General features: G+C 34.0%; 3 protein-coding genes and 1 pseudogene across 4 annotated transcripts in view; all 4 read left to right on the top strand.

Annotated features, from left to right (window-relative positions):
* The first annotated feature begins 2,878 nt into the window (after positions 1-2,878).
* LOC18598027 (putative CoA ligase CCL7) lies at positions 2,879-5,846 on the top strand (annotated as a pseudogene). The gene is made up of 6 exons (XR_016026413.1): positions 2,879-3,238; positions 4,256-4,445; positions 4,982-5,127; positions 5,222-5,289; positions 5,372-5,474; positions 5,563-5,846. The product of XR_016026413.1 is annotated as a putative CoA ligase CCL7 (transcript).
* Positions 5,847-7,940: 2,094 nt separating this feature from the next.
* LOC148762361 (uncharacterized) lies at positions 7,941-10,652 on the top strand. Its single transcript, XM_088806336.1, has 5 exons — positions 7,941-8,396; positions 8,541-8,706; positions 8,815-9,381; positions 9,940-10,092; positions 10,210-10,652. Exons 1-5 carry the CDS (start codon positions 7,941-7,943, stop codon positions 10,650-10,652), a joined length of 1,785 nt encoding a protein of 594 aa, XP_088662462.1.
* A 19,850-nt stretch (positions 10,653-30,502) lies between these two features.
* Positions 30,503-34,216, top strand: LOC148762360 (putative CoA ligase CCL10). Its single transcript, XM_088806591.1, has 6 exons — positions 30,503-31,616; positions 32,634-32,823; positions 33,352-33,497; positions 33,592-33,659; positions 33,742-33,844; positions 33,933-34,216. Exons 1-6 carry the CDS (start codon positions 30,591-30,593, stop codon positions 34,044-34,046), a joined length of 1,647 nt encoding a protein of 548 aa, XP_088662717.1. The 5' UTR covers positions 30,503-30,590; the 3' UTR covers positions 34,047-34,216.
* Positions 34,217-58,906: 24,690 nt separating this feature from the next.
* Positions 58,907-60,948, top strand: part of LOC18598026 (putative CoA ligase CCL10) — a 3,716-nt gene continuing 1,674 nt past the window's right edge. Inside the window, exon 1 of the mRNA XM_018120837.2 lies at positions 58,907-60,031. Within this exon, the coding sequence (XP_017976326.2) occupies positions 59,006-60,031 (1,026 nt within the window). The 5' untranslated portion in view covers positions 58,907-59,005. The remainder of the gene's footprint in view (positions 60,032-60,948) is intronic.

Raw genomic sequence — 60,948 nt, 5'->3', positions numbered from 1 at the left:
ATAAGTAATTACATTATGGAAATACAAGCTTATTCTTTGATTGTGTAAAACATGGGTTTCAACTATTCTAAGAGGAGATTCTAAATTTACTATCAATGTGTAAGTGTTACAAATCCACATTTTTATCCAATAGACATGTTCTTAAGTTAAAAATTGTGAGTAGGTAATAATTAATATCAGAATCTATATGAACTTTTTATTGATATGTGACTTTCTTTAAAAAATACTTTAAGTTGAAGCACACTTAGATCAATGTGAGTCTTTTTCTTAATGAGTGAAAGAGTCCATGCAACAAGAACATACCACAATTGAATGAATGGAATGTAACAAATTCTATGTCAATAAGAGAAGAGTTGGCTCTCGGATTATAAGTAAGGATTTTTTTTCATTTGAAAGGCATATTTTATGAACTGAAAAATGTAAACTCATGACACAATGAATTCAAAATAAAAAAGAACCGCAAAATTCATTTGATATGAATTTCTGAAAAAAGAAATGATAAATTGAATGAATTATCTATACTTTGAAACCTCGAGATCTTAATTTTATGATTCAAGGAAGAGAACAATCAAATATTACTGGTAGACCCTAAATACTTGAAAACTACTTCAGAAACACGCGTCCTTCGACCTTCCCTCTCATTGCCTTCCTCTCTTTTCCATAACCCCCACCTGCTACAAGATTTATCGGGAATAGAGTGGTCGAGGGTTCATTTCCCTGTTTCCAATAGTTAGCCTTAGCACCAAAGAGAAAAAAAATGAAAAAGAACTTATCGACTTGTCAATATATGTTGTACCTTTTTAGGTCAAGTTGTTGCTTAAAGTAATATCAAAACTAACTTCCACCGTATTTCTATTTTAACAATTAAATTTCAAATTTATCTATGCATATACCTTTATTTAATGGTGTGCAATTACAAACCGAACCAAAATCAAAGTGAGTTTGATTTTTTCAGATCGATTAATTCAGTTCTTCAAGTAGTTCAGTTAGAATAGTTCGATTATTAGATTTAATTTGATTTGGTTTTAATTCGAAATTTTTTAATCGAACTAACTGAATTTGAATAAATGTATAATTAGGTTTTCACATAGGAAATAAATTATAAATTATTTGTTGTTATTTTTATTCATATTTTTATTCATATTTGTTGTTTATATGAGTATCTATCTTATTTATTCTAATTATTTATCATCATTTTTAATATTTTTGTAGTATTGATTTATAAAAAAATAAAACATAAATAAATATATACAAATAAAATTTTTTTCTCAAGTTTGATTTTTTAAAACTAAATTGAATTAACTGAATTAATTCAGTTTCGATTAGTTCAGTTATTTGTGAAATTCGATTCGATTTCGATTATATTTAAATATGAATTCGATTAATTCGATTATTAAATATTCAAAATCGAATTAACCGACATAACCGTTTACTCCACCCTACCTTTACTCCAACATAACTTTTGAGTTTTATTTCCCAACTGCTTTTTCGCTAATTAGTCTATATGGGACTTTTTAATTTTTTGTGGGCTTAATTTTGATTTTGTTTTCACTTAATGAGTTTGCGAAAAAGCCCTATGTTGCAAAACATAACTCTATATGTGAGCTTTTAATGTATAATGATCTTGACTGGAAATGTTTATAAATCATATCAGATTAGATTGACACTTAAAATTTAAACCCTACTTAACTCATTTATTTATTTTTTTTGTTTTTACTCAATCATTCTGGTATATTATTAAGTATAGAAAAGATAGAAAGTTCTAGAAAATTCAAGGGGTGGCCATCAAGGCAAAACGGATCAATCAAAAGGAAAAATGAATGAGCACAACATTACATAGATAACAAAGAAAGCGCAGCGTCATTGAAACAATTACCGCCTATCATAGCAGCCAGCGTTGGTATTAAAATTCTATTAAAATATTAAAAATATTTATATTTTAGAATTAAAATTAAATATAAATGTTTATTTATTATATAATAATATTTTGACTGGGCTGAGTATGGACCTAAAAGTAATGTTTAGGCCCGATTTGACTCTTGTCAAAGCTTGCAAGCTTGACAAGTTTGCCCAATTCGAATTCCTTAGCACTCTAATCTTGACCAAGGATACTTTTTTTGGTTGGGATTTGAATCCTTTCCTTTTAAGAAGAGAATTATGCATTTTTGATGTAATTATTCAAATCCTTGACTCAAGTTAATAATTCCCTACTAAGACATAGAAAGAAGAGAGAAAAAAAATATATTTTAGATAAATTTATTAATTTTTAAAATAAATATTTTATTTTTAAAAAATATCTTTTACTAAATACATAAATTCAATCGTTGTTAATATTAATATTTTCGTTAATTTGATGATATGATAATATTTAAAAAATAATTTTATTTTTTATTAATTTTAAAAATTATTATTATATAATTTTTTTTACAAAAAAAATATAAGATGGGGAGTACCAATCGATGCTCCCCTCCCTTGGAGAAGTTGGTGTTGCTTGAATTTTTTTTTAAATATTTTTTTAAAAAATATATAATAACAATATTTTAAATTAATAAAAAAATACAATTTAAATTTTTTTTATTTTTTGTTAATGATATTTACACTTTTAAAGTGGGCTATCTATTTCTAATATTAATAAATTTATATAAAATTATGCTTAAAAATTAAAAAATAAGTATTTTATCCAAAAATTTGCATGTTCGGAAGATGAAAACGGGAAAGCCTAATGACCAGCCGCCACCACCAATCAACAAGCGACAAGTTGTGTAGCGTATGCATTTAGATATCTAATTCTGTACCAAAGAACGATACAATCTCAGAAAAAAGAAATCAAACTTACTAAATCTGTTCAGTTACTTTTGGCAAGTGGTTGAAACCCCACTTTACAACTATTTATTTGTACTTTCACAAACTTCATTCAAGTCATCCAAGAAACAAGCATCTCAAAGCGCAAATCCTATCTCCTGCAAACAAACCCTCGCCATGGCGAAATCATTCAATCCAATAACCCAAACATACACTTCCCCAAGGCCCCCTATCAAGCTACCAAACTCTCCCTCACCTCCTTCATATTCGAATCCACTTCCTCCATTCCTCACGAAACCGCTCTCGTCGATTCTTCTAATCGAAATGAAACCTTAACTTTTCTCCAACTCAAAGCTCAAGTCTCAAGTCTGGCTTACGCATTCCTCACTTAATAGAGACATGTGCCAAGAATTTGGCCCACGTTGAGATTTTTCAGGTACTTGTTTTGACACCTGACAGATGGATACAAATCATCTGCCCCTTTACTGTGCCCGCTCCCGTGCCTCCTCTTTATTTTTTTGTCACTAGCCTTTTCTCTTTTACGAGATGGTAAATAGTTAATAAGCAGTAGAGTTAAATTCAACTAACACGGTTATATGTTTTTTCAACTATTAATGTAACTTTAAAAAATAAAATAAAATCGGATGAAACGTGGCAAAAGGTCTTTCAACATAACTTTAAAAAACAAAATATAAAATTGAACAAACGTAAAAGTAAAACTATTAAAAATCTTAAGAATTAATCGAAAGAAAAACTTAAAAAGGCTAAAATATTAGTGTAGATAGAAAGCAACAGCCAAGCAAAAGAAAAGTAGGAAATCAATAAAAAAAATACTTAATAAGGGATTTTATTTTATTTTATTTTATTTTTTAAAGTTGCGTTAACCTCTTGTACATGTTATGACTTTTGTTTGGTTAATTTTTATTTTCAAGTTTGTAAGGAATTTTTTGGAAAATTGAGATCTCTGTAAAAAATGTTGAAGAGGTTAAGGACGTAAAGGAATAGAAAAGCAACATAAAAGCAATAAGGGAAAAGCAGAAAAACAATTTTAAAAGGAAAAACTTACATAGTTGAAAATATCTTATGAAGTAGCAAAGCAACAGGAAAAAGGAAGTGGACGGTAAATAAAAAATAGACATATTATGAAGAGATAGAACAGATGGGCCAAACAGTTGCGTACACCTCACTCTGCTTTTAGCTATTGCCTCTTGGGATGGGATGTAGTGAATTGAAAGGGAAATATTGATAAACCTTAAATTATTTAATACTATACATTTCATGTATAATTAACTTTAAAAAAATTTGGGTCCAATTCGTTCTAGCTAATAGGCTTGTTCCTCTTACAAATTTGCATTGACATCTCGTAACATTTGCATTATTTTATGATCAAAGTGGGTTGTTGTAAAACAAAGTACCTATGCATCATGATCCGAAATAACATAACATCGTGCAGGGATATGGTATGACAGAAGCTTGCGGAAAAATTTCATTGGAGAATCCTAAGGAAGGGCGTCGTTTTTCGGGTTCAACTGGAACACTCATGCCTGTAATAGAATCCAAAATTGTTAGTGTCAATACAATGAAACCCCTCCCACCACATCAGATAGGAGAAATATGGATTCGAGGACCGACTATCATGCAAGGTACATGAGCTTTATTAGGTGTATAATCCTGTCTTTGGTTTGCCATAAACTTTAAGAAAGGACTCAATTTGTTGCCCTTATAACAAATTCTTCTTATTTAGAGGTCTCTAGTCTTGTATGGGAGAATGATCAAGTAGTCATGGGGCCGAATGCCAATGTCTGTGCGAATGATCTATATGAATTTCTTTGCTTACAATTTACGAGACCTGCATGTTTGTCCTTTTATCTAATAACCTTAAATTTGTTGACTATATAAATTAAAAAATATTAATATATTATCCCACAAACGCTACAAACCATGATTGCAAATTCATGATAACCATGATTGCAAATCACTCAGTCTATATTACTACTAACCTGATACGGGTGTTCCCACAAAATGAATGTCGTTTTAGAGTAATAATTCACAACCCAACTCACCATTTGAAAAACAAAAGGGGAGAGAGAATGATTGATATAGTTGTCGAACCTGTTGGGCTACAAAATCATGACTGGATTTTCCTTTTATAGTTATGATTTATGATTTTTTTTTTCAGGCTATTTTAACAATCCAGAGGCTACAAAGCTAGCTATGGATGAAAAAGGATGGCTGCGTACTGGGGATCTTGGATATTTTGATGAACAAGGACAATTATTTGTTGTAGACAGGATAAAGGAGCTTATAAAATGTAACGGTTTTCAGGTAATATTCCAGACATTGTCAAATGTAGTCATGTTTCTGTTCTCTACTTCTTCTAAATGAACTTATTTTATCTATTCATACGGCTGTTTGTCAGGTCGCACCAGCAGAGCTAGAAGGATTGCTGCTTTCTCATCCTGAAATTGTGGATGTTGTCGTCATTCCGTAAGTAGCCTGGAAATTGGATATGTTTCTTTGCCAACAACAACATGGGAATTAGATTACTAATTGTCTCCCTCTTTTTTAGATTTCCTGATGTTAAAGCTGGAGAGGTTCCGATGGCATATTTTGTTCGCGCTCCCAACAGCTCACTAAATGAAGATGATGTTAAAATTTTCATTGCAGAAAAGGTAATGAGATCCTGCTCTTTAGGTCTCACACTGTTTGGGCTCATAAGTTTTTCTACTCTGACATATTATAAGTCTTTGATTCCCACAGGTTGCACCTTACAAAAGATTGAGAAGAGTCACTTTTCTCAATAGTGTCCCAAGGTCAGCCTCGGGAAAGATATTGAGGAGAGAGCTCATACAGAAAGTTCGATCCAAGATATAGGATACCAATTTCTCTTTTTCCTTCGAGAAAATTTAAGGGTTGAAGTTCATTACTAATGTTTTGTGAATTCTCGGTTTGTGAGTTGTTATACCACTGTAATATTCTTAGGTGTGCATGTAATATTTAATCCAAATAGTTAGCAAATAGCAACCAACTATATATTTATTCAATTATAAGTAATTTTACTTTCTCGGATGTTCCTTAAACTTTAACCCAAAGCTAGGAAAGTTTTGAAAGGGGACGAAAAAATAAAAAATTTGTGGGGATTCCCTCTCTAAGGATAGAGGAGATAATGTCATGTACCTATAGTAACAAGACGAAGAATAGAGGAGATAAAGAGGAATAGCGAGTAATTTTAAAAAGCCTTGATACCGATAATTGTTTATGGAAAGATAAATGGGGAAGGAGGAATAACGTGAAACTTAAGGTAACAAATGAAGCAACAAGTTCTAATTTATTCAGTTAGTTCCCTGACATTTATGATAAAAAGTTTTGAAGTGGAGTATTAATAATCTTTTCGTTAACCTTATCTAGAATGTGCTAAATCCCATGTTTAGCAAGGTGAAAAGAGGTACAGCACATATGAGCCCTTAGCCTTAGCCTAGGGTTTGGGGCACAATCTATCTGCCTAGGTTTTATGTATCACAAGAAAATGAATGCACTAAGCTATTTACAAAAAATGAAAAAGTACCAAATCAAAAACTATCTTAACCATCGATCATAAGTGATTAGGCCTAATTTTAAATTCCTATCACATGCTTGAAGTTAAGTCTATATGTCATCATGTGTTCATAGCATGTGAATAAATGTAAGGCTAAAAAGATAAGAATAAACTGGCACATGCATTAATGTAAAGTTATAATAGAGTTATATGTTCTCCATATTAAAGTGTCAACTTTAAACGTATTAAAAGTGATTTACTTCAAAATTTTGAAAACTTTTTATATTAATGTTAGTTTGAAATTCTTGCTTAATATAACTATATTACTTGATTTGTTTCTACGTATTCTTTGTTATAATGGCTTGAGAAATTTCTCGAGGTAGAATGATTTGTTTATTTAACTAAAACCTCAAGATTAGGAAGCAAATGCATGTTATTTGGAAACCTTGCTTAAAATGTATAGCTCTATTCCTTAATTTGCTTCCACATAGTGTAATGGCCATTTTTCACCACTAACAATTGTTGTACTTTTTTGTCCTCTTTAATATTTTTTTCATATAGCATTGGCTAAAGGCAAAATGTGGCTACAAGGGACAGGCAAATGTGGCGAATCAACAAAGAAATCCAATTCTTAACAAAATCCATATGGTCTTTGTTAACAATATCCTTGTGAGAGTTCATAAATATTGGTTGAGTGATATTGGGGCTTGGTTTGGCAATGTATTGGATATCTTTATTCCTAAGAAGAGTTTGGTTCGAAGGAGATGCTTTGGATTTATTCAATTCAGCACTTTTATAGAAGCACAAAGACTCAATGGTGAGTGACTACTTGATTTTAAATAAGAGGCAAATGTTGCAAGGTTTCATCCAAGGATTGCCTTATGAAAGAAACATATTGTAGGAGTGAATAAAGTGACGCAAGTGCAAACCAGTAACGCAAAGGAGGACATACTAGCAAAGGACGGTTCTTAACGTGGGAAAAGAAGTTACTTGGAAGTGTTGGTGAGTGTTGAAAGAATGATTTGAAACTGGTTGAAGCAAGTCAAAGCAACTGCGAGCTAAGAAGGAAGCAATGGCTAGTTAAAGGAGTTTAAGTAGGAAGCCAAAACGTCATCATTTCACAATTATTAAACCAAGAGTTGTGAAACGCATGAGGTGAAGTCGTTTTATGTTAAGGTTTCTTTTTCTTTAGTTTCTATACGACTTGAGTCTTTGTTGTTTTAGTTTCTTGGTTCTAAATGACTAGTAAACTCGTCGTTTTATTCATCTTCTTTGATTTTTTGTTGTGACCGTTGTCTAGGTCAGTTAGTTTTCTTCATTCCAGTTGAGTTTGTTACATGTAGTTCCCGAGGCTACATCTAAGCTGAGGATAGTTCGTTTTGAATTGAAAATACTTGTATAAATATTGAGTTGGAAATGAAAAGTTGTTGAACAAGTCAATATTAAAATTTTCTCATTTTCTTCATTTTCTCTGTTCTCCATTCTTCTAGTTTTTCTTGCTTTGTTTATCCTCCATTTCTCTACATGATATCAGAGCTTTTAATCTTGAGGGACCTGTGATTTTGCTCTTTGTTGATGAAATTGTTTCTTCCAAGCATCAAAGATGGCTACTGCAGGCTTTTGTGCTACAGCTCCACCGATTTTCTTTGGAATTAACTATCCTTTTTGGGCAGTTAAAATGAGATTGTATCCTAAAGCTTTCGATCTTTGGAACATGGTTGAGACAGGCGAGATTTCGGTACAACGACATGCCAATTCGACCTTGGCTCAAATCAAACAGCACAGTGAAGAGGTTGGTAAGAGATATAAGGCTCTTATCTGCTTTCAATCAGTAGCTTCAGAAACAATCTTTGCGAAGATCATGAATTATGAAGATCCAAAGCTAGTGTGGGATAGTTTGAAAGAGGAATATCAAGGTAGTGACAAAACTAGAGCTATGCATGTGTTGAATATTTTCAAGCAATTTGAGTTAATGAAGATGAATGAGGATGAGAATATTCAGGAGTATACTGATAAGCTGATTAATCTTGTGAATCAGCTTAGGTGGTTGGGAGAGGAGGTCAGTGATAAAAGAATTGTGAATAAGATCCTTGCGAGTATTCCAGATAGATTTGAAGCCAAAATATCATATTTGGAAGACTCCAAGGATTTAACCAAGATCACTGTTAATGAACTGTTAAGTGCTTTACTTGTTTTAGAGTAGAGAAGAGCACTTTGGAATAATGAAACCCTTGAAAATGCTATGGTTGCAAAGACCAAAGGCTTAAGGGTGAAAGAGGAGAGTGCAAAGAAGCTCAAAGGCAAACAAAGCAATTCTGGTGAAGGAAAGCAAGGAAAGAAGCAAGAGAAGTTCTCTCCATGTACTCATTGTAAGAAAACCAATCACACTCCTAAATACTACTAGTTTAGGCCTAATGTGAAGTGCATATTATGTGATCAGCTTGGTCATGTTCAAAAGGTTTGTAAATTCAAGAAAGGCAGTGAAGAAAAAATAGTAGTGGTTGAGCAGACTGAGGAAACTGATGAAGTGTTGTTCATGGCTAACTTAGAAGCTGAGTCAACTAAGAAGAGTGTTTGGTTATTGGACAGTGGATGTTCACATCATCTCACTAGCAATGAGGAACTGTTTTCAAAAATTGATAGAAGTTTTTCAGCACAGATCAAGATTGGGAATGGAGTATTCCTAAAAATACTTGGGAGAGGAGCTGTTGTTGTTGAGACACTCTTAGGTATAAAATACATCACTGATGTTTATTTGGTTCCTGAATCAGATCAGAATTTGCTTAGTGTTGGTCAATTAGCAAATAAACATTATGCATTGTTTTTCAAAGATGATGTATGCACTATTTTTGATCCATCTAGTGATGAATTATTAATTGTCAAAATGAAAAATAATTGTTATCCTCTAAATCTGATGAATGTTGAGCATTCTAATTTTGTAAGTGAGGATAATGCTGCTGAATTGTGGCACAAAAGGTTAGGTCACGTTAACTATAAGTCACTCATGTTGTTGGCTGATGATAAATTAGTTGAAGGCTTTCCTGGTTTTGGCAAAATAAAGACGTTGTGTTAGATTTGTTAGCTTGGAAAGCAAAGCAGGGGATCTTATCCTAAGCGTAGAAGCTGGTTTGCAAAACAAAAACTTGAATTGGTACATACAGACTTGTGTGGTCCAATGAGAACACCTTCTCTGAGTCATAGCAAATACTATATAGTGTTTATAGATGATCTGACTAAGTTTAGTTGGGTTTATTTTTTGAAAATGAAGTCAGAAGTACTGAGTAAGTTTCTGAAGTTTAAGGCTCAGGTAGAAAACTTTTCTAAGAAAAGGATTAAGATACTTAGAATTGACAATGGTTTTGAGTATATAGCTTTTGAGTTTGAAAACTTATTGGTTAAGCTGAGAGTGAAACATCAGCTGACTGTAGCTTATAATCCTCATTAGAATGGGGTTGTAAAGAGGAAGAATAAAACCCTAATGGAAATAGCTAGATGTTTAATGTTTTAGAAAGATATGCCTAAAGTGTTTTGGGCAGAAGCTGTGAATACAACAAATTATATTTTGAATTTGACTTATTTAAGAGTACTTCCTAATGTAACAGCTTATGAATTGTGGTATGAACAGAAGCCTAATGTTTCACATATGAGGGTTTTTGCTTTTGTTTGCTATGTCAAAGTACTAGATGAAAAGAGATCAAAGCTTGATCCTAAGTCTATTCTAGCTATTTTCATTGGCTACAGTGACTTGTCAAAAGGTTATAGACTGCATGATGTGAAGTCAAAAAGGATTTTCATTAGCAAAGATGTATAGTTTGATGAAGGGCAAAAGTGGAATTGGGATAGCAAAATTATGCAGGACTTTGGTGTTATAGTTACTGGTGAAGATGAGCAGGAGCAAGGAGGTGATGATGAATCACTTGACTTGGTGGATGAAAGTTTAGCTGTAAGAGGGACTAGGTCACTTGCAGACATCTATGAAATATGTAATTTAGCTTGTACTAATCCTGTTAGTTTTGCAAAAGCTCAAACTGATGAGAATTGGAGAAAAGCCATGGATTCAGAAACGGACATGATTTTGAAGAATGAAACTTGGGAGTTAGTTGACAGACCAAGTGAACAGAATGTAATTAGAGTTAGATGGGTTTTCAGAGACACGTTAAATCATGATGGCTCAATTAACAAATACAAAGCAAGACTAGTGGAAAAATGGAGTTCTACAATGAAGCTGATGAGAGCCAAACGCTCATGGCATCAAATGGAGGTTGTGCTAATGGATGGTCTGAAAATTCGTCAAATGGATTGTGGGGTGAAATAGTACCATTAGATTACGGGCTTGAGGAAATTAAGCAGCTAATTTGCACTAGTAGTTGTAGCAGCTTTTATTTTTGATGAAAACAAGGTGTTGTAACGTGCGGGCCCAGGAACCCGACCTTCAGACGCGATGAAAACTCTAAAACTAGGAGTCGCCACCAATCTTTTTTACTAGGTGTGATTGGCCACCTATTGACTCGATTCTAATCGACAAAGTCTTAATTAGATTTAAGCGCCCCGAAAGAATCTTAAACTGGTGTACATTTTTCGAGATCTAGGTTCGAGAGTACGATTACGCCCGAGGAAGGATTAACATCTTCGGAACGCCCGTTCCATGAACAGTATCATTTTTAGATTATCCTATTAGGCTTTATTTTTTTAGTTCATTTTATTTCCTTAGCTATTATTTACTTATTTTATCTCCAATTTTATTAAATTATATTATTTGATTATAAAGTGAAATGCACGTGTGAGGCAAGATGAAATGCATGGCGTCGGATAAAAATATGTCGAACGAATAACGTTTTATCGAGGACTTTCTCCCGAATCCGCCCATCATACTGGCGGGATCCGAGGTGTTCTCTCACCTAGGGAATTATTTGAGAAACTCCCCTTCGCAAATTCAACGAATAATTCCCATCATTGGAGTTATCGTACGTTTTTCTTTAAAAATAATGTTTTCATGAATATGAACCTAATACGAGCGAAAACCTTTTACTAAAGATGTTTCTCGAGCCCTCTCATCATACTGGTGGGACCCGGGAACATCTTTTCACCTAGGGAACTTTTCGAGAAATACCCGCTTTCGCAAGATCCTCGGAAGATCCCATCATCGGGACTTATACTCGTGAATAGAAATATCATAATACCATGATGTGCATGATGCAATGGAGACATATGATATGCTTTTTGAAATTTATTCTTATTTTATTATATTTTATTATTATTATATTTTTTTTGCTTATCCGAAGTTTCTCCTATATTTCCCTTTTTAATATTTGGATACTTTATAAATTGTCCATGATTCCATGTTATTTTAGGGAACAAAAATCTCATCATTTTTTTACTATTTTTATTATTTTATATTTTATATTTTTTATTATTTTTTATTATTTTATCCTTTACTTTATTTCTTATTATTATTATTTTTTATATTCTTTTTTTTCATCTATTATTTATTTATTTATTATTTCTTGAATGATTTTATGTTGTTATTTTTTTTTCATAAAAATTTTGAGATCTCGAAATCGAAGTCCTCCCATTGTACTGGTAGAGCCTTAATTCGGATTCCGAACCTAGGGAAAATCAACCCGGGATTACGACTTCTCGCATCTCGATCGAACATCCCATCATCGGTATATTAGACTTATAGTTAATGTCATGAATTATTATTATTATTATTTTTTATTTTTTAGGAGTTAATTTTCTAAGATTGATTCTCATACCTTTTTTATTACTTTAATACTTAATCCAATAATTTCCAATTTCTTAATTTAATCTAAATATAAATCTTTAGCCTACCATTTACTCCATTCATTTATATATTATTTTTATTATTATTATTATTATTTTATTTTTCTTTATATTTGTAGTAAATATTTTCCTAAGCTTAAATTCTTTGTATAACTAAACATTTTCTAAAAATATTTTATTTTTTTATTCTTTATTATTTCTATATTCTCATATTTTTATTAATCTCCTAAGTCTAAAATACCATGAAGAAAAGAAGAAAAAAAAATAAAATTTTATGCTATAATAATTTATAGTTAATTCTACCTAATATTCCTAAAAAAAATATATAAAATGGGACAACAAACAGATTCTCAAAAGAGTCAGGGATTTACCTTGGCGGGCTAGGAGCGGCCCAAATGTCGGCCTGCTCCAACTAAACTCCTCTTAAAGGACCGCGTGGCCTCTTATCAAAACGCACCGTGTTGGTCTCCTACTCAACAGCCCCCTGGTGCCCAAAACGGCGCCGTTTCACATGCCCCAGTTCTTAGCTATTCAAGCTTCATTTTCTTCCTTTCTTCCCATTTTCTCTCTTCAACTTCACTCTCTACCCACCGAACTCTCTCTTCTCTCTCTAAAATAATCCCTTACTGATGACGACCTTCAGGAGCAGCGGGCAGCCTTTTGTCGAATCTGGTGCCGCGATGGTTGGCAGCACCATCAAACGACGGCGACTAAACTCCCTAGCCTTTTCTCTCTCATTTCGCCGACGTCGAACCCCAGGCTCTTTTCCACCTGATCGACGACAACTAAATTCCCTAACCTTACCGCCGATCGGTGACCCAACACCCTCTTTCCCCTTCTGCTATCACCGGTGGTAACCCAAATGATCGGGTCTCCCTCTCTCAGTCCCTTCTTTTCGCAGACGGCTAACCCAAAATTTTTCCTCTCTCTTCACTTTGCTATCACCGACGACAACAAAACCCAACCTTTGGGGGCCGGTTACTCAAGCCAAAAACCTCCCAAAAATCAGAATCTGCCCCCAAAATAATCAAACTAAAAGACTTTTCAATCAAACTACCCACCTCCTCTCATTATATTTTTTTTGTACTATATTTTTTATTGTGGATTGTGGTTGTTTTCTTGGTTGTTAGAAGAGTAGAGAAAATTTTTTGTTGTGGTATTCGATTGCTAGAGGCTTTTTAGGTTTTTTCGATTGCTCGTTCTTGGCTTTTTTCTGGTTATTGTGGCTGCTCTCGTTGCTAGAAAAGCTAGGATTTTTGAATTGTTTGTTTTTTGGATTTTTGGCTATGGATTCCCCTTTTTGCTACAGTGCCCCCTCCCTTTTATACTAGGTTCTTGGCCTCTGGAGGGGGCACGCTCCCACTATTTTGCTAGACTAGAGTTTTTCACGTGTCTGGCAAAGAAAGGGTGGTGCTTGGCAGGGTGTGTCCGCACCCTGTTAGTCGTACCCCTTTTTCTCTCTTCTATTTTTATTATTATTTTTAATTCATTTTTGTTTTATGATTTTTTTATTTTTTCTTTTTTTTAATAAAGTTTTATTATAATTTTTTAGTGTCTACAACTGACCCTCTTTGCGCATTTCAAAAATCTGAAATAGTGCAAAGACGTAGATACTGTTTTTAACTAAATTCCTTAATTCTCTTACCAAAGCTTTTTTTTTTCCTTTTTTTTGGTTTTTTTTGGATCGTTTAAATGAGACTCTTCAAAGCTGAGGTAACGTAACTTTAAAAATCTTGAAACTAATTACTCGGAGGTTTTGAGAGAAAAATGTGCCCGGAGGTTTTGAAAATGTACCCGAAGACTTTAAGAAATGTACCTAGAGGTTATAAGAGAATAATGTGCCCGGAGGTCTTCAGAATGTATCTAGAAGATTTAGGAAATGTGGCTCCTCGAAAACTGAGGCAACGTAACTTTAAAAAATCTTGACACTAATTACTCGGAGGTTTTAGAAGATGCACCCGGAGGATTTAAGAGAATAATATGCCCGGAGGTCTTCAGAATGTACTCGGAGGATTTAGGAAATGTGGCTCCTTGAAATTAAGGCAACCTAATTTTAAAAAATCTTGATACTAATTACCCGAACGTTTTAGAAGATGCACCCGAAGGATTTAAGAGAATAATGTGCTTGGAGGTCTTCAGAATGTACCCTGACGATTTAGGAAATGTGGCTCCTCGAAAACTGAGGCAACGTAACTTTAAAAAATCTTGACACTAATTATCTGAAATGTTTCAAAGTGGTTCTCAAATTAATCAAAGCTTGATGTCTTTGCATAGTTTTTTGTGTTGCATGGATTTTCTCCTTTCCCAATGCATAGAAAATATGTGTGAATATTGACTATTGCACAGAAAATTTCCAACCTCACTGTTGCATGGTCATATGCATGCATGCATGATTGCATGATAGGAGGAAAAGTTACCTTTATCTTATCATTTCATTTCAGTGTCTTCCTCTATTGAAAGCCATTCTTCCTATCTTTGCACACTCTTCTATGATCTTTTTGTGTAATTGCCAATCACTTTATCAAAAAAGAACTTTCTTGCTAGTCTTGTCACATCATTCCCGATTCTTGTAGTTATTTCCCGAAAATGGATATCTCCATAAGATCGTGTATCAATTCAAACTTGATTTCAAAAGTTCCATACCTCTTGATTATTGAGAAAAGATTCAAAAAAATGTTTGTCTCATCATTTAAAACTTTTGATCTTCATACTACAATAACAAAAGTTATTTTACAAAAATGAAGAATTCTCCATTACTTTCAAAGCATCTTGAATTTTGATAAAATTGCCCCACAAAACCAATTTTTTATGACTAAAGGTAGTTAAAGTTTGGAACAAAATTGAGTCAATTTGACATTTTTCCAATATGTGACACTTAAATCTCTTGAAAATTGATGATTACTGTTTGAAATGATTTTAGATGAGCCAAATGACAATCTAGTTTTTCATATGGATTGGATGGTTTAACACATCAAGGTCTTGGTCAACAATAAAGATTTTTCACCATTCCATGAGGAGAAAAAAATTGAAGTTTCTTTGTCTAAGTTCACAAATGTATAGTGATTTAGGATTAAATTTTGCACAAAGATTCCTTTCAAATCACAATCAAATTTGACACCCTCTAAGCCTCATGATGTGTGGCAAGATGATAAATGTCAAGACCAACTATTACAGGCTTAATATTGCAGAAGGCTATTTTGACAAAGATAGGCTTAAAATTCAGTATGGAAAGCCTCATGATGTGTGGCAAGATGATAAATGTCAAGACTAGCTATTACAGGCTTAATATTGCAGAAGGCTATTTTAACAGAGATAGGCTTAAAATTCAGTATGGATCTTTTTCAAATGATCTTGAATCTTTAAGGGTGTTTAAGAGTCTTAAACCCTTAGGAAGGTGTCCAATGCATTCAACTGCCTTGAAATGGTCTATCTTTAATGCTTCTTGTTATCACCTTAGTTGGAGTCATGAGTGGCTTCATAAATTCCCATCTTTGCTATAGGTTTCCCTTTCAGGTTTTCACCCCTAAAGCTTCATTTTTCTCACTTGTTTTTTTCTTTCTTTTTTTTTTTCATCTTCGCTCTAGACTACCCGTTCGGGTTTTCACCCTAGAGCTTCATCTTTCTCAATTGCTCTTTTTTTTATTATTTTGATTGATTGTTCCATCATGCACTTGAAAAACTCAAATTTAGTCCAAAATGACTTAAGGGATTCAAGAAGGTAATTTTAGCAAAGAAAAGAAGTCAAGGTTTCATCTTTCATGTGATGGTCTCTTTCTCTAAGATAGCTCTTCAATTTAAGTATCCACACTTGATCAAAATGGACTTCTTCAAGCACGTAATGTAGGCTATGGTTAAAGGTTCTGAAAGAAATGGATACACAGGCCCAAAACATGTATTTAAAGGTGATTAAACTAAGGATTATTCATTACTGCTCTAAGGACTCTTTTAAGACATTTGTCCTTTCTCAAAGTATACTTTTTCCACCGTTTCTCTTCTATGCTTTTTTCTTCCTTTCATTTTTCAATTTTCATTTTCATTTTTTCTTCTTCATTCATTTTTTCAATCTTCATGTTGATGGATTGAGTTCGAAACTTTCAAGAACTCAACTTCGCATATGTTCCCCATAATATAATAGATGTTCGTTTTTCCCTTAAAATGAATCTTCTATCATCCATCATTTTGACAAAAAATTGTCTTCAATATTGCCCCCCAATGTGGGAGGTGATCCTTGGTTGAGGTGCATTTTAGAGACAATGTAATAGGCTCAAAGGGGTAGCAAGTGGATAATTTCTCATTTGTGAAGGGAAAATGAAACATGGCCATTTATCCTCTCAACTATGGTTACTTCTATTGAAGAGCAAATCCCTAGAAAAGAATAATTTAAGATCAAAGGATGATTTTTCTTCATTTTTCCACTTTTGACACCATTTAAGTATTTCAAGTGCATAATGTGTCAAGCCCAGTCCTAAATTATCTACCATGTTTGAGACTGATAGAGTGATTGTATATTTGAACAGTCCCGAAAGAATATTTAAAAATCGGTATTGTGCTTAGAAGTACAAGTAAGTCGATTTATACCTCGAATTAGTTCAAATAGGAATTTTAAGGTGAAATTAAGAGCTTCACAGTCCATGGATGACTGAAAATGGTAATTCAGAGTTTGAGGATCAATTTGGAGTCAAACCGAAATTTTCATTATCTAGGGGCAAAATGGTCATTTGCCACTTGGGGATAAAATGAGAATTTTAGAAAAGATTTTTGGCCCCATTTGACTTATTGGAGTATGATTTGAGTATTGGAGTATGATTTGAGGTTTAGAAGTGAAAAATTTTCAATTCTCGGTATTTCTGGAGTATAGGGGCAAAATGATAATTTTGCCATACCAACACTTGTCAAATTTGTGGAATTTAATTATGGTAGGAATGGATAAAGATGGAATAAAGGTGTGGTGGAAAATTAAAATGAAAAGTCAAAATTAAAAAAAAAAAGGGCCAATGACATGATGCCACGTGTCATGTCTTTATTAATTTATTATTTTTCCTTTTTAAAAGGCACAAAAACCAGCCCATCTTCCACCCCATGGTCGGTCAAACCAGCAAGAAGAGAGAGAAAACAAAAACCAAACCCTAGAGAGAGAAAATCAAAGAAAAAGTGTGAATTTTCAAGAAAATTAAGTGAAAAAGGTAAGATTTTTTCTATTAAGTTTGAGTTTTCTTATTCCCAAGCATTTCTCCTTACTTTCCATGATTAAATTTCATGTTTTCATGGTGATTTCATGGCTGGTCATATGGGTCTAGAGAGAGAAAATTATTGGATTGATTTGATTTTGATATATGTTAGTGTTTAGTGTTAGTTTAGCATGTTAGTAAACAAAATATGTAGAAAAACATTCATTTTTCCCATTACCTAGCCTTAGCCAAATTCTCTAAGTGAATAATGAGGAAGAATGAGATGTTATTCTAGGTGATTTGATTAAGAAATAATAGTTTTTGGTGTAGAAATTAATGAATTATGGAGAGAAAATTAAGTAGGAAAAATCACGGTGTTAGTGCACTGTAATGGCCGAATTTTTCCGTGAAGAAATGGGAAGGTTTTGATGCTGAAATTGGTGTTATTTGAATAATGTTTGGTGGATTGAGGTATTAGAAAAGAAATGGAGTAATTTGGGATTAAATTAGATGCATTAGTAATTTAATCGGGTAATAGGCCGAATTAGGTCAGCACCTCATTTAAGCGGTAGTCGGATAAGTTGCATGTCATATTATGCATATACACCGAGCCTGAATTGATTTATAATGGTCAAGCATTAATGTGGTGAATTATGTATTGTATATTGTGGATAGGTGGTGAGCAAATTACACTAGTAAAAGTACAGAGATTATGTTTGAAGACTGGGGTTAGGAGTACATCGACTCCTAGAACTTTGTGTGAACTTATTATCGTCTTAATTATTTAGAGTAGTTTTATACAATTGTATGATTTTACGAAAAATGAGTTTAAATGATAAATTGCTATGTTTTAGGAGAAATTGTGCTTTTATAAAATGATTTTATAAATTTTCTGGAAAATTGAATACTGGTTTTGAAAATAGAGTAATTGGAGACTACCTACTTGTGTTGTAAATTTATGGTTTTAAATTGAATGGCTTATGACAATATATGATCATGAATGGCTAAACTGATTTTGGTGTTAGAATTATTTGTATTGTGTATTCAACCTTGAAAGGCTAGGTTGCGATAAATTGCCATGTCATGCAGAAAAAGATTTTATAAATCAGGTGGTAGATAAAATAATTCATAATCCCTACAGTGGAGGTTCTGTGGACCAGCCTAAGAGAGGGGGCACAAAATCATATATACCTTACCTCGATCGGAGAGCTGTGTGGAGGGTATCTTTGGAGGTAAAGATTTGAGTGCACTTCACGTGGACCACTACGTGAGAGTGAGACTCAGCCAACGCCAAGGCATGGCTAGAATTTCGGATGTAAAGACATTTAACAGTCTTGGTGGTCTCAGTCAAATGCCTAAGCCAAGGCATCCTCTGGAATGATTTTGGCAGGAGCCAAGTTTTGTGAAATACATAAGCCAAGTTGATTATTTGAGTAAATTGATTATTGATGTTATGAAAAACATACTGAAATGAAATATCTTAATTGTCTCCATTTACTCGACTTTATATGATTTAGATGGTATCTGTTTACTCAATGGGATTTTATAATCTCACCACTCTCAATTCTCTACATTTCAGGCTCAAGATAGCAGGTAGATAGCCGATTCCATTAAGGACTTTAATTAGCCTTGCATCGACAAAATTGTAGGTTCACAGACTCGCACCTTATTGGTTAGTTGGGGTCCACGTGTCACTGTAAAAGAAGTTTTATACTTCAGTTATCTGCTTTAAAGTACGTATGAATATATTTAGCTTTTACACTACAGATATTAAATTACGGATTTTTCTATAATATTGTTTTTTATTTAAAAAATAGAATATTTTATTAAATATTATTATTTTATTCAAACAATTATAATTTCATTTCAAATAATTATTTTAGACATCTAAATTTACTTTTAATTATGAAACATGTTTTTTTCGCCCACACACCATGTTTTTGGCGGGTTTCGATATTTTCAAAGAAAAATGATGAAAATGCCCCTGTGAGCCAAAAAATAATATTTTATTGTTTTGATTTGGAAACAACTATTGATTTCTTCAAATGCGAGATTTAATAACTATTGCTCACCGGGGAAGTGCGAAAGCTGATACGAGAGCCTTGCGAGGTTTCGATTGGCATTCGGGGTGAATAATGTATGTCGAGGCTTTGCGACTGTTGTCACGGGCTCGATGGGAGTTCCGGGTCGTGACATAATGTCACTATCAACTTTCCTCGCCATTCACTCACTTTCTGTTTTTCTTTTTTTCTTTTTCTCACTTCACAACTGAAGATTGGATCAACCTTTCCAAAGTGAAAAGATTCATCAAGAATGTTTTCTTTCTTAATCAACCACTCAAATGAAGGCTCAAAAGACCACTCTTAATAATAAAGGTTCCTTAGAAGCCTTCAAAGATCTAATATCAGAACACCTTCTCATGATCAACTCTTTTAAGAAACACTTTTGCTAAATAAGAGGGGAAAAAAGACTATTTTTAAAGCCAAAGTGTCTTAAAGGTATTGGGTAATCTTGTTTTTGGTCATCATGTACCAGAATAAGATCAAGGATGGTTTTGAAAGGTTGACATTTGGCATATAGTTGAAAGAAATTTGAGAGGTTTTGGCATATTTGAGATTTTAGCATAGTCTTGACATTTATTAACCTACCACATTCAGAGTCTTTACAAGAGTGCCTGATTTGCTTGATTTTTAAAGAAAAATTTTACAAAACAATCAATTATAACATTAGTCATTGCCTAGACAAAGATCATTGTCTTTTGGTATCACATGATAAGGTTAATAAACCTTCAAAACTTTGTTTCCTTTTGGACTCAAGTTCTTGAATATCCTTATTTGAATGGTCTTAGACTCCAAAGTGTTTGAAGAAATGGTTAGAAAATGTTGCAAGGACAAGTTTGTTCCAAACAGTAACTATCAAGTCTTTCGAGATCATGTGCACATTTTATTGCCTAAAACCTTTTTTCATTTATGACCCTTCTTTCTTTCTTTCTGTTTTTGTTGTTGTTGTTTTTTTTAGTATTTTTTTTTTATCTTGAAAACATGTTATCAAACCTTTATTGAATCAATTATATCATATCATAAAACTTCAAAAATTTTCATTCAACAAAAACATTAATGCTTCAATTACAACTCTTAACAAAATCGTACTCATGCCATGCATCTAACTACAAAATAAGAACTCTGAATCATCCATTTTTCCTACAAGTAATTTGCTTGAGACATGAGGCTTTTTCAACTTCCAAACAAGAGCCCACTCTATGGCACAACCGATTTCCAACGTTCTATAAGCTCAAGAGTCAAACTGCCATCCTTGATGAGATTTTCGATTTTCTCTTTTAATTGCTTACATTTCTCTGTTGAGTGTCCAATTGCCCCCATGTGATAGTCACATTTAGCATTAGGGTTATAATTCTTTGGCGATGGGTTTGGAATTGTCTTCATTGGCACCAGACTGAGGTATTGATTCTCAATTAGTATAGGCAAAAGTTTTGAGATTGGCATGGGCAATTGGCGAAGGTTGGGTTTTGGCAATGATTGAGGCATAAATGGAGGTGTGGGTGCTCTTAGATGAAAAATTGGTTGCGAAATTGATTGATAAGGATACAGGCTATGGGAAATATGATTCCGAGCGGGGTAAGAAGGTTGGTATGCAGAATGAAGATGGTATGGATTGATGCCCTATGGTTGCTTTTCACATGTGATAACTCGTGCCTCCCCTCTCATTTTCTTTGAGGCATTACAATTTTCCATGCTACTAACACTATTCTCTTTGATTTTACCCTTCTTAATTGCATTCTCAATCATCTCTCCTGAAATCACTATGTTAGTGAAGTTCCTAGTAACATTTTCGATTAGCCTATCATGGTATGGTGGTGGTAAAGTACCAATAAAAACATTGTTGTTTCTTTTGCAGTGAGAGGTAGTTGAACCTGTGCAACAACATCTCTCCATTTTTGAGCGTATTCCTTAAAACTCTCAGTGTCTCACTTCTCCATGTTTTGCAAAGAAAGCCTATCCGAGGCCATGTCCAAAACATGTTTGTATCGGACTACGAATGCTCTTGCAAGATCTTTCCAAGAACTGATGTGATTCATATCCAATTGAGCATACCATTTAGCTACAGACTTTGTTAGGCTATTTTGAAAACAATGAATCAAGAGTTTATCATCATGTGCATGTGCAACCATTTTCTGACAATAGATAACAATATGGGCCTTTGGGCATTTGGTTCCATCATATTTCTCAAAATCTGGTACTTTGAACTTAGATGGGATGATCACATCAGGTACCAAACACAATTCTATTGCCTCAATAGAACCATAGATGTCCATCCCTTCAATAGCTTTAAGGCACTCATCCAAAAGGTCATGCTTTTGTTGCATTTGTAATTTTTTCTTTAGCTCAGAAGATTCTACTTTTAATTTTTCTTGCTTTCTAGGGTTATCTAAGTCAGGAATAGGAGTTGGGTCAAAGAAATTTACCCTTGGAAACGACATAGTTTGCCCTTTCATCTGCAATTGGCTCTATCTTTGCAAACCTGATAATCCTTCGAAAGACCTTTCCTCTTTACTAGTAATCATCTCCATTAACCTTTCCAACTGTTCCTTTATCTTGTCCTAACATTTCTTAATCTCGTCCATTCGTTTTGACTGTTCATCTCTCATGATTCTAATTTGAGTCCACGTATCACACAAACAGCCAAAGGGCTTTCTCGAGCTTTTATCTTTTCACAAAATGGAAACAAATTAGATTGAGTGATAAGTTCTTCTTTACTAGAGATCTTCCTAAATGTACTCCTTCTTTGTACAAAACTTGGAAAAAGATCTTTTATTCCATGAAACCAATGACATTGTTGCCTCTCTTTTCATTGTATGTAACGAAGTCAAATGACAGTACTTATAAAAAGGTGGATGAATGATAAATGCATGGGTGTCCAAATCAATGGATGTTTAAATGCATGACAAGATGACTTATGAGTCAATAGATGATGAATGATTCGGGGCACTTTTTATGCATGATGAGATTACAACAAAATCTAAGTTGTGTAAAACATTTATTTTTCCATTAATCATCATTTTTTTTGTGTGGTTTTTTTTTTTTTGTAATGAAACAAAATTCAGAATATGCTTAAATAGAATCTGAAAAGTCAATCATTGATACGTTTGATCCAAACTGTGATAATTTTCTTACATCATTCAAGGAACACATTCATTTTCTGATAATTGTTCACTATCATAAATCCATTTTTTACAAACTTCAAAAGAAATTAAGCACAACCATGTCTAAACATTCAATGTCCTAAAACCTAAAAACCTTTACTCAAAAAGAAAAAGTCCTAATAAAGCCCATTTTTGCCACTTAGACACCTATTTGGACACCTTATCACGCTGCCCGGCCATCTTTGCTAGATCAAACCACTTTACATCTATCAATGTTTGCACCTTATGCTTGAATGCAGTACAATCTTTAATGGAATGTCCCATGACTCCACCATGATAATTGCATCTTGCATTTGGATTGTACCACTTTGGATATGGAGGTTTCAAGGGTTCTATAGGCATAGCAGCAACAAAATGATCCAGAACCAATTGGTGAAAATTTTCTCCATAAGAAATGGGAATGGGATCCAACTTTTTATGTAGTTTCTTTTTGGATTGTTTTTGGATGACACCTAGGCTAGGAGCAGGGGTGGTTGGTGATGGTGTGAACAATTAAGCTCGAGGAGGTTGTTGAACAAGTGGTCGAAAGGTGTTTGGGCAAGGGTGAAAACTTGGACGCAGACCAATGGTCATGGGTTGAAAAGTTGGTCGAAAAGGGGTAGGTTGGAAGTATGTGCTCGGTGGCAAACCACTGTTTAAAGGTGGTGCAGAGCTTAGAGGCTCCATCTTGGATATTGAGCTCTTCAATTCAACCATCTGCATATTCAACTCGTCCATCCCTTTCATAACTTTTTCCAAACCCAGATCTTGACTTGGGTCACTGAGTGAAATGTTGGTCATATAAAGGACAAATTGGCCTTCCTTCAATGGTTGCTTGAGATGTGGTTCAGCTTGAAACGATTGGAATTCTTAAGGGTGAATTTCATTGGTTTTGTTGAGACGTTCAACCATTTCCATCAATTTAGCAATTTGTCCTTTCATCTCTCGAAAATCATGTTCGAACTCTTCTTGGTTGCGCTCTAATGCACTTATCTTTGCTTCCAATTGATGTTCCATATCCTTCAACCCCTTTAACTCAAATAAATTAGAAAAGGAGTTTCGAAATTTGACTGAAACCTTTCTAGATGTTTTCCATAAATGTGGATTTATTCTATTTCCTTCAAACCTAATAAAACTGTGTGGTTCTTTATTATGGGAATAAATATGGCTAGAAATAAAGAAAAGATAAATATCTGGATATGGATGCAAAAACGTCATGTGTATGAATGCATGAAATGCAATAATGCTTTGATGAATAGATGAAATAATATGCAATGGAGTACCCCCAAAATGTAAGAAAATTTAAACACTGTACATGCAATGCGAGCACAATAAAAACCATTTAAAAATCATGTAAAAATGAAAAGTGGAAGATCTATTCAAAATTAAAATCCTTTTTTTCCTTTTTCTCTTTTTTTTTGAACGTAATGAAAAAAATGAAAAACCCTTTTTATTTCTTTTTTCATTCCTATTTAAATGGAAGATCTTTGTCTTTCCTTTTTTTTTATTTCTTTTTCCTCTTTTTTTATTTTTACGAGAAAAAACAATTAACAGAAATATCGTTCTTAATTCTTTATTCTTTTTTTATTTGTTTATTCATTTTCATAATTTTTAAAGAACAAAAGAAATAAAAGAAAAGACTTTGTTTGTTTCCTTTTCCTTACTTTTTTTCTCTTTTTTTTTTTATTTCCATAATGTTATGCAAGAAGTCAAAATAGAGAGACTGAGAAGTATTCCTTCATGTGTTCCTATTTAAGGTTACCTCATTCACAGTATGTTTGAATGGCTCTACCTAAAGGAAGGTTACTTGCAATTTTCTATATGCTAAGTTTGGGTTACAAACGGAGCTAAAGGTTCCCAAATCATTCCTCATTGTCATCCATGCGGACTAGTAAGGCACCCCAGTCCTCACCCATTACAAGCTTCGAACGGACTAGGTTCAATCTGAGTGGAAGTCTTCACTAGCCCGTGCGGAGGTTATCACTTCACGAGAGCGTAGCTACTAAACTCCCTCTTAAATATGGACATAACCCGGGTAGAGGGCTTATGCATGAATGCAAAATGTGCTGTGTGTGTGAAGGAAGACATCGATTTTGGACCAATAATCTCACATCCCTCTATCCTAAATACCCACAATTATTAAAAGCAATAAAATACAAAATAAAAAAATGCATCAAACAAAATATGCAGAGCAAGTCATTAATACTAAGAAAACATTGAATTATTTAAAACCTTGGATAACCTATTATTATTTAATGGTTCGACTCTCGACAGTCCCCAGTGGAGTCGCCAACTGTCTTAACAAGCGAGTCCAGGAACCCGATCGCTAGACGCGATGAAAACTCTAAAACTAGGAGTCGCCACCAATCTTTTTTACTAGGTGTGATTGGCCACCTATTGACTCGATTCTAATCGACAGAGTCTTAATTAGATTTAAGCCCGCCGAAAGAATCTTAAACTGGTCTACATTTTTCGAGATCTAGGTTCTGGAGTACGGTTACGCCCGGGGAAGGATTAGCGCCCCCGGAACGCCCGTTCCATGAACGGTACCATTTTTAGATTATCCTATTAGGTTTTATTTTTTTTAGTTCATTTTATTTCCTTAGCTATAATTTACTTATTTTATCTCCAATTTTATTAAATTATTTTATTTGATTCTAAAATGAAGTGCAAATGTGAGGCAAGATGAAATGCATGGCGTGGGATAAAAATATGTCGGACGAATAACTTTTTATCGAGGACGTTCTCCCGAATCCGCCCATCATACTGGTAGGATCCGGGGTGTTATCTCACCTAAGAAATTATCCGAGAAACTCGCCTTCGCAAATTTAACAAATAATTCCCATCATCGGAGTTATAGTACGTTTTTCTTTAAAAATAATATTTTCGTGAATATGAACCTAATACGAGCGAAAACCTTTTATTAAAGATGTTTTTCGAGCCCTCCCATCATACTGTGGGGCTCGGGGACATCTTTTCACTTAGAAAACTTTTCGAGAAATACCCGCCTTCACAAGATCTTCGAAAAATCCCATCATCGAGACTTATGCTCGAGAACAAAAATATCATAATACCATGATGTGCATGATGCGATGGAAACATATGATATGCTTTTTGAAATTTATTCTTATTTTATTATTTTTTATTATTATTATATTTTTTTCTTATCCTAAGTTTCTCCTATATTTCCCTTTTTTATAATTGGATACTTTATAAATTGTTCATGATTCCATGTTATTTTAGTGAACAAAAATCTCATCATTTTTTTACTATTTTTATTATTTTATATTTTATATTCTTTATTATTTTTTATTATTATATCTTTTATTTTATTTCTTATTATTATTATTTTTTATATTCTTCTTTTTCATCTATTATTTATTTATTTATTATTTCTTGAATGATTTTATGTTGTTATTTTTTTCATAAAAATTTCGAGATCTTGAAATCGAAGCCCTCCCATCGTACTGGTGGAGCCTTAATTCGGATTCCGAACCTAGGAAAAATCGACCCAAGATTGCGACTTCTCGCATCTCGACTGATCATCCCATCATCGGTATATTAGACTTATAGTTAATGTCATGAATTATTATTATTATTTTCTATTTTTTAGGAGTTAATTTTCTAAGATTGATTCTCATACCTTTTTTATTACTTTAATACTTAATCCAATAATTTCTAATTTCTTAATTTAATCTATATATAAATCTTTAGCCTACCATTTACTCCATTCATTTCTATATTATTTTTATTATTTTTTTTTATTTTTCTTTATATTTGTAGTATATATTTTCCTAAGCTTAAATTCTTTGTATAACTAAACATTTTCTAAAAATATTTTATTATTTTTTTTATTTTTTATTCTTTATTATTTCTACATTCTCCTATTTTTATTAATCTCCTAAGTCTAAAATACCATGAAGAAAAGAAGGCAAAAAATAAAATTTTACACTATAATAATTTATAGTTAATTCTACCTAATATTCCTAAAAAAAAAATGTAAAATGGGCCAACAAACAGATTCTCAAAAGAGTTAGGGATTTACCTTGGCGGGTTAGGAGCGGCCCAAATGCCGGCCTACTCCAACTAAACTGCCTCCCTAAGGACGGCGTGGCCTCTTATCAAAACGCATCGTGTTGGTCCCCTACTCAACAGCCCCCTGGTGCCCAAAACTGCGCCGTTTCACATGCCCTAACTCTTAGCTTTTTAAGCTTCATTTTCTTCCTTTCTTCCCATTTTCTCTCTTCAACTTCTCTCTCTACCCACCGAACTCTCTCTTCTCTCTCTAAAATAATCCCTCACCGACGACAACCTTCAGGAGCTGTGGGTCGCCTTTCGTCGGATCTGGTGCCGTGATGGTCGGCAGCACCATCAAACGGCGGCGACTAAACTCCCTAGCCTTTTCTCTCTCACTTCGTCGGCGTCGAACCCCAAGCTCTTTTTCACCTGATCGACGGTAACTAAACTCCTTAACCTTACCGCCGATCGGTGACCCAACACCTTCTTTCCCCTTCTACTATCATTGGTGGCAACCCAAATGATCGGGTCTCCCTCTCTCAGTCCCTTCCTTACGTCGGTGACTAACCCAAAACTTTTCCTCTCTCTTTTCTTTGCTATCACAGGCGACAACAAAACCCAATCTTTGGGGGCCGGTTACTTAAGCCAAAAACCTCCCAAAAATCAGAATCTGCCCCTAAAATAATCAAACCAAAAGACTCTCCAATCAAACTACCCATCTCCTCTCATTATATTTTTTTGTACTATATTTTTTATTGTGGATTGTGGTTGTTTTCTTGGCTGTTAGAAGAGTAAAGAAAATTTTTTGTTGTGGTATTCGATTGCTAGAGGCTTTTTAGGTTTTTTCGATTGCTCGTTCTTGGCTTTTTCTGGTTATTGTGGCTGCTCTCGGTTGCTAGAAAAGTTAGGATTTTTGAATTGTTTGTTTTTTAGATTTTTGGCTCTGGATTACCCTTTTTGCTACAGTGCCCCCCTCCCCTTTATACTCGGTTCTTGACCTCTGGAGGGGGCATGCTCTCATTATTTTGCTAGACACGAGTTTTTCACGTGTCTGACAAAGAAAGGGTGGTGCTTGGCAGGGTGTGTCTGCACCCTGCCAGTCGTACCCCTCTCTCTCTTCTATTTTTATTTTTATTTTTAATTATTTTTTATTTATTATTTTTGTTTTTTGATTTTTTGATTTTCTCTTTTTTTTTAATAAAGTTTTATTATAATTTTTTAGTGTCTACATAAGACAGAAGAAAAAGTTATGTACTATTGATCTGACTATGACTGTATGTAAAATCAGATGGATTTGAAGGGTGAGGGGAGGGAATGGGTTCAAGATTTCAGATTTAGACATGACTTATGTGCTTTGGGGGTGGATTTCTGATGGAAACAGTTTTTTGACAGTACATGGTGAAAAAGTTTCCTCTGTGCTTTTCTTTTCGGGAAATGATGTATGTGCTACTATAGGCTAGAGTATTTTTACTGCAACAATTCAGAAATAATTGTTTAATTGTCATCAAACCAGAGAAGCTATCATCTTTTTCAAGGACCAAAACTTGAAAACTAAGCGTTCAACTTGTTTAATCCAATTTTTTTTTATCAATTTCCTATTTCTAAAATGTTTTCTTTTAAATGAATTCTCATTGATTAACTTTGAATCTAGTCAAACCCAAGGTCGACGGTCTTTGTATATATCTTTGTGGATATTATCCCTCAAGATTTAAAAATGACTTGATGTTAATCCTAATCTAAGTCTTCTTAAACAAGTCTGAAGATTATCTATATATATATATATATATAGAGAGAGAGAGAGAGAGTGCAATATAAATTAATATTCTATGAAATATTGTAGGCTGATTAAGCCAAAAGTGATGTATAGTTTATATTTTTTGCCTACAATTAGTTAAAATAGGAGGGGATGGTACACGTTCTATTATATTACATGTTATTGATCTTCATTGATTAATGCATGATATTTGTAGGATTGAAGAGTAAAACAGATGAATTTATTTCATCACATTTATTATTTTTGCAGTGAGCAAAACATGCTGCTGCAAATTTTGGAGTTTCAATGGTTGACGATCGGCACCATGACAGATGTGAGGCAGGTTTCAATTATTGAGTACCCAATTGATTAGGATTGGTGCGGTATGGAGAGGCAAAAAGCTTGATTAGAAAATGAGGGAAATGATAAACAAATCCAACTTGGGGGAACTGAGATATAACAAAAGGAGAAAATTCAAGGTCATTTGTATAATGCAAAGTGGCAGAGAATCCTCATGGGGAAGCAGTCCAAGGAGCTACAAAATCATATGATCTCAGGATAATGATGCCTTGGGTTTATCAATTTGATTGGCTAATGGGTTTAGCTGTTTTGTTTATCTCCCATGGGAGATAAACAGGGAAAAGCAAAATATTTTTGAAAAAGATGAATCCATTGACCTTTTCACCATTTTGTTTTCTTGTGCAATCTTTGGTTAGATTTAATGGGTTTTGCCAGCTGTAGGCATTATTTATTAACATCAAAAATCTACAAATGGGGTTTTAAAGATATGGGGAAAAAGTTTCTGGGAATGTCTTTTCTAGTGGGGTGTAAAAGGTCAAAAGGTGTTGCACCTACTGATCATCCATGAGATTTTAATCTATCTTTGTGGAAATTATAAGATTCAACCACATTAAGTTATTCATTTGCTTCTGGATGTTTGTTAGTGAGTTAGCATCAATTTCCAGGCTCCTACTTAAATCACCATACTTAAGTTATAGCTTATTTAATTCTCTTCATAAAGCGTAATTAATCATCCATCTTGTACCAGACCTTCAAGAGCTTCATGGTAGCTGATCATGCAAGTAATTATTAAATAAAAAAATGTCCTCATTAATTTGTTAAAAAAACTAGCGTTAGGAAGAGTCTAAATATGCAAATATAAGCTCTTATCTTTTTGCATGAGCCATGAACCACACCCAAATAAAGAAAAGCTTAATCAGAGCTTGATCCTTTCATAAAAAGTTGATAACTCAAATAGTTTATAAGTACCAATATCCAAGCAAATAACTTGACATAAAACATCCAATCACACTGTTTTTTGGGGGGCAATAATCATATCTTGTTGATGTGTCACAAGACAACTTTTCATGTAATAACCTTTCTAATCTCCAAATTGTCCCAACATAATAAGCATGTCTATGCAGGTTATATTGTCTTTTTCTAGTGCATTGTCACAAGACATCAAAGTAAAAGACATACAGAGAGGAAGTACCGCCAAAAAAGCTAGAATATCATGGAAATCTTCCATGGACAAAGGAAGCCAATCTTTTTCCAACAACTAACATAAAAACTCTCAATTATTAGATGAAAACAAACTGTTTCAACCATTAAAAGGTGTCGACTACCGACAGTTAACTAGGAGTATCAAATTTCTTTCTTGGGCCGTCGTCGTGCAGATTTAATCGAAATATAAGACGAGTTCGTTAGTTTTTGAAGTGGATATTCTATTTTAACGTTAATCAAATATTAGTATTTTTTATTAATTTAATAATATGATAATATTAAAAAAATAATTTTATTTTTTATTAATTTTAAAAATTATTATTATATAATTTTTAAAAAAAAAAAAAAAAAGATGGGGGGAACCAATCGGTACTCCCTAAGGGATCTGGCGCTCCTTCAATTTTTTTAAAAATATATAATAATAATATTTTAAATTAACAAAGAAAAAAGTATAATTTAAATTTTTAATATTTTTATTAATAAACTTATACAAAATTATACCTAAAAATGAAAAAATGAAGTATTTTATCAAAAAATTGCATGTTGGGAAGATGAAAATGGGAAAGCCTAATGACCAGCCACCACCACCAATCAACAAGCGACAAGTTGTGTAGAGTATGAATGTTTAGATATCTATTCTGTACCAAAGAACGATACAATCTCAGAAAAAAGAAATCAAACTTAATAAATCTGTTTAATTACTTTTGGCAAGTGGATGTAACCCCACTTTACATCTGTTTATTTTTACTTTCACAAACTTTATTCAAGTCATCCAAGAAACAAGCATCTCAAAGCCCAAATCCTATCTCCTGCAAACAAACCCTCGCCATGGCGAAATCATTCAATCCAAAAACCCAAACATACACTTCCCCAAGGCCCCCTATCAAGCTTCCAACAAACCCTGAACTCTCCCTCACCTCCTTCATATTCGAATCCACTTCCTCCATTCCTCACGAAACCGCTCTCATCGATTCTTCTAATTCAAATGAAACCTTAACTTTTCTCCAACTCAAAGCTCAAGTCTCAAGTCTGGCTTATGCATTGCACCACCAGTTCCACATTGCTAAAAGCGATGTCGTTCTCATCCTTGCTCCGAACTCAATCCGCTTCCCCATTTCTTTCCTTGCAATCATCTCCCTTGGTGCTATCGCCACCACAGCCAACCCTTCTTTCACATTCAATGAGATATCGAAACAAGTCAATGATTGCAGACCTAAACTTATCATCACAATCCCTGAACTTTATAGCAAAGTCCACCAATTTAATGTTCCATTGATTTTCTTACAATCATCATCAAGCTCCACCAATCTCTTCCTAGACTTCTCACAACATCCTAAATTCTCTTACTACTCCGATGTAATACAAAACTATACTCCACCTTCGAATTTTCGACCCTACGTTGTGAGGCAAAATGATGTGGCAGCATTGATGTACTCGTCTGGTACAACCGGAACAAGTAAAGGGGTGATGCTGACTCATAAAAATTTTATCGCGTCGTCCTTGAATTTTACTGCGGATCAAGACCGGTACAATGAAGGAAGGGTTGTGTGTTTGTGTTTCTTGCCAATGTTTCATGGATTTGGTTCGGTGTTATCATTTGCACAATTGAGAAGAGGAAATGTACTGGTTTCCATGGCGAAGTTTGAGCTCGAGAAGGTTTTGGCTGCGGTGGAGAAGTTCGGGGTCACTCTTTTGTTTGCGGTGCCTCCGGTCATGGTCTCGTTAGCAAAGCGAGGGGAGGTGACGAAGCATGATTTGTCATCATTGAGGCAAATCATCTCTAGTGCAGCCCCACTGAGCGGAGACGTAATAGAGACATGTGCCAAGAATTTGGCCCACGTTGAGATTTTTCAGGTACTTATTTTGACACCTGACAGATGGATACAAATCATCTGCCCCTTTACTGTGCCCGCTCCCGTGCCTCCTCTTTATTTTTTTGTCACTAGCCTTTTCTCTTTTACGAGATGGTAAATAGTTAATAAGCAGTAGAGTTAAATTCAACTAACACGGTTATATGTTTTTTCAACTATTAATGTAACTTTAAAAAATAAAATAAAATCGGATGAAACGTGGCAAAAGGTCTTTCAACATAACTTTAAAAAACAAAATATAAAATTGAACAAACGTAAAAGTAAAACTATTAAAAATCTTAAGAATTAATCGAAAGAAAAACTTAAAAAGGCTAAAATATTTGTGTAGATAGAAAGCAACAGCCAAGCAAAAGAAAAGTAGGAAATCAATAAAAAAAATACTTAATAAGGGATTTTATTTTATTTTATTTTATTTTTTAAAGTTGCGTTAACCTCTTGTACATGTTATGACTTTTGTTTGGTTAATTTTTATTTTCAAGTTTGTAAGGAATTTTTTGGAAAATTGAGATCTCTGTAAAAAATGTTGAAGAGGTTAAGGACGTAAAGGAATAGAAAAGCAACATAAAAGCAATAAGGGAAAAGCAGAAAAACAATTTTAAAAGGAAAAACTTACATAGTTGAAAATATCTTATGAAGTAGCAAAGCAACAGGAAAAAGGAAGTGGACGGTAAATAAAAAATAGACATATTATGAAGAGATAGAACAGATGGGCCAAACAGTTGCGTACACCTCACTCTGCTTTTAGCTATTGCCTCTTGGGATGGGATGTAGTGAATTGAAAGGGAAATATTGATAAACCTTAAATTATTTAATACTATACATTTCATGTATAATTAACTTTAAAAAAATTTGGGTCCAATTCGTTCTAGCTAATAGGCTTGTTCCTCTTACAAATTTGCATTGACATCTCGTAACATTTGCATTATTTTATGATCAAAGTGGGTTGTTGTAAAACAAAGTACGTATGCATCATGATCCGAAATAACATAACATCGTGCAGGGATATGGTATGACAGAAGCTTGCGGAAAAATTTCATTGGAGAATCCTAAGGAAGGGCGTCGTTTTTCGGGTTCAACTGGAACACTCATGCCTGTAATAGAATCCAAAATTGTTAGTGTCAATACAATGAAACCCCTCCCACCACATCAGATAGGAGAAATATGGATTCGAGGACCGACTATCATGCAAGGTACATGAGCTTTATTAGGTGTATAATCCTGTCTTTGGTTTGCCATAAACTTTAAGAAAGGACTCAATTTGTTGCCCTTATAACAAATTCTTCTTATTTAGAGGTCTCTAGTCTTGTATGGGAGAATGATCAAGTAGTCATGGGGCCGAATGCCAATGTCTGTGCGAATGATCTATATGAATTTCTTTGCTTACAATTTACGAGACCTGCATGTTTGTCCTTTTATCTAATAACCTTAAATTTGTTGACTATATAAATTAAAAAATATTAATATATTATCCCACAAACGCTACAAACCAAATTCATGATAACCATGATTGCAAATCACTCAGTCTATATTACTACTAACCTGATACGGGTGTTCCCACAAAATGAATGTCGTTTTAGAGTAATAATTCACAACCCAACTCACCATTTGAAAAACAAAAGGGGAGAGAGAATGATTGATATAGTTGTCGAACCTGTTGGGCTACAAAATCATGACTGGATTTTCCTTTTATAGTTATGATTTATGATTTTTTTTTTCAGGCTATTTTAACAATCCAGAGGCTACAAAGCTAGCTATGGATGAAAAAGGATGGCTGCGTACTGGGGATCTTGGATATTTTGATGAACAAGGACAATTATTTGTTGTAGACAGGATAAAGGAGCTTATAAAATGTAACGGTTTTCAGGTAATATTCCAGACATTGTCAAATGTAGTCATGTTTCTGTTCTCTACTTCTTCTAAATGAACTTATTTTATCTATTCATACGGCTGTTTGTCAGGTCGCACCAGCAGAGCTAGAAGGATTGCTGCTTTCTCATCCTGAAATTGTGGATGTTGTCGTCATTCCGTAAGTAGCCTGGAAATTGGAGATGTTTCTTTGCCAACAACAACATGGGAATTAGATTACTAATTGTCTCCCTCTTTTTTAGATTTCCTGATGTTAAAGCTGGAGAGGTTCCGATGGCATATATTGTTCGCGCTCCCAACAGCTCACTAAATGAAGATGATGTTAAAATTTTCATTGCAGAAAAGGTAATGAGATCCTGCTCTTTAGGTCTCACACTGTTTGGGCTCATAAGTTTTTCTACTCTGACATATTATAAGTCTTTGATTCCCACAGGTTGCACCTTACAAAAGATTGAGAAGAGTCACTTTTCTCAATAGTGTCCCAAGGTCAGCCTCGGGAAAGATATTGAGGAGAGAGCTCATACAGAAAGTTCGATCCAAGATATAGGATACCAATTTCTCTTTTTCCTTCGAGAAAATTTAAGGGTTGAAGTTCATTACTAATGTTTTGTGAATTCTCGGTTTGTGAGTTGTTATACCACTGTAATATTCTTAGGTGTGCATGTAATATTTAATCCAAATAGTTAGCAAATAGCAACCAACTATATATTTATTCAATTATAAGTAATTTTACTTTCTCGGATGTTCCTTAAACTTTAACCCAAAGCTAGGAAAGTTTTGAAAGGGGAAGAAAAAATAAAAAATTTGTGGGGATTCCCTCTCTAAGGATAGAGGAGATAATGTCATGTACCTATAGTAACAAGACGAAGAATAGAGGAGATAAAGAGGAATAGCGAGTAATTTTAAAAAGCCTTGATACCGATAATTGTTTATGGAAAGATAAATGGGGAAGGAGGAATAACGTGAAACTTAAGGTAACAAATGAAGCAACAAGTTCTAATTTATTCAGTTAGTTCCTTGACATTTATGATAAAAAGTTTTGAAGTGGAGTATTAATAATCTTTTCGTTAACCTTATCTAGAATGTGCTAAATCCCATGTTTAGCAAGGTGAAAAGAGGTACAGCACATATGAGCCCTTAGCCTTAGCCTAGGGTTTGGGGCACAATCTATCTGCCTAGGTTTTATGTATCACAAGAAAATGAATGCACTAAGCTATTTACAAAAAATGAAAAAGTACCAAATCAAAAACTATCTTAACCATCGATCATAAGTGATTAGGCCTAATTTTAAATTCCTATCACATGCTTGAAGTTAAGTCTATATGTCATCATGTGTTCATAGCATGTGAATAAATGTAAGGCTAAAAAGATAAGAATAAACTGGCACATGCATTAATGTAAAGTTATAATAGAGTTATATGTTCTCCATATTAAAGTGTCAACTTTAAACGTATTAAAAGTGATTTACTTCAAAATTTTGAAAACTTTTTATATTAATGTTAGTTTGAAATTCTTGCTTAATATAACTATATTACTTGATTTGTTTCTACGTATTCTTTGTTATAATGGCTTGAGAAATTTCTCGAGGTAGAATGATTTGTTTATTTAACTAAAACCTCAAGATTAGGAAGCAAATGCATGTTATTTGGAAACCTTGCTTAAAATGTATAGCTCTATTCCTTATTTTGCTTCCACATAGTGTAATGGCCATTTTTCACCACTAACAATTATTGTACTTTTTTGTCCTCTTTAATATTTTTTTCATATAGCATTGGCTAAAGGCAAAATGTGGCTACAAGGGACAGGCAAATGTGGCGAATCAACAAAGAAATCCAATTCTTAACAAAATCCATATGGTCTTTGTTAACAATATCCTTGTGAGAGTTCATAAATATTGGTTGAGTGATATTGGGGCTTGGTTTGGCAATGTATTGGATATCTTTATTCCTAAGAAGAGTTTGGTTCGAAGGAGATGCTTTGGATTTATTCAATTCAACACTTTTATAGAAGCACAAAGACTCAATGGTGAGTGACTACTTGATTTTAAATAAGAGGCAAATGTTGCAAGGTTTCATCCAAGGATTGCCTTATGAAAGAAACATATTGTAAGAGTGAATAAAGTGACGCAAGTGCAAACCAGTAACGCAAAGGAGGACATACTAGCAAAGGACGGTTCTTAACGTGAGAAAAGAAGTTACTTGGAAGTGTTGGTGAGTGTTGAAAGAATGATTTGAAACTGGTTGAAGCAAGTCAAAGCAACTGCGAGCTAAGAAGGAAGCAATGGCTAGTTAAAGGAGTTTAAGTAGGAAGCCAAAACGTCATCATTTCACAATTATTAAACCAAGAGTTGTGAAACGCATGAGGTGAAGTCGTTTTATGTTCAGGTTTCTTTTTCTTTAGTTTCTATACGACTTGAGTCTTTGTTGTTTTAGTTTCTTGGTTTTAAATGACTAGTAAACTCGTCGTTTTATTCATCTTCTTTGATTTTTTGTTGTGACCGTTGTCTAGGTCAGTTAGTTTTCTTCATTCCAGTTGAGTTTGTTACATGTAGTTCCCGAGGCTACATCTAAGCTGAGGGTAGTTCGTTTTGAATTGAAAATACTTGTATAAATATTGAGTTGGAAATGAAAAGTTGTTGAACAAGTCAATATTAAAATTTTCTCATTTTCTTCATTTTCTCTGTTCTCCATTCTTCTAGTTTTTCTTGCTTTGTTTATCCTCCATTTCTCTACATGATATCAGAGCTCTTAATCTTGAGGGACCTGTGATTTTGCTCTTTGTTGATGAAATTGTTTCTTCCAAGCATCAAAGATGGCTACTGCAGGCTTTAGTGCTACAGCTCCACCGATTTTCTTTGGAATTAACTATCCTTTTTGGGCAGTTAAAATGAGATTGTATCCTAAAGCTTTCGATCTTTGGAACATGGTTGAGACAGGCGAGATTTCGGTACAACGACATGCCAATTCGACCTTGGCTCAAATCAAACAGCACAGTGAAGAGGTTGGTAAGAGATATAAGGCTCTTATCTGCTTTCAATCAGTAGCTTCAGAAACAATCTTTGCGAAGATCATGAATTATGAAGATCCAAAGCTAGTGTGGGATAGTTTGAAAGAGGAATATCAAGGTAGTGACAAAACTTGAGCTATGCATGTGTTGAATATTTTCAAGCAATTTGAGTTAATGAAGATGAATGAGGATGAGAATATTCAGGAGTATACTGATAAGCTGATTAATCTTGTGAATCAGCTTAGGTGGTTGGGAGAGGAGGTTAGTGATAAAAGAATTGTGAATAAGATCCTTGCGAGTATTCCAGAGAGATTTGAAGCCAAAATATCATATTTGGAAGACTCCAAGGATTTAACCAAGATCACTGTTAATGAACTGTTAAGTGCTTTACTTGTTTTAGAGTAGAGAAAAGCACTCTGGAATAATGAAACCCTTGAAAATGCTATGGTTGCAAAGACCAAAGGCTTAAGGGTGAAAGAGGAGAGTGCAAAGAAGCTCAAAGGCAAACGAAGCAATTCTGGTGAAGGAAAGCAAGGAAAGAAGCAAGAGAAGTTCTCTCCATGTACTCATTGTAAGAAAACCAATCACACTCCTAAATACTACTAGTTTAGGCCTAATGTGAAGTGCATATTATGTGATCAGCTTGGTCATGTTCAAAAGGTTTGTAAATTCAAGAAAGGCAGTGAAGAAAAAACAGTAGTGGTTAAGCAGACTGAGGAAACTGATGAAGTGCTGTTCATGGCTAACTTAGAAGCTGAGTCAACTAAGAAGAGTGTTTGGTTATTGGACAGTGGATGTTCACATCATCTCACTAGCAATGAGGAACTGTTTTCAGAAATTGATAGAAGTTTTTCAGCACAGATCAAGATTGGGAATGGAGTATTCCTAAAAATACTTGGGAGAGGAGCTGTTGTTGTTGAGACACTCTTAGGTATAAAATACATCACTGATGTTTATTTGGTTCCTGAATCAGATCAGAATTTGCTTAGTGTTGGTCAATTAGCAAATAAACATTATGCATTGTTTTTCAAAGATGATGTATGCACTATTTTTGATCCATCTGGTGATGAATTATTAATTGTCAAAATGAAAAATAATTGTTATCCTCTAAATCTGATGAATGTTGAGCATTCTACTTTTGTAAGTGAGGATAATGCTGCTGAATTGTGGAACAAAAGGTTAGGTCACGTTAACTATAAGTCACTCATGTTGTTGGTTGATGATAAATTAGTTGAAGGCTTTCCTGGTTTTGGCAAAATAAAGACGTTGTGTTAGATTTGTTAGCTTGGAAAGCAAAGCAGGGGATCTTATCCTAAGCGTAGAAGCTAGTTTGCAAAACAAAAACTTGAATTGGTACATACAGACTTGTGTGGTCCCACGAGAACACCTTCTTTGAGTCATAGCAAATACTATATAGTGTTTATAGATGATCTGACTAAGTTTAGTTGGGTTTATTTTTTGAAAATGAAGTCAGAAGTACTGAGTAAAGTTTAAGGCTCAGGTAGAAAACTTTTCTAAGAAAAGGGTTAAGATACTTAGAATTGACAATGGTTTTGAGTATATAGCTTTTGAGTTTGAAAACTTATTGGTTAAGCTGAGAGTGAAACATCAGCTGACTGTAGCTTATAATCCTCATTAGAATGGGGTTGTAAAGAGGAAGAATAGAACCCTAATGGAAATGGCTAGATGTTTAATGTTTTAGAAAGATATGCCTAAAGTGTTTTGGGCAGAAGCTGTGAATACAACAAATTATATTTTGAATTTGACTTATTTAAGAGTACTTCCTAATGTAACAGCTTATGAATTGTGGTATGAACAGAAGCCTAATGTTTCACATATGAGGGTTTTTGCTTTTGTTTGCTATGTCAAAGTACTAGATGAAAAGAGATCAAAGCTTGATCCTAAGTCTATTCTAGCTATTTTCATTGGCTACAGTGACTTGTCAAAAGGTTATAGACTGCATGATGTGAAGTCAAAAAGGATTTTCATTAGCAAAGATGTATAGTTTGATGAAGGGCAAAAGTGGAATTGGGATAGCAAAATTATGCAGGACTCGGTGTTATAGTTACTGGTGAAGATGAGCAGGAGCAAGGAGGTGATGATGAATCACTTGACTTGGTGGATGAAAGTTTAGCTGTAAGAGGGACTAGGTCACTTGCAGACATCTCTAAAATATGTAATTTAGCTTGTACTGATCCTGTTAGTTTTGCAAAAGCTCAAACTGATGAGAATTGGAGAAAAGCCATGGATTCAGAAACGGACATGATTTTGAAGAATGAAACTTGGGAGTTAGTTGACAGACCAAGTGAACAGAATGTAATTAGAGTTAGATGGGTTTTCAGAGACACGTTAAATCATGATGGCTCAATTAACAAATACAAAGCAAGACTAGTGGAAAAATGGAGTTCTATAATGAAGCTGATGAAAGCCAAACGCTCATGGCATCAAATGGAGGTTGTGCTAATGGATGGTCTGAAAAGTCGTCAAATGGATTGTGGGGTGAAATAGTACCATTAGATTACGGGCTTGAGGAAATTAAGCAGCTAATTTGCACTAGTAGTTGTAGCAGCTTTTATTTTTGATGAAAACAAGGTGTTGTAACGTGCGAGCCCAGGAACTCGACCTTCAGACGCGATGAAAACTCTAAAACTAGGAGTCGCCACCAATCTTTTTTACTAGGTGTGATTGGCCACCTATTGACTCGATTCTAATCGACAAAGTCTGAATTAGATTTAAGCGCCCCGAAAGAATCTTAAACTGGTGTACATTTTTCGAGATCTAGGTTCGAGAGTACGATTACGCCCGAGGAAGGATTAACATCTTCGGAACGCCCGTTCCATGAACAGTACCATTTTTAGATTATCCTATTAGGCTTTATTTTTTTTAGTTCATTTTATTTCCTTAGCTATTATTTACTTATTTTATCTCCAATTTTATTAAATTATTTTATTTGATTATAAAGTGAAATGCACGTGTGAGGCAAGATGAAATGCATGGCGTCGGATAAAAATATGTCGAACGAATAACGTTTTATCGAGGACTTTCTCCCGAATCCGCCCATCATACTGGTGGGATCCGAGGTGTTCTCTCACCTAGGGAATTATTTGAGAAACTCCTCTTCGCAAATTCAACGAATAATTTCCATCATTGGAGTTATCGTACGTTTTTCTTTAAAAATAATGTTTTCATGAATATGAACCTAATACGAGCGAAAGCCTTTTATTAAAGATGTTTCTCGAGCCCTCTCATCATACTGGTGGGATCCGGGGACATCTTTTCACCTAGGAAACTTTTCGAGAAATACCCGTCTTCGCAAGATCCTCAGAAGATCCCATCATTGGGACTTATACTCGTGAATAGAAATATCATAATACCATGATGTGCATGATGCAATGGAAACATATGATATGCTTTTTGAAATTTATTCTTATTTTATTATATTTTATTATTATTATATTTTTTTTCTTATCCGAAGTTTCTCCTATATTTCCGTTTTTAATAATTGGATACTTTATAAATTGTCCATGATTCCATGTTATTTTAGTGAACAAAAATCTCATCATTTTTTTACTATTTTTATTATTTTATATTTTATATTTCTTTATTATTTTTTATTATTTTATCCTTTACTTTATTTCTTATTATTATTATTTTTTATATTCTTCTTTTTCATCTATTATTTATTTATTTATTATTTCTTGAATGATTTTATGTTGTTATTTTTTTTTCATAAAAATTTTGAGATCTCGAAATCGAAGCCCTCCCATTGTACTGGTGGAGCCTTAATTCGGATTTCGAACCTAGGAAAAATCAACCCGGGATTACGACTTCTCGCATCTCGATCGAACATCCCATCATCGGTATATTAGACTTATAGTTAATGTCATGAATTATTATTATTATTATTTTTTTATTTTTTAGGAGTTAATTTTCTAAGATTGATTCTCATACCTTTTTTATTACTTTAATACTTAATCCAATAATTTCCAATTTCTTAATTTAATCTATATATAAATCTTTAGCCTACCATTTACTCCATTCATTTATATATTATTTTTATTATTATTATTATTTTATTTTTCTTTATATTTGTAGTAAATATTTTCCTAAGCTTAAATTCTTTGTATAACTAAACATTTTCTAAAAATATTTTATTTTTTTATTCTTTATTATTTCTATATTCTCCTATTTTTATTAATCTCCTAAGTCTAAAATACCATGAAGAAAAGAAGAAAAAAAAATAAAATTTTATGCTATAATAATTTATAGTTAATTCTACCTAATATTCCTAAAAAAATATATATAAAATGGGACAACAAACAGATTCTCAAAAGAGTCAGGGATTTACCTTGGCGGGCTAGGAGCGGCCCAAATGTCGGCCTGCTCCAACTAAACTCCTCTTAAAGGACCGCGTGGCCTCTTATCAAAACGCACCGTGTTGGTTTCTTACTCAACAGCCCCCTGGTGCCCAAAACGGCGCCGTTTCACATGCCTCAGTTCTTAGCTATTTAAGCTTCATTTTCTTCCTTTCTTCCCATTTTCTCTCTTCAACTTCATTCTTTACCCACTGAACTCTCTCTTCTCTCTCTAAAATAATCCCACACCGATGACGACCTTCAGGAGCTGCGGGCAGCCTTTCGTCGAATCTGGTGCCGCGATGGTCGGCAGCACCATCAAACGACGGCGACTAAACTCCCTAGCCTTTTCTCTCTCATTTCGCCGACGTCGAACCCCAGGCTCTTTTCCACCTGATCGACGGCAACTAAACTCCCTAACCTTACCGCCGATCGGTGACCCAACACCCTCTTTCCCCTTCTGCTATCACCGGTGGTAACCCAAATGATCGGGTCTCCCTCTCTCAGTCCCTTCCTTTCGCAGACGGCTAACCCAAAATTTTTCCTCTCTCTTCTCTTTGCTATCACCGACGACAACAAAACCCAACCTTTGGGGGCTGGTTACTCAAGCCAAAAACCTCCCAAAAATCAGAATCTGCCCCCAAAATAATCAAACTAAAAGACTCTTCAATCAAACTACCCACCTCCTCTCATTATATTTTTTTTGTACTATATTTTTTATTGTGGATTGTGGTTGTTTTCTTGGTTGTTAGAAGAGTAGAGAAAATTTTTTGTTGTGGTATTCGATTGCTAGAGGCTTTTTAGGTTTTTTCGATTGCTCGTTCTTGGCTTTTTTCTGGTTATTGTGGCTGCTCTCGTTGCTAGAAAAGCTAGGATTTTTGAATTGTTTGTTTTTTGGATTTTTGGCTATGGATTCCCCTTTTTGCTACAGTGCCCCCTTCCTTTTATACTAGGTTTTTGGCCTCTGGAGGGGGCACGCTCCCATTATTTTGCTAGACGCGAGTTTTTCACGTGTCTGGCAAAGAAAGGGTGGTGCTTGGCAGGGTGTGTCTGCACCCTATTAGTCGTACCCCTTTTTCTCTCTTCTATTATTATTATTATTTTTAATTCATTTTTGTTTATGATTTTTATTTTATGATTTTTTTTATTTTTTCTTTTTTTTTAATAAAGTTTTATTATAATTTTTTAGTGTCTACAGCTGATCCTCTTTGCGCATTTCAAAAATCTGAAATAGTGCAAAGACGTAGATACTGTTTTTAACTAAATTCCTTAATTCTCTTACCAAAGCTTTTTTTTTCCTTTTTTTTGGTTTTTTTTGGATCGTTTAAATGAGGCTCTTCAAAGCTGAGGTAACGTAACTTTAAAAATCTTGAAACTAATTACTCGGAGGTTTTGAGGGAAAAATGTGCCCGGAGGTTTTGAAAATGTACCCGGAGACTTTAAGAAATGTACCTAGAGGTTATAAGAGAATAATGTGCCCGGAGGTCTTCAGAATGTATTTAGAAGATTTAGGAAATGTGGCTCCTCGAAAACTGAGGTAACGTAACTTTAAAAAATCTTGACATTAATTACTCGGAGGTTTTAGAAGATGCACCCGGAGGATTTAAGAGAATAATATGCCCAGAAGTCTTCAGAATGTACTCGGAGGATTTAGGAAATGTGGCTCCTTGAAATTAAGGCAACCTAATTTTAAAAAATCTTGATACTAATTACCCGAACGTTTTAGAAGATGCACCCGAAGGATTTAAGAGAATAATGTGCCCGGAGGTCTTCAGAATGTACCCTGACGATTTAGGAAATGTGGCTCCTCGAAAACTGAGGCAACGTAACTTTAAAAAATCTTGACACTAATTATCTGAAATGTTTCAAAGTGGTTCTCAAATTAATCAAAGCTTGATGTCTTTGCATAGTTTTTTGTGTTGCATGGATTTTCTCCTTTCCCAATGCATAGAAATATGTGTGAATATTGACTATTGCACAGAAAATTTCCAACCTCACTGTTGCATGGTCATATGCATGCATGCATGATTGCATGATAGGAGGAAAAGTTACCTTTATCTTATCATTTCTTTTCAGTGTCTTCCTCTATTGAAAGCCATTCTTCCTATCTTTGCACACTCTTCTATGATCTTTTTGTGCAATTGCCAATCACTTTATCAAAAAAGAACTTTCTTGCTACTCTTGTCACATCATTCTCGATTCTTGTAGTTATTTCCCGAAAATGGATATCTCCATAAGATCGTGTATCAATTCAAACTTGATTTCAAAGGTTCCATACCTCTTGATTATTGAGAAAAGATTCAAAAAAATGCTTGTCTCATCATTTAAAACTTTTGATCTTCATACTACAATAACAAAAGTTATTTTACAAAAATGAAGAATTCTCCATTACTTTCAAAGCATCTTGAATTTTGATAAAATTACCCCACAAAACCAATTTTTTATGACTAAAGGTAGTTAAAGTTTGGAACAAAATTGAGTCAATTTGACATTTTTCCAATATGTGACACTTAAATCTCTTGAAAATTGATGATTACTGTTTGAAATGATTTTAGATGAGCCAAATGACAATCTAGTTTTTCATATGGATTGGATGGTTTAACACATCAAGGTCTTGGTCAACAATAAAGATTTTTCACCATTCCATGGGGAGAAAAAAAAATTGAAGTTTCTTTGTCTAAGTTCACAAATGTATAGTGATTTAGGATTAAATTTTGCAAAAAGATTCCTTTCAAATCACAATCAAATTTGACACCCTCTAAGCCTCATGATGTGTGGCAAGATGATAAATGTCAAGACCAACTATTACAGGCTTAATATTGCATAAGGCTATTTTGACAAAGATAGGCTTAAAATTCAGTATGGAAAGCCTCATGATGTGTGGCAAGATGATAAATGTCAAGACTAGCTATTACAGGCTTAATATTGCAGAAGGCTATTTCAACAGAGATAGGCTTAAAATTCAGTATGGATCTTTTTCAAATGATCTTGAATCTTTAAGGGTGTTTAAGAGTCTTAAACCCTTAGGAAGGTGTCCAATGCATTCAACTGCCTTGAAATGGTCTATCTTTAATGCTTCTTGTTATCACCTTAGTTGGAGTCATGAGTGGCTTCATAAATTCCCATCTTTGCTATAGGCTTCCCTTTCAGGTTTTCACCCTAAAGCTTCATTTTTCTCACTTGCTTTTTTCTTTCTCTTTTTTTTTTTCATCTTCGCTCTAGACTACCCGTTCGGGTTTTCACCCTAGAGCTTCATCTTTCTCAATTGCTCTTTTTTTTATTATTTTGATTGATTGTTCCATCATGCACTTGAAAAACTCAAATTTAGTCCAAAATGACTTAAGGGATTCAAGAAGGTAATTTTAGCAAAGAAAAGAAGTCAAGGTTTCATCTTTCATGTGATGGTCTCTTTCTTTAAGATAGCTCTTCAATTTAAGTATCCACACTTGATCAAAATGGACTTCTTCAAGCACGTAATGTAGGCTATGGTTAAAGGTTCTGAAAGAAATGGATACACAGGCCCAAAACATGTATTTAAAGGTGATTAAACTAAGGATTATTCATTATTGCTCTAAGGACTCTTTTAAGACATTTGTCCTTTCTCAAAGCATACTTTTTCCACCGTTTCTCTTCTATGCTTTTTTCTTCCTTTCATTTTTCAATTTTCATTTTCATTTTTTCTTCTTCATTCATTTTTTTAATCTTCATGTTGATGGATTGAGTTCGAAACTTTCAAGAACTCAAATTCGCATCTGTTCCCCATAATATAATAGATGTTCGTTTTTCCCTTAAAATGAATCTTCTATCATCCATCATTTTGACAAAAAATTATCTTCAATATTGCCCCCCAATGTGGGAGGTGATCCTTGGTTGAGGTGCATTTTAGAGACAATGTAATAGGCTCAAAGGGGTAGCAAGTGGATAATTTCTCATTTGTGAAGGGAAAATGAAATATGGTCATTTATCCTCTCAACTATGGTTACTTCTATTGAAGAGCAAATCCCTAGAAAAGAACAATTTAAGATCAAAGGATGATTTTTCTTCATTTTTCCACTTTTGACACCATTTAAGTATTTCAAGTGCATAATGTGTCAAGCCCAGTCCTAAATTATCTACCATGTTACACATGAGACTGATAGAGTGATTGTATATTTGAACAGTCCCGAAAGAATATTTAAAAATCGGTATTGTGCTTAGAAGTACAAGTAAGTCGATTTATACCTCGAATTAGTTCAAATAGGAATTTTAAGGTGAAATTAAGAGCTTCACAGTCCATGGATGACTCAAAATGGTAATTCAAAGTTTGAGGATCAATTTGGAGTCAAACCGAAATTTTCATTATCTAGGGGTAAAATGGTCATTTACCACTTGCGGACAAAATGAGAATTTTAGAAAAGATTTTTGGCCCCATTTGACTTATTGGAGTATGATTTGAGTATTGGAGTATGATTTGAGGTTTAGAAGTGAAAATTTTTCAATTCTCGGTATTTTTGGAGTATAGGGGCAAAATGATAATTTTGCCATACCAACACTTGTCAAATTTGTGGAATTTAATTATGGTGGGAATGGATAAAGATGGAATAAAGGTGTGGTGGAAAATTAAAATGAAAAGTCAAAATTTTTTAAAAAAGGGCCAATGACATGATGCCACGTGTCATGTCTTTATTAATTTATTATTTTTTCTTTTTAAAAGGCACAAAAACCAGCCCATCTTCCACCCCATGGTCGGTCAAACCAGCAAGAAGAGAGAGAAAATAAAAACCAAACCCTAGAGAGAGAAAATCAAAGAAAAAGTGTGAATTTTCAAGGAAATTAAGTGAAAAAGGTAAGATTTTTTCTATTAAGTTTGAGTTTTCTTATTCCCAAGCATTTCTCCTTACTTTCCATGATTAAATTTCATGTTTTCATGGTGATTTCATGGCTGGTCATATGGGTCTAGAGAGAGAAAATTATTGGATTGATTTGATTTTGATATATGTTAGTGTTTAGTGTTAGTTTAGCATGTTAGTAAACAAAATATGTAGAAAAACGTTCATTTTTCCCATTACCTAGCCTTAGCCGAATTCTCTAAGTGAATAATGAGGAAGAATGGGATGTTATTCTAGGTGATTTGATTAAGAAATAATAGTTTTTGGTGTAGGAATTAATGAATTATGGAGAGAAAATTAAGTAGGAAAAATCACGGTGTTAGTGCACTGTAATGGTCGAATTTTTCTGTGAAGAAATGGGAAGGTTTTGATGCTGAAATTGGTGTTATTTGAATAATGTTTGGTGGATTTAGGTATTAGAAAAGAAATGGAGTAATTTGGGATTAAATTAGATGCATTAGTAATTTAATCGGGTAATAGGCCGAATTAGGTCAGCACCGCATTTAAGCGGTAGTCGGATAAGTTGCATGTTATATTATGCATATACACCGAGCCTGAATTGATTTATAATGGTCAAGCATTAATGTGGTGAATTATGTATTGTATATTGTGGATAGGTGGTGAGCAAATTACACTGGTAAAAGTACAGAGATTATGTTTGAAGACTGGGGTTAGGAGTACATCGACTCCTAGAACTTTGTGTGAACTTATTATCGTCTTAATTATTTAGAGTAGTTTTATACAATTGTATGATTTTACGAAAAATGAGTTTAAATGATAAATTGCTATGTTTTAGGAGAAATTGTGCTTTTATGAAATGATTTTATAAATTTTCTGGAAAATTGAATACTGGTTTTGAAAATAGAGTAATTGGAGACTACCTACTTGTGTTGTAAATTTATGGTTTTAAATTGAATGGCTTATGACAATATATGATCATGAATGGCTAAACTGATTTTGGTGTTAGAATTATTTGTATTGTGTATTCAACCTTGAAAGGCTAGGTTGCAATAAATTGTCATGTCATGCAGAAAAAGATTTTATAAATCAGGTGGTAGATAAAATAATTCATAATCCCTACAGTGGAGGTTCTGTGGACCAGCCTAAGAGAGGGGGCACAAAATCATATATACCTTACCTCGATCGGAGAGCTGTGTGGAGGGTATCTTTGGAGGTAAAGATTTGAGTGCACTTCACGTGGACCACTGCGTGAGAGTGAGACTCAGCCAACGCCAAGGCATGGCTAGAATTTCGGATGTAAAGACATTTAACAGTCTTGGTGGTCTCAGTCAAATGCCTAAGCCAAGGCATCCTCTGGAATGATTTTGGCAGGAGCCAAGTTTTGTGAAATATATAAGCCAAGTTAATTATTTGAGTAAATTGATTATTGATGTTATGAAAAACATACTGAAATGAAATATCTTAATTGTCTCCATTTACTCAACTTTATATGATTTAGATGGTATCTGTTTACTCAGTGGGATTTTATAATCTCACCACTCTCAATTCTCTACATTTCAGGCTCAAGATAGCAGGTAGATAGCCGATTCCATTAAGGACTTCAATTAGCCTTGCATCGACAAAATTGTAGGTTCACAGACTAGCACCTTATTGGTTAGTTGGGGTCCACGTGTCACTGTAAAAGAAGTTTTATACTTCAGTTATCTGCTTTAAAGTACGTATGAATATATTTAGCTTTTACACTACAGATATTAAATTACGGATTTTTCTATAATATTGTTTTTTATTTAAAAAATAGAATATTTTATTAAATATTATTATTTTATTCAAACAATTATAATTTCATTTCAAATAATTATTTTAGACATCTAAATTTACTTTTAATTATGAAACATGTTTTTTTCGCCCACACACCATGTTTTTGGTGGGTTTCGATATTTTCAAAGAAAAATGATGAAAATGCCCCTGTGAGCCAAAAAATAATATTTTATTGTTTTGATTTGGAAACAACTATTGATTTCTTCAAATGCGAGATTTAATAACTATTGCTCACCGGGGAAGTGCGAAAGCTGATACGAGAGCCTTGCGAGGTTTCGATTGGCATTCGGGGTGAATAATGTATGTCGAGGCTTTGCGACTGTTGTCACGGGCTCGATAGGAGTTCCGGGTCGTGACATAATGTCACTATCAACTTTCCTCGCCATTCACTCACTTTCTGTTTTTCTTTTTTTCTTTTTCTCACTTCACAACTGAAGATTGGATCAACCTTTCCAAAGTGAAAAGATTCATCAAGAATGTTTTCTTTCTTAATCAACCACTCAAATGAAGGCTCAAAAGACCACTCTTAATAATAAAGGTTCCTTAGAAGCCTTCAAAGATCTAATATCAGAACACCTTATCATGATCAACTCTTTTAAGAAACACTTTTGCTAAATAAGAGGGGAAAAAAGACTATTTTTAAAGCCAAAGTGTCTTAAAGGTATTGGGTAATCTTGTTTTTGGTCATCATGTACCAGAATAAGATCAAAGATGGTTTTGAAAGGTTGACATTTGGCATATAGTTGAAAGAAATTTGAGAGGTTTTGGCATATTTGAGATTTTAGCATAGTCTTGACATTTATTAACCTACCACATTCAGAGTCTTTACAAGAGTGCCTGATTTGCTTGATTTTTAAAGAAAAATTTTACAAAACAATCAATTATAACATTGGTCATTGCCTAGACAAAGATCATTGTCTTTTGGTATCACATTATAAGGTTAATAAACCTTCAAAACTTTGTTTCCTTTTGGACTCAAGTTCTTGAATATCCTTATTTGAATGGTCTTAGGCTCCAAAGTGTTTGAAGAAATGGTTAGAAAATGTTGCAAGGACAAGTTTGTTCCAAACAGTAACTATCAATTCTTTCGAGATCATGTGCACATTTTATTGCCTAAAACCTTTTTTCATTTATGACCCTTCTTTCTTTCTTTCTCTTTTTGTTGTTGTTGTTTTTTTTAGTATTTTTTTTTATCTTGAAAACATGTTATCAAACCTTTATTGAATCAATTATATCATATCATAAAACTTCAAAAATTTTCATTCAACAAAAACATTAATGCTTCAATTACAACTCTTAACAAAATCGTACTCATGCCATGCATCTAACTACAAAATAAGAACTCTGAATCATCCATTTTTCCTACAAGTAATTTGCTTGAGACATGAGGCTTTTTCAACTTCCAAACAAGAGCCCACTCTATGGCACAACCGATTTCCAACGTTCTATAAGCTCAAGAGTCAAACTGCCATCCTTGATGAGATTTTCGATTTTCTCTTTTAATTGCTTACATTTCTCTATTGAGTGTCCAATTGCCCCCATGTGATAGTCACATTTAGCATTAGGGTTATAATTCTTTGGCGATGGGTTTGGAATTGTCTTCATTGGCACCAGACTGAGGTATTGATTCTCAATTAGTATACGCAAAAGTTTTGAGATTGGCATGGGCAATTGGCGAAGGTTGGGTTTTGGCAATGATTGAGGCATAAATGGAGGTGTGGGTGCTCTTAGATGAAAAATTGGTTGCGAAATTGATTGATAAGGATACAGGCTATGGGAAATATGATTCCGAGCGGGGTAAGAAGGTTGGTATGTAGAATGAAGATGGTATGGATTGATGCCTTATGGTTGCTTTTCACATGTGATAACTCGTGCCTCCCCTCTCATTTTCTTTGAGGCATTACAATTTTCCATGCTACTAACACTATTCTCTTTGATTTTACCCTTCTTAATTGCATTCTCAATCATCTCTCCTGAAATCACTATGTTAGTGAAGTTCCTAGTAACATTTTCGATTAGCCTATCATGGTATGGTGGTGGTAAAGTACCAATAAAAACATTGTTGTTTCTTTTGCAGTGAGAGGTAGTTGAACCTGTGCAACAACATCTCTCCATTTTTGAGCGTATTCCTTAAAACTCTCAGTGTCTCTCTTCTCCATGTTTTGCAAAGAAAGCCTATCCGAGGCCATGTCCAAAACATGTTTGTATCGGACTACGAATGCTCTTGCAAGATCTTTCCAAGAACTGATGTGATTCATATCCAATTGAGCATACCATTTAGCTACAGACTTTGTTAGGCTATTTTGAAAACAATGAATCAAGAGTTTATCATCATGTGCATGTGCAACCATTTTCTGACAATACATAACAATATGGGCCTTTGGGCATTTGGTTCCATCATATTTCTCAAAATCTGGTACTTTGAACTTAGGTGGGATGATCACATCAAGTACCAAACACAATTCTATTGCATCAATAGAACCATAGATGTCCATCCCTTCAATAGCTTTAAGGCACTCATCCAAAAGGTCATGCTTTTGTTGCATTTGTAATTTTTTCTTTAGCTCAGAAGATTCTACTTTTAATTTTTCTTGCTTTCTAGGGTTATCTAAGTCAGGAATAGGAGTTGGGTCAAAGAAATTTACCCTTGGAAACGACATAGTTTGCCCTTTCATCTGCAATTGGCTCTATCTTTGCAAACCTAATAATCCTTCGAAAGACCTTTCCTCTTTACTAGTAATCATCTCCATTAACCTTTCCAACTGTTCCTTTATCTTGTCCTAACATTTCTTAATCTCGTCCATTCGTTTTGACTGTTCATCTCTCATGATTCTAATTTGAGTCCACGTATCACACAAACAGCCAAAGGGCTTTCTCGAGCTTTTATCTTTTCACAAAATGGAAACAAATTAGATTGAGTGATAAGTTCTTCTTTACTAGAGATCTTCCTAAATGTACTCCTTCTTTGTACAAAACTTGGAAAAAGATCTTTTATTCCATGAAACCAATGACATTGTTGCCTCTCTTTTCATTGTATGTAACGAAGTCAAATGACAGTACTTATAAAAAGGTGGATGAATGATAAATGCATGGGTGTCCAAATCAATGGATGTTTAAATGCATGACAAGATGACTTATGAGTCAATAGATGATGAATGATTCGGGGCACTTTTTATGCATGATGAGATTACAACAAAATCTAAGTTGTGTAAAACATTTATTTTTCCATTAATCATCATTTTTTTTGTGTGGTTTTTTTTTTTTGTAATGAAACAAAATTCAGAATATGCTTAAATACAATCTGAAAAGTCAATCATTGATACGTTTGATCCAAACTGTGATAATTTTCTTACATCATTCAAGGAACACATTCATTTTCTGATAATTGTTCACTATCATAAATCCATTTTTTACAAACTTCAAAAGAAATTAAGCATAACCATGTCTAAACATTAAATGTCCTAAAACCTAAAAACCTTTACTCAAAAAGAAAAAGTCCTAATAAAGCCCATTTTTGCCACTTAGACACCTATTTGGACACCTTATCACGCTGCCCGACCATCTTTGCTAGATCAAACCACTTTACATCTATCAATGTTTGCACCTTATGCTTGAATGCAGTACAATCTTTAATGGAATGTCCCATGACTCCACCATGATAATTGCATCTTGCATTTGGATTGTACCACTTTGGATATGGAGGTTTCAAGGGTTCTATAGGCATAGCAGCAACAAAATGATCTAGAACCAATTGGTGAAAATTTTCTCCATAAGAAATGGGAATGGGATCCAACTTTTTATGTAGTTTCTTTTTGGATTGTTTTTGGATGACACCTAGGCTAGGAGCAGGGGTGGTTGGTGATGGTGTGAACAATTAGGCTCGAGGAGGTTGTTGAACAAGTGGTCGAAAGGTGTTTGGGCAAGGGTGAAAACTTGGACGCAGACCAATGGTCATGGGTTGAAAAGTTGGTCGAAAAGGGGTAGGTTGGAAGTATGTGCTCGGTGGCAAACCACTGTTTAAAGGTGGTGCAGAGCTTAGAGGTCCCATCTTGGATATTGAGCTCTTCAATTCAACCATCTGCATATTCAACTCGTCCATCCCTTTCATAACTTTTTCCAAACCCAGATCTTGACTTGGGTCACTGAGTGAAATGTTGGTCATATCAAGGACAAATTGGCCTTCCTTCAATGGTTGCTTGAGATGTGGTTCAGCTTGAAGCGATTGAAATTCTTAAGGGTGAATTTCATTGGTTTTGTTGAGACGTTCAACCATTTCCATCAATTTAGCAATTTGTCCTTTCATCTCTCGAAAATCATATTCGAACTCTTCTTGGTTGCGCTCTAATGCACTTATCTTTGCTTCCAATTGATGTTCCATATCCTTCAACCCCTTTAACTCAAATAAATTAGAAAAGGAGTTTCGAAATTTGACTGAAACCTTTCTAGATGTTTTCCATAAATGTGGATTTATTCTATTTCCTTCAAACCTAATAAAACTGTGTGGTTCTTTATTATGGGAATAAATATGGCTAGAAATAAAGAAAAGATGAATATCTGGATATGGATGCAAAAATGTCATGTGTATGAATGCATGAAATGCAATAATGCTTTGATGAATAGATGAAATAATATGCAATGGAGTACCCCCAAAATGTAAGAAAATTTAAACACTGTACATGCAATGCGAGCACAATAAAAACCATTTAAAAATCATGTGAAAATGAAAAGTGGAAGATCTATTCAAAATTAAAATCCTTTTTTTCCTTTTTCTCTTTTTTTTTGAACGTAATGAAAAAAATGAAAAACCCTTTTTATTTCTTTTTTCATTCCTATTTAAATGGAAGATCTTTGTCTTTCCTTTTTTTTTAGTTCTTTTTCCTCTTTTTTTATTTTTACAAGAAAAAACAATTAACAGAAACATCGTTCTTAATTCTTTATTCTTTTTTTATTTGTTTATTCATTTTCATAATTTTTAAAGAACAAAAGAAATAAAAGAAAAGACTTTGTTTGTTTCCTTTTCCTTACTTTTTTTCTCTTTTTTTTTTTATTTCCATAATGTTATGCAAGAAGTCAAAATAGAGAGACTGAGAAGTATTCCTTCATGTGTTCCTATTTAAGGGTACCTCCTTCACAGTATGTTGGAATGGCTCTACCTAAAGGAAGGTTACTTGCAATTTTCTATATGCTGAGTTTGGGTTACAAACGGAGCTAAAGGTTCCCAAATCATTCCTCATTGTCATCCATGCGGACTAGTAAGGCACCCCAGTCCTCACCCATTACAGGCTTCGAACGGACTAGGTTCAATCTGAGTGGAAGTCTTCACTAGCCCGTGCGGAGGTTATCACTTCACGAGAGCGTAGCTACTAAACTCCCTCTTAAATATGGACATAACCCGAGTAGAGGGCTTATGCATGAATGCAAAATGTGCTGTGTGTGTGAAGGAAGACATCGATTTTGGACCAATAATCTCACATCCCTCTATCCTAAATCCCCACAATTATTAAAAGCAATAAAGTACAAAATAAAAAAATGCATCAAACAAAATATGCAGAGCAAGTCATTAATACTAAGAAAACATTGAATTATTTAAAACCTTGGATAACCTATTATTATTTAATGGTTCGACTCTCGACAGTCCCCAGTGGAGTCGCCAACTGTCTTAACAAGCGAGTCCGGGAACCCGATCGCCAGACGCGATGAAAACTCTAAAACTAGGAGTCGCCACCAATCTTTTTTACTAGGTGTGATTGGCCACCTATTGACTCGATTCTAATCGACAGAGTCTTAATTAGATTTAAGCCCGCCGAAAGAATCTTAAACTGGTCTACATTTTTCGAGATCTAGGTTCTGGAGTACGGTTACGCCCGGGGAAGGATTAGCGCCCCCGGAACGCCCGTTCCATGAACGGTACCATTTTTAAATTATCCTATTAGGTTTTATTTTTTTTAGTTCATTTTATTTCCTTAGCTATAATTTACTTATTTTATCTCCAATTTTATTAAATTATTTTATTTGATTCTAAAATGAAGTGCAAATGTGAGGCAAGATGAAATGCATGGCGTGGGATGAAAATATGTCGGACGAATAACCTTTTATCGAGGACGTTCTCTCGAATCCGCCCATCATACTGGTAGGATCCGGGGTGTTCTCTCACCTAAGAAATTATCCGAGAAACTCACATTCGCAAATTTAACGAATAATTCTCATCATCGGAGTTATCGTACGTTTTTCTTTAAAAATAATATTTTCGTGAATATGAACCTAATACGAGAGAAAACCTTTTATTAAAGATATTTTTCGAGCCCTCCCATCATACTGTGAGGCTCGGGGACATCTTTTCACTTAGAAAACTTTTCGAGAAATACCCGCCTTCGCAAGATCTTCGAAAAATCCCATCATCGAGACTTATGCTCGAGAACAAAAATATCATAATACCATGATGTGCATGATGCGATGGAAACATATGATATGCTTTTTGAAATTTATTCTTATTTTATTATTTTTTATTATTATTATATTTTTTTCTTATCCTAAGTTTCTCCTATATTTCCTTTTTTTTATAATTGGATACTTTATAAATTGTTCATGATTCCATGTTATTTTAGTGAACAAAAATCTCATCATTTTTTTACTATTTTTATTATTTTATATTTTATATTCTTTATTATTTTTTATTATTATATCTTTTATTTTATTTTTTATTATTATTATTTTTTATATTCTTCTTTTTCATCTATTATTTATTTATTTATTATTTCTTGAATGATTTTATGTTGTTATTTTTTTCATAAAAATTTTGAGATCTTGAAATCGAAGCCCTCCCATCGTACTGGTGGAGCCTTAATTCGGATTCCGAACCTAGGAAAAATCGACCCAAGATTGCGACTTCTCGCATCTCGACTGATCATCCCATCATCGGTATATTAGACTTATAGTTAATGTCATGAATTATTATTATTATTATTATTATTATTATTTTCTATTTTTTAGGAGTTAATTTTCTAAGATTGATTCTCATACCTTTTTTATTACTTTAATACTTAATCCAATAATTTCTAATTTCTTAATTTAATCTATATATAAATCTTTAGCCTACCATTTACTCCATTCATTTCTGTATTATTTTTATTATTTTTTTTATTTTTCTTTATATTTGTAGTATATATTTTCCTAAGCTTAAATTCTTTGTATAACTAAACATTTTCTAAAAATATTTTATTATTTTTTTTATTTTTTATTCTTTATTATTTCTACATTCTCCTATTTTTATTAATCTCCTAAGTCTAAAATACCATGAAGAAAAGAAGGCAAAAAATAAAATTTTACACTATAATAATTTATAGTTAATTCTACCTAATATTCCTAAAAAAAATGTAAAATGGGCCAACAAACAGATTCTCAAAAGAGTTAGGGATTTACCTTGGCGGGTTAGGAGCGGCCCAAATGCCGGCCTACTCCAACTAAACTGCCTCCCTAAGGACGGCGTGGCCTCTTATCAAAACGCATCGTGTTGGTCCCCTACTCAACAGCCCCCTGGTGCCCAAAACTACGCCGTTTCACATGCCCTAACTCTTAGCTTTTTAAGCTTCATTTTCTTCCTTTCTTCCCATTTTCTCTCTTCAACTTCTCTCTCTACCCATCGAACTCTCTCTTCTCTCTCTAAAATAATCCCTCACCGACGACAACCTTCAGGAGCTGTGGGTTGCCTTTCGTCGGATCTGGTGCCGTGATGGTCGGCAGCACCATCAAACAGCGGCGACTAAACTCCCAAGCCTTTTCTCTCTCACTTCGTCGGCGTCGAACCCCAAGCTCTTTTTCACCTGATCGACGGTAACTAAACTCCTTAACCTTACCGCCGATCGGTGACCCAACACCTTCTTTCCCCTTCTACTATCATTGGTGGCAACCCAAATGATCGGGTCTCCCTCTCTCAGTCCCTTCCTTACGTCGGTGACTAACCCAAAACTTTTCCTCTCTCTTTTCTTTGCTATCACAAGCGACAACAAAACCCAATCTTTGGGGGCCGGTTACTTAAGCCAAAAACCTCCCAAAAATCAGAATCTGCCCCTAAAATAATCAAACCAAAAGACTCTCCAATCAAACTACCCATCTCCTCTCATTATATTTTTTTGTACTATATTTTTTATTGTGGATTGTGGTTGTTTTCTTGGCTGTTAGAAGAGTAAAGAAAATTTTTTGTTGTGGTATTCGATTGCTAGAGGCTTTTTAGGTTTTTTCGATTGCTCGTTCTTGGCTTTTTCTGGTTATTGTGGCTGCTCTCGGTTGCTAGAAAAGTTAGGATTTTTGAATTGTTTGTTTTTTAGATTTTTGGCTCTGGATTACCCTTTTTGCTACAGTGCCCCCCTCCCCTTTATACTCGGTTCTTGACCTCTGGAGGGGGCATGCTCTCATTATTTTGCTAGACGCGAGTTTTTCACGTGTCTAACAAAGAAAGGGTGGTGCTTGGCAGGGTGTGTCTGCACCCTGCCAGTCGTACCCCTCTCTCTCTTCTATTTTTATTATTATTTTTAATTATTTTTTGTTTATGATTTTTGTTTTTTGTTTTTTGATTTTTGATTTTTTTGATTTTCTCTTTTTTTTTAATAAAGTTTTATTATAATTTTTTAGTGTCTACATAAGACAGAAGAAAAAGTTATGTACTATTGATCTGACTATGACTGTATGTAAAATCAGATGGATTTGAAGGGTGAGGGGAGGGAATGGGTTCAAGATTTCAGATTTAGACATGACTTATGTGCTTTGGGGGTGGATTTCTGATGGAAACAGTTTTTTGACAGTACATGGTGAAAAAGTTTCCTCTGTGCTTTTCTTTTCGGGAAATGATGTATGTGCTACTATAGGCTAGAGTATTTTTACTGCAACAATTCAGAAATAATTGTTTAATTGTCATCAAACCAGAGAAGCTATCATCTTTTTCAAGGACCAAAACTTGAAAACTAAGCGTTCAACTTGTTTAATCCAATTTTTTTTTATCAATTTCCTATTTCTAAAATGTTTTCTTTTAAATGAATTCTCATTGATTAACTTTGAATCTAGTCAAACCCAAGGTCGACGGTCTTTGTATATATCTTTGTGGATATTATCCCTCAAGATTTAAAAATGGCTTGATGTTAATCCTAATCTAAGTCTTCTTAAACAAGTCTGAAGATTATCTATATATATATATATATATAGAGAGAGAGAGAGAGAAAGAGAGAGAGAGAGTGCAATATAAATTAATATTCTATGAAATATTGTAGGCTGATTAAGCCAAAAGTGATGTATAGTTTATATTTTTTGCCTACAATTAGTTAAAATAGGAGGGGATGGTACACGTTCTATTATATTACATGTTATTGATCTTCATTGATTAATGCATGATATTTGTAGGATTGAAGAGTAAAACAGATGAATTTATTTCATCACATATATTATTTTTGCAGTGAGCAAAACATGCTGCTGCAAAATTTGGAGTTTCAATGGTTGACGATCGGCACCATAACAGATGTGAGGCAGGTTTCAATTATTGAGTACCCAAGTGATTAGGATTGGTGCGGTATGGAGAGGCAAAAAGCTTGATTAGAAAATGAGGGAAATGATAAACAAATCCAACTTGGGGGAACTGAGATATAACAAAAGGAGAAAATTCAAGGTCATTTGTATAATGCAAAGTGGCAGAGAATCCTCATGGGGAAGCAGTCCAAGGAGCTACAAAATCATATGATCTCAGGATAATGATGCCTTGGGTTTATCAATTTGATTGGCTAATGGGTTTAGCTGTTTTGTTTATCTCCCATGAGAAACAGAGAAAAGCAAAATATTATTGAAAAAGATGAATCCATTGACCTTTTCACCATTTTGTTTTCTTGTGCCATCTTTGGTTAGATTTAATGGGTTTTGCCAGCTATAGGCATTATTTATTAACATCAAAAATCTACAAATGGGGTTTTAAAGATATGGGGAAAGAGTTTCTGGGAATGTCTTTTCTAGTGGGGTGTAAAAGGTCAAAAGGTGTTGCACCTACTGATCATCCATGAGATTTTAATCTATCTTTGTGGAAATTATAAGATTCAACCACATTAAGTTATTCATTTGCTTCTGGATGTTTGTTAGTGAGTTAGCATCAATTTCCAGGCTCCTACTTAAATCAACATACTTAAGTTATAGCTTATTTAATTCTCTTCATAAAGCGTAATTAATCATCCATCTTGTACCAGACCTTCAAGAGCTTCATGGTAGCTGATCATGCAAGTAATTATTAAATAAAAAAATGTCCTCATTAATTTGTTAAAAAAACTAGCGTTAGGAAGAGTCTAAATATGCAAACATAAGCTCTTATCTTTTTGCATGAGCCATGAACCACACCCAAATAAAGAAAAGCTTAATCAGAGCTTGATCCTTTCATAAAAAGTTGATAACTCAAATAGTTTATAAGTACCAATATCCAAGCAAATAACTTGACATAAAACATCCAATCACACTGTTTTTTGGGGGGCAATAATCATATCTTGTTGATGTGTCACAAGACAACTTTTCATGTAATAACCTTTTTAATCTCCAAATTGTCCCAACATAATAAGCATGTCTATGCAGGTTATATTGTCTTTTTCTAGTGCATTGTCACAAGACATCAAAGTAAAAGACATACAGAGAGGAAGTACCGCCAAAAAAGCTAGAATATCATGGAAATCTTCCATGGACAAAGGAAGCCAATCTTTTTCCAACAACTAACATAAAAACTCTCAATTATTAGATGAAAACAAACAGTTTCAACCATTAAAAGGTGTCGACTACCGACAATTAACTAGGAGAATCAAATTTCTTTCTTGGGCCGTCGTCGTGCAGATTTAATCGAAATATAAGACGAGTTCGTTAGTTTTTGAAGTGGATATTCTATCTTAACGTTAATCAAATATTAACATTTTTATTAATTTAATAATGTGATAATATTAAAAAAATAATTTTATATTTTATTAATTTTAAAAATTATTATTATATAATTTTTTTCAAAAAAACAATAAGATGGGGGAACCAATCGGTGCTCCCTAAGGGATCTGGCGCTCCTTCAATTTTTTTAAAAATATATAATAATAATATTTTAAATTAACAAAGAAAAAAGTATAATTTAAATTTTTAATATTTTTTATTAATAAACTTATACAAAATTATAACTAAAAATGAAAAAATGAAGTATTTTATCAAAAAATTGCATGTTGGGAAGATGAAAATGGGAAAGCCTAATGACCAGCCACCACCACCAATCAACAAGCGACAAGTTGTGTAGAGTATGAATGTTTAGATATCTATTCTGTACCAAAGAACGATACAATCTAAGAAAAAAGAAATCAAACTTAATAAATCTGTTTAATTACTTTTGGCAAGTGGATGTAACCCCACTTTACAACTGTTTATTTTTACTTTCACAAACTTTATTCAAGTCATCCAAGAAACAAGCATCTCAAAGCCCAAATCCTATCTCCTGCAAACAAACCCTCGCCATGGCGAAATCATTCAATCCAAAAACCCAAACATACACTTCCCCAAGGCCCCCTATCAAGCTCCCAACAAACCCTGAACTCTCCCTCACCTCCTTCATATTCGAATCCACTTCCTCCATTCCTCACGAAACCGCTCTCATCGATTCTTCTAATTCAAATGAAACCTTAACTTTTCTCCAACTCAAAGCTCAAGTCTCAAGTCTGGCTTATGCATTGCACCACCAGTTCCACATTGCTAAAAGCGATGTCGTTCTCATCCTTGCTCCGAACTCAATCCGCTTCCCCATTTCTTTCCTTGCAATCATCTCCCTTGGTGCCATCGCCACCACAGCCAACCCTTCTTTCACATTCAATGAGATATCGAAACAAGTCAATGATTGCAGACCTAAACTTATCATCACAATCCCTGAACTTTATAGCAAAGTCCACCAATTTAATGTTCCATTGATTTTCTTACAATCATCATCAAGCTCCACCAACCTCTTCCTAGACTTCTCACAAAATCCTAAATTCTCTTACTACTCCGATGTAATACAAAAATATACTCCACCTTCGAATTTTCGACCCTACGTTGTGAGGCAAAATGATGTGGCAGCATTGATGTACTCGTCTGGTACAACCGGAACAAGTAAAGGGGTGATGCTTACTCATAAAAATTTTATCGCGTCGTCCTTGAATTTTACTGCGGATCAAGACCGGTACAATGAAGGAAGGGTTGTGTGTTTGTGTTTCTTGCCAATGTTTCATGGATTTGGTTCGGTGTTATCATTTGCACAATTGAGAAGAGGAAATGTACTGGTTTCCATGGCGAAGTTTGAGCTCGAGAAGGTTTTGGCTGCGGTGGAGAAGTTCGGGGTCACTCTTTTGTTTGCGGTGCCTCCGGTCATGGTCTCGTTAGCAAAGCGAGGGGAGGTGACGAAGCATGATTTGTCATCATTGAGGCAAATCATCTCTAGTGCAGCCCCACTGAGCGGAGACGTAATAGAGACATGTGCCAAGAATTTGGCCCACGTTGAGATTTTTCAGGTACTTATTTGGACACCTGACATATGGATACAAATCATCTGCCCCTTTACTGTGCCCGCTCCCGTGCCTCCTCTTTATTTTTTTGTCACTAGCCTTTTCTCTTTTACGAGATGGTAAATAGTTAATAAGCAGTAGAGTTAAATTCAACGAACACGGTTATATGTTTTTTCAACTATTAATGTAACTTTAAAAAATAAAATAAAATCGGATGAAACGTGGCAAAAGGTCTTTCAACATAACTTTAAAAAACAAAATATAAAATTGAACAAACGTAAAAGTAAAACTATTAAAAATCTTAAGAATTAATCGAAAGAAAAACTTAAAAAGGCTAAAATATTAGTGTAGATAGAAAGCAACAGCCAAGCAAAAGAAAAGTAGGAAATCAATAAAAAAAATACTTAATAAGAGTTTTTATTTTATTTTTTAAAGTTGCGTTAACCTCTTGTACATGTTATGACTTTTGTTTGGTTAATTTTTTTTTTCAAGTTTGTAAGGAATTTTTTGGAAAATTGAGATCTCTGTAAAAAAATGTTGAAGAAGTTAAGGACGTAAAGGAATAGAAAAGCAACATAAAAGCAATAAGGGAAAAGCAGAAAAACAATTTTAAAAGGAAAAACTTACATAGTTGAAAATATCTTATGAAGTAGCAAAGCAACAGGAAAAAGGAAGTGGACGGTAGATAAAAAATAGACATATTATGAAGAGATAGAACAGATGGGCCAAACAGTTGCGTACACCTCACTCTGCTTTTAGCTATTGCCTCTTGGGATGGGATGTAGTGAATTGAAAGGGAAATATTGATAAACCTTAAATTATTTAATACTATACATTTCATGTATAATTAACTTTAAAAAAATTTGGGTCCAATTCGTTCTAGCTAATAGGCTTGTCCCTCTTAAAAATTTGCATTGACATCT

This window comes from Theobroma cacao, chromosome 5 (assembly GCF_053813885.1).
Source record: "Theobroma cacao isolate CCN51 chromosome 5, ASM5381388v1, whole genome shotgun sequence".
Classification (NCBI taxonomy): domain Eukaryota; kingdom Viridiplantae; phylum Streptophyta; class Magnoliopsida; order Malvales; family Malvaceae; genus Theobroma; species Theobroma cacao.
Note: the sequence above shows the minus strand (reverse complement) of the source record. Positions and strands in the feature narration are given on the sequence as shown.

Excerpts from the sequence above, each read along its gene's own strand:
- LOC148762361 (XM_088806336.1), top strand. The coding sequence starts at position 7,941 with ATGGCTACTGCAGGCTTTTGTGCTACAGCTCCACCGATTTTCTTTGGA. Across the intron at positions 8,707-8,814 it reads GTTCTCTCCATGTACTCATT|GCAGTGAAGAAAAAATAGTA; the intron begins GTAAGAAAACCA and ends AATTCAAGAAAG. Across the intron at positions 9,382-9,939 it reads ATTAGTTGAAGGCTTTCCTG|CTTATGAATTGTGGTATGAA; the intron begins GTTTTGGCAAAA and ends CTAATGTAACAG.
- LOC148762360 (XM_088806591.1), top strand. The coding sequence starts at position 30,591 with ATGGCGAAATCATTCAATCCAAAAACCCAAACATACACTTCCCCAAGG. Across the intron at positions 32,824-33,351 it reads AGGACCGACTATCATGCAAG|GCTATTTTAACAATCCAGAG; the intron begins GTACATGAGCTT and ends TTTTTTTTTCAG. Across the intron at positions 33,845-33,932 it reads AAATTTTCATTGCAGAAAAG|GTTGCACCTTACAAAAGATT; the intron begins GTAATGAGATCC and ends TGATTCCCACAG.